Here is a 65,781-nt window from a genome sequence, read left to right as displayed (position 1 = left end):
TTGAAAAAATATGTCACATGGCGAGGGGACTGGTCCCGTGTAATAAACCTCACAAAAGGTTAAACTACGGACCAAATATGTAAAATTGTGGACCATATTTTAGAATTCAAGTTGTAAAGAGCCACATGCAGAGAAGTGTTAAGTGCAGAAGAGAAGTGTCAAAATACTGAAGAGAAGTGTCAAAATACAGAAGAGAAGTGTTTCGTTATATAGAAGAGAAGTGATTTTGATTTGGAAGAAAAGTGAGCCATAGGGGCCATCGTAGTGATCATTGTCTCCCACACAAGCTTGCTTTCTAGCTTAAGATGGGGCTCTAGGCTAACGTTAAAACATAAATATTGGAAGCCATCTACAGAACATAAGTTACAGAAGTAACTTTCAGCAAAGTTATCCAGATCTGATTCTAGTCACACAAACAACAAACAACAAAACATACCAAACCACAAACCTCAGCAGATTTACTCACTCTCAGGGCAACGACTTCATTTAGCACCGGGCTAAGTGGTCCCGACACACGACGTACAACATAACTAACAACCTTCATACTTTATCGACATAAAAAGCCGACAGACGTTCAGTCATACTTCTCCAACCAAATGGACCCGACAAATGAAACCGCATTATCCGACATCCTCTCTATATAACAAATACATATTTTTTCTGTCGATGGTCATACCAACGTAATATCGCATAATACTGCATAATACTGCATAATACCTTCATAATTCATAAAAAATACATAAATTTTCTGTCGATGGCCATACCAACGTAATATCGCATAATACTGCATAATACTGCATAATACCTTCATAATTCAAAAAAAGTACTTAAATTTTCTGTCGATGGCCATAACAACGTAATATCGCATAATACTGCATAATACCTTCATAATTCATAAAAAACACATAAATTTTCTGTCGATGGCCATACCAACGTAATATCGCATAATACTGCATAATACTGCATAATACCTTTATAATTCAAAAAAAGTACATAAATTTTCTGTCGATGGCCATAACAACGTAATATCGCATAATACTGCATAATGCCTTCATAATACTCTCTGTCGTTACATAAAAAATACAAAAATTTTCTGTCGATGGCCATACCAACGTAATATCGCATAATACTGCATAATGCCTTCATAATACTCTCTATCGTTCCATAAAAAATACATATTTTTTCTGTCAATAATCCATAACCAACGTAATATCGCATAATACTGCATAATACTGCATAATACCTTTATAATTCAAAAAAAGTACATAAATTTTCTGTCGATGGCCATAACAACGTAATATCGCATAATACTGCATAATACTGCATAATACCTTTATAATTCAAAAAAAGTACATAAATTTTCTGTCGATGGCCATAACAACGTAATATCGCATAATACTGCATAATACCTTCATAATTCATAAAAAACACATAAATTTTCTGTCGATGGCCATACCAACGTAATATCGCATAATACTGCATAATACTGCATAATACCTTTATAATTCAAAAAAAGTACTTAAATTTTCTGTCGATGGCCATAACAACGTAATATCGCATAATACTGCATAATACCTTCATAATTCATAAAAAACACATAAATTTTCTGTCGATGGCCATACCAACGTAATATCGCATAATACTGCATAATACCTTCATAATACTCTCTGTCGTTACATAAAAAATACAAAAATTTTCTGTCGATGGCCATACCAACGTAATATCGCATAATACTGCATAATGCCTTCATAATACTCTCTATCGTTCCATAAAAAATACATATTTTTTCTGTCAATAATCCATAACCAACGTAATATCGCATAATACTGCATAATACTGCATAATACCTTTATAATTCAAAAAAAGTACATAAATTTTCTGTCGATGGCCATAACAACGTAATATCGCATAATACTGCATAATACCTTCATAATTCATAAAAAACACATAAATTTTCTGTCGATGGCCATACCAACGTAATATCGCATAATACTGCATAATACTGCATAATACCTTCATAATTCATAAAAAACACATAAATTTTCTGTCGATGGCCATACCAACGTAATATCGCATAATACTGCATAATACTGCATAATACCTTTATAATTCAAAAAAAGTACTTAAATTTTCTGTCGATGGCCATAACAACGTAATATCGCATAATACTGCATAATACCTTCATAATTCATAAAAAACACATAAATTTTCTGTCGATGGCCATACCAACGTAATATCGCATAATACTGCATAATACTGCATAATACCTTCATAATTCATAAAAAACACATAAATTTTCTGTCGATGGCCATACCAACGTAATATCGCATAATACTGCATAATACTGCATAATACCTTTATAATTCAAAAAAAGTACTTAAATTTTCGGTCGATGGCCATACCAACGTAATATCGCATAATACTGCATAATACTGCATAATACCTTCATAATTCATAAAAAACACATAAATTTTCTGTCGATGGCCATACCAACGTAATATCGCATAATACTGCATAATACTGCATAATACCTTTATAATTCAAAAAAAGTACTTAAATTTTCTGTCGATGGCCATAACAACGTAATATCGCATAATACTGCATAATACCTTCATAATTCATAAAAAACACATAAATTTTCTGTCGATGGCCATACCAACGTAATATCGCATAATACTGCATAATACTGCATAATACCTTTATAATTCAAAAAAAGTACTTAAATTTTCTGTCGATGGCCATAACAACGTAATATCGCATAATACTGCATAATACCTTCATAATTCATAAAAAACACATAAATTTTCTGTCGATGGCCATACCAACGTAATATCGCATAATACTGCATAATACTGCATAATACCTTCATAATTCATAAAAAACACATAAATTTTCTGTCGATGGCCATACCAACGTAATATCGCATAATACTGCATAATACTGCATAATACCTTTATAATTCAAAAAAAGTACTTAAATTTTCTGTCGATGGCCATACCAACGTAATATCGCATAATACTGCATAATACTGCATAATACCTTCATAATTCATAAAAAACACATAAATTTTCTGTCGATGGCCATACCAACGTAATATCGCATAATACTGCATAATACTGCATAATACCTTTATAATTCAAAAAAAGTACTTAAATTTTCTGTCGATGGCCATAACAACGTAATATCGCATAATACTGCATAATACCTTCATAATTCATAAAAAACACATAAATTTTCTGTCGATGGCCATACCAACGTAATATCGCATAATACTGCATAATACCTTCATAATACTCTCTGTCGTTACATAAAAAATACAAAAATTTTCTGTCGATGGCCATACCAACGTAATATCGCATAATACTGCATAATACTGCATAATACCTTCATAATTCATAAAAAATACATAAATTTTCTGTCGATGGCCATACCAACGTAATATCGCATAATACTGCATAATACCTTCATAATACTCTCTGTCGTTCCATAAAAAATACATATTTTTTCTGTCGATGGCCATACCAACGTAATATCGCATAATACTGCATAATACTGCATAATACCTTCATAATTCATAAAAAATACATAAATTTTCTGTCGATGGCCATACCAAAGTAATATTGCATAATACTGCATAATACCTTCATAATACTCTCTATCGTTCCATAAAAAATACAAATTTTTTTTGTCGATGGCCATACCAACGTAATATCACAGAATACAGCATAATACCTTCATAATACTCTCAATCGTTCCATAATAATATTATATTTTTCTGTCAATAATCCATAACCAACGTAATATCGCATAATATTGCATATTACCGGTATAATACTCTCTATCGCTACATAACAAATGCATTTTTTTGTAGATAGGCTATAACCAACGTAATATGCCACATTATTCCGCAGTAGAAACAAGTGTTCTCCCTGGAAATGACGTATCAAAATTTCTAAAGTAGACCAATTAATGCAAAGTGATCACATATTGAAAAAAACAACAATTGAGGTTGAGTATACATCCATTTACCAATAGAAATGATATTATGGCAAAATACTCTTCTGCGAAATGATACATCAAAAGTCCTACATTAAAAGTCCTCAAGCACGCCAATCAAGAGAAGACTTTATACTTTAAACTAAACAAACACTGATGTTGAATACACGTCAATACACAAAGAGACACTATATTTTGGACAAGTACTTTGCCGCGATATAAAAAAATGAAAGTTCTAAAGCAGACTAATCAATGTGTAGACTTTACACTGTAATTGAACAAATATTGAGGTTGGATACACATCCATCCACCAATAGAAGTCATATTTGACTAAATACCCTCCAAGAAAATGACACATCAAAAGTCCCAAAGCAGACCAATCGAAGGAAAAACTATTCACTATAAACCAAACCAACACTGATGTTGGATAACAATCCATTCACAAATAGACACTATACTTTGGACGAATACGCTTTCGCGAAAAGATGAAGCACGCCAATCAAGAGAAGACTTTACGCCTTAAATTAAACATTCAGTGAGGTTGGGTGCACATCTATGCACCAATAGAAACAATATTCTGGACAAATACCCCCTCGCAAATGACACAGTAAAAGTCTTAAGCCGTTAGATTTGAGGAAAGATGTATAGTATGCACTAAAAAGGCGGTTTTGTTCTATATACACATGCAATAGAGACGACAGTGACAGCTTGGATAAGACTATTTAAAAAATGACCTAATAGATCTATTCAAATAAAGCCTCCCTAAACCAGTAAGTAAATGGGATATTCCACAATACATGGCTAAAAAACAACCTGGATGAAAGTAAAGGTCGAAATCCTAGCAGAAAAATTAAAAGAAGTCTGTAAATGTGAGACACATCCATACGTCATTTAAGGTAACACTTTTAGAAGTTGAGGTATGTGCAAAATAAGATCTGAGATATTTTAAAAGACCAATCAAAGAGAAAATTTTATACTTTACCCTGCACAAACACTTATGCTGGAAATACATCCATACACAAATAGAAACAATTTGATGGAGAAATACCCTCCCTGGAAATGACGCATCAACAGTCCTAAAGCAGACCAATCAATGCGAAAGCTTTACAATATAAACCAATCTGAGGGAACACGTTGCACTATAGAGGTATTGAGGTAGGATACAAATACATCCACTAATAGAACAGATATTTTGACAAAATACCAAAACTGCATTCTGGACAAATATTCTCTCGCGAAAAAACATATTAAAAGTCTTAAGGCAGACCAATCTGACGACAGACGTTACAGTATACACTGAACAAGCAGTAGTGCTTTATACCCATTGATTCATCTATAGAAACAATCTCTTGGACAATTACTCTTCTCTGAATAGCATGTTAGATGTCCTAAAGCAGACCAATCAAAGAAAGTGGTTGCAACCTTAACGGTTATTTTTATAGTATAAGACCACTGAGGTTGAATACATATCTATACACCAATAGAAAGATATATTCCCATAATAGATGCTAAACAGCAGTTAGTATTCTGTACCCATCGATACAACACCAAAAACAATATTATAGACAAATGCCATCTCGTGAAATGACATATTAAAAGTCTCAAAGCATGTCGATCTTAGGGAAGTCGTCAAACAATACATTGAACAGACAGCAGTGTGCTATACCCACTCATACTTCATTAGAAGCGATTCTATGTTCATTCGAACTGACATTATTAGATGTCCTAAAACATGACAATCCGAGGGAAGACGATATACTATACATTAAACAAGTGGTATTATTCTATACTTATCCATACACCAAGAGATACGATGTTCTGGACAAATACCTTCCTGCGTAATGACACATCAAAGGTCCGAAACCAGACCAATACACTACACAATATAGAATCTTAGATCCTTTAAAAGGGCAAATAAATTCAAAGGAAAACCATCTTCTGGTCAGTAATAAAGCAGAAATGCTGGACCCATTCATAAGTCAATGAAAAGGAAATTTTGCGAGAATTTTTAGCTCCATTGAAATATTAGATGCCCTAGCAGAACAAGACAAATAAAATATATGTACGATACAGTAGACAAGCAGAGGTGGAATATACCCTTGCATACATCACTAGAAAGATACTTTTAAGAAATATCGCGCGCGAAGAAGATAACGTTCTAGCAGACCATTTGAAGTAAATCTTTACTTTTGCAAAAAGGCAAATCGGATACCCATTCATAGCTACATCACTAAAGAGATATTCTGCGAAAGTAACCAAACGCGGAAAAAAGTATTAAATGCTCAAGCACAATAATTTAGTGCCCTAACATCATAACTTCCCTTGTGTTAGGTTATAAATTATAAAACTTGGTATGGATGATATTTGTCACATGACAATTAAAAATCATGATTCAAATGCTGACTTTGTCAGAATTTCTTTGCGGACGTCAGCATTATTTCTCTTGCATTTGTGTAGCTTATGATAGATTTTTATTATTTTTTTTGTAAATATTGACAAAAATAATGTTAATTTTAATAATTATATAAACATTTTAGCTATTTTGGCTTACTTTAAGACCCTTCGTTTGAGGCGCCAACGCAGCAAATTTTATTCACATTTGAAAAGGGCAGTTTATTACTTTTTTTCTATTTCATGATAGATTGATGTTTACTTTTTCCATTTACAGTAACATAAATTTGTAAGGTTTAAACTTGACATATAGTTAGTTATAGTTACTTATAATAACTAAAAGAATATTTTTTACTTCAAAGAACTTTTTCCTACTTCAAAGAGAACTTTTTTACTTCAAAGGGGAAAATTTGTTATTGTTGCTTATTGAACATGTGTGATGATACTTCAGAGGGTTGATTGTAACAATAGTCAACGTAATTGGATCAATTATATGCAATTACGTCGTGTATAAAATGTAAAAACATATTTCACCCATATAATCGGAGTAATTATATGATCGTAAAAAGGTTAAATATATATGCACACCACCTGGCGAAATTGTCAAAAAGAGAATAAGAGCCCTGGGGGGTTGGATATCATATCTGAGAGCGCTAGGCCAACCAGAATGCCTAAAATCCCGTATTCCCCGCTTTGCAAAATCTAGACGATTAAAATAGAAGCGTCCGGTCACGTGGTCGATATAAGCCAATAAAAACGTCAGTCAAAGATTTTCACGATCCCGAACCTGCCCGAAATGCACTTTGTTGTATTATGCGGCCAGAAGGAAAAGAAAGGAACAGTCGAACAAGAAATAAATTATATAATATCAAAGAAGCATAAAAAAACAGTTCTTTTAAGAACTATTAAGAAGAATATAAAGTAAGTTTATAAACTATTTTTCTATCTGTAAGTCCCCTTCCATTTTTCGAGTTATAATAGCTAAGTAAGGAACTAAGAAATAAGGTTTATAATGCAAGTTTCACAAGTCGTAAATGTCAGATATAAAAACTAGCTAGTACGTAGGATAAAAAGCCTCTAATATATAATATAAAGTAACACACTATTCCTAAGTTATTTGTACAATGTGCTGTATAAGGGTTTTTTGTAAATATTATAAGCACAAGCACACAGAGGAATTTCATTGTTTACATTTTCAGCAGTATGCTCTTTTGACTTGGGTTATAAAATATGGGGGCTCTAGTCTATGTGAAGCAGTGTGATTATCAGTCCATTTTGTCACACAAAGGCATCAATTCAGACTTAATAAAAGTTTAAACCTCATTTTTTTATGGGAAGAAATCCACAGGAAAAACCTCTCTTCACCAAATCCTAGCATCTTTCTTCCTTCAACGCAAATGCCAGAGGCAAAAAGCTTACTGCTGAAAAGTAAACAAATGATGACAAAATCCATCTATTTACTAATACATTTACTAACATGCAGTTTTATAGGCATGGGCTTTACCAAATAAGGACGGGTGAGAAAAAATACAAATAAAAATTATATACAACTAAAAATCATTTTATTGGTTTTGGTAAAGTCACATAGCAGGACCATGAAATATAAAGGTAAAAAAGGGTTTAAATGACTAAACTAAATAATGTATATAACCTGGAGAGAAAAATAGTTCATACCCATGATGGACTAATTACCCATAATTTCAACTACTGCTCACAGAGATGTGCCATCCAAGGTCTTTGTAATTTGCAATGACAATGGCAAAAAAAATACTGTCATGTCTTTTCTATGTTTTTTCAATGAATGAGTGAACGACAAAAATTACTACTTAATTATTATCTTTTTTGACGCAGGGATGTGAGGTGATTCAAAATCGTTTTTTATTATCCACTATATATAATTATATTAAGTTAATTTAAAACCAAGAGCTGTCTAAAATATTAAAGTCGAAACAGTTGTTTTCTAAATTCTTTTGTTTAATCACAATAGCACAATGACTCCTATTTTTTTCTCCTGTTTTTACTAGTGGCTTCAGGCAATTGCTTTTAATTAATTCTGATCACTACTGACTTTTAAACTGAGTTCTTTTTTTTGTTTTTATTATTGAGACTTCAATACTAATGAATAATACTGATATTTATTCCTTGCAATTTTTACACAAAATTGTACTGATTATGCATATATTTTGCATGCTTCCCAAACAAATATTTTTCAGGCTTCCCATGTCTTTTTTCAACTTCGTCCCAAAGATTTTTTACCTCTATGATGAATGTCTCAGTGGCCAAGAGATCCTAAAACAATTTTTCTCAACCCTTTTTCAATTGTAAGACGTGTTAATTTTTCTGTAAAAACTTATCTGTTAAAAAAAGGACAAACATACATTACTGTTGGATGACTCAACTTAATTAGTTGTTCTACGGCAAAGTTGATAGTAGCTTACGGTCCTTCGGCAAATCATTGTAAATTAACATTCAACTAACAAAAAATAACATTGATTATGTTCTATACTCATTATATTTTCACAAAATGGGAAGGGGAAATTTTTTTTTTTCCTTTTTGTTTTTTATTATTTTTTTGTTTTCATTGGTCGGTCAGGCCCATAGAACAATTAAGTAAGTTGCAGTTGCCTTACCACAGAATTAACAGTATAATTGTAGTGTTGTCTATACTGTTTCTTGTTCTATTTAAAACAGGAAAGTAATTACGTGGTAAATCATATCATTTTACTAAGACCTAAAAAATCTTTCAAGGAAATTTATTATGGAAGCCTTACACTGCCTTTTTTATATTTGTGCTTTGATTGTCTGTCTCCTCATATTCACATTTGTCAAGGTACTTTTACAAGTGCACATTTTAGAGATGTAGGTTGGGAATTATAAGTTTATACAAAACAGCGTGTTTTCAAAACATATACCATTGGTAATTTTATGGCTTGGTGAATTTACAAATAAGAAGTCCCTATAACTTTGTGTGACTGCATGAGCTGAAAGAACCCAAAGACATGTAACAAGAATTCAATTGATTTTCCAGAGTATAGCTAAGTTACCTCCTAAAGCAATGCACAAACAAACTTTTGGCGGAAAATCAATTACCTTTTTTTACGTTTGTCACCACAAACGTGGATAAATTATATCACTGCAGAAAACACTAAAATATATTTAATAAAATGGCACTTTTCCTACCTTAAACTTTAATGTGCATTTACCAACTTTTTGCAGGCCTATCAATAATTCGCATAATTCTGAAATGAGAAACTAGCTGAGCCATTAATTGCTCCCCCAATTCCAAAAAAATTTTCTGGCTGAACAATATCAATTCATCTTACATGGAAATCAATGTTCCCTTTTTTATTATTTACAGAAAAAAAGAACCAAAATATATAAAAAAAGATAAAATAAAATAAATAAAAAAGACTGTGACCTTGAGGGAGCTATTTATTGCTCTGCTGTTATTTTCTTATTGATAGGCCTGTTTTTGTGTATTACTTTTATAGCTTTTATTTTATATAAATATAATATTTTTCTCTGATAAAAAGGGGGTAGCTAAAACATGTTTTTGTGTTTTGTTAAGGTGGCAATAACCCTTTTTTAACTGTCCACATTTATTTATTTACTAAGTGTATTATTTATGCCTGTTTACATTTCCTAAAAATATAGGCCTCAATACATAATAAAATGATTTTAACTTGAAACCAAAATTGATGAGTCACCAGAAATTTCTATGTAAAAAATCCTTGTTTTTCAACGAGAATTTGTATTTTTTGTGACCTGGGAGCTTTTTCCTGCATTTTTATTTTTCATGTTGGAGACAAGTGGGGGACTACTAAACTTTTGAACCCCAAACACGAGAACTTAGTGTTTCAGCTAGGGACTCTCTCAGTATTAACTTTCTTGTCTCCGATAGCCGAAAAAATGTTGCAAAAATGAAATAAGTTTATTTTTATAGCATAACATGCTGTAAGAAAATATACAAAATGTAATTTTTATTTCAGAGGTTCTTAACCAGTTTTTCTGAACATAAAACGTAAGAAGTTAAATACAGTATACTGATTAAAGTTGTTTTCAAAAAAAATATGTTTGTTTCAAGCGAGTCATTTAGTAGTAAAATGTTGTTTCTTATTTTCTTTGTTTCGATGTGATGAAAACAAAGTTTAATGCAACTTTACTTAGGTTAATAATACTAATTGAACTATTTGCCATTATTGAAACTAAAAACTCTAAAAAAACATTTTGACTTTTAAATTTTGTCTGAATAAAATTTTTAAAGTAAAACAAAAATACTATCAAAAGTTAAAGCTTGTGCAGTGTAGCATAATGAAGATCGCCTAAATTCCTACATAATGCACTGTTTTTGTTATTAACGTTTCTTTTTAATAATTACTCATTCCTTTCTGTATAATTTGCAAGCACGCAGACTAAAGGGCCTGATACACTTGTATGATATCACTGAAATATATAATTTCTTATAATATAGCTTTAATATGTAGTTTTAATATGTATAATGTCAACACCTGGTATGTGTGTCATAACCTCATAATTTGCAGCATAGCTATAATATTTAAATAAAATCAAACCAATTTGATTTTAATAATATTCTTGGTAATATGGTTTTGAATGCCTTTTTGTTTGTGTGATGATATATCTATTATCTGCTAGCGTTGTTGTGGCAACGATGGTATGAAAGTATCACAATACAAGAAATTATAAGTATATTGTAGAAAAATTATAAATTTATTGTAAAATATATTTAATGATATTATACAGGTGTATCCTGGCCTTAGATTAAATTAATTATTATAAGTTTTAATTTAAAGAGGAATTGTTAAGGTATTTTGGTGAAAGATAATAGTAATATAGCTATAAAATCGTGACAAGTGTGTTATAACAGAAATATATAAATATATATAGTGTGAAAACAATTTTATGTAACTAATTATGTACAAAAGAAATTCTGACTGCCACCTTAAGTTCAAAAGTTTCATCAGCTAAATCCATATCTGAGTAACTTAAGTGACCTTGCCCCCGCGGATTGTTAGTTTTCTAAGAACCCCTAAGAACAAGGCTGGCAATACTTATTTGAGCATCATATCCCACCTAGGTTGATAGAGTATAGATAAGTAATTTTTAACAACCTGTTTGTTAAAAGGAGTTTTTAATTGTTAGTAAAAGTCATTAATTTGAGCGTTTTATGTAACAGATATGATAACGAAAATTATTGTTTTTGTTTTACATCCGCACAATTTAGGAGGAAACTAAAAACACTATTCAAAATATTTATTCTTTTGGAAAATTAAATTAGTAGGCTCAGAACAATCATTTCTTCTTGTTGTACTTTATCTTTCCGATATCGTCTGGTTTCGTCTCGCAATATTGTTTAAATTCAAGCTAAATTAACAAAAATTGTCTTAAGTAAGCAAATTAAAAAAAAAATAAATCTTCCAAGATCAGTTTAATTTCGATAAAGGAAAGACTCAATTCGTGTCAATTCCTTATATTGAGAGACATGATGATCCATAAGTCCAACTTGAAAAGCTAAAATGAACTAAATTGAAAATAGTTTATTTATTAATTCTATTTCATCTGGGTTTTATAAAAGCAACCTGTACGAGGTAGAAGTGATTTTTTTTAATTTTTAATTTATTTTTTTACTTGCTTAGCCAGTTGTAATGGCTGTTAGAACTTGGATCTTCTTGCTGAAATGAATGGTTTATTTTACTAAAAAACCTTGGATTAATCAGGGATCAAAATAAGAAATTTGAAAGGCAGGTGTGTAATCGACAGTATAAGGGAGCTTAACATGTTATCCATACAATTCAGTTCACTGGTGTGATTAATAACACATGGTGAGGAAAAAAAATTGTGCCCTGCGAACAGGATAAACAAACTAATAAACTAATACAAATAAAAGTTATATCCTGAAAGTAATAATTTGCGTGATTGAAACAAAATATTAACAGTAAATTTCGAAAAATGGTGGAGATTGATCGAGTATGGAACAAACTCGCACTCCAAAGAAAGTATTTGTTGGGTGTGCTTCACTTCATTTTATTCCCAGAAACTTGAAAATTATAACTTAGAAAGAATAACAATTACTGACTGATCACCAGGGTAAGAATGAGAAAAGATGGTCAGTCATAACTCAAGTTTTGGTTGGTCATGACCGATGACTGGTAGTTATTTCGATTCCTGTTCATTGGCATAAAATTTCTGTTTGTCATTTTGTTTTTTATTTAAATAAGAGCTGTTAAATTGACTTATCTTCCTTGTTTTAAATATATAGTTTTCCCTGGTAAATTAAAAAATTATGAAAAGTTATTTTTATGTTGAACATTAAACTTTGGAAATGTTTAGTAGGTGTATAGCTGCCTTCTCTAAAAATATTAATGGTTCTTAAAGTTGTTTTTATTATCTTTAAAATTAACTTGACACTGTGCAACAGTAAACATCGGTAATGGAAACATGATCTCTTGGGATACTCCAAAAAAAATTAAAACAAAGCTATTTTATTAGTTGTAGAGCAATCTATATCCAAAAACTTTTTAGCTGAGAAGAGAAATTTTTTCATAACATGTAAAAACCTAATTCTAAAGTTCATTTACATTCAAAAGAGTTATTGTGGAGTATTAAACATATGGACCCTTGTCCCCAGGTTTTTTTGTCTTTTTGATATGAGAGAAGACAACGAAAAATACCTTGGTATGATTTAGTGATTTTTCGCCAATATATCGCCAGATTATGCGAACACGTTAATTTATGCGACTAACAAAAGCAGAACTCTAATTTATGTTCCAGAAAATATGCAAGAAAAATTATCTTGGTAACTGTAATAAGCGTCTTTCAATTTTTAAAAAATATGTTCCTTTTTTTAGCAGGTTACATAATACTTTAATATAGTTTAGCTAGCTAGTACCTAGCTAGGTAAACTCTATTAAAAAAAAACTCTGAAAACTTATGAAAATTGTAAGGTTTCAAATCAAATTTATGAAAAGATTTTTTATTTTTGTGGTGTTTTGAACCATGAAAAAAACAAAGAATTAAAGAGAAGGATATATATGTAGACAGCTTCAGATATCATAAAAGCTTCCCTTAGACATTCTGTTACGTAAAACAGCAGAACCATTACAGGATATTTTATAGAATTATTTTTGCAAGAACTAATTATACAAAACATTTTTAATTTCAATAAGTCCTAATAAATAAGCTTATGCCACATCGTGCAGAAAGTCTGTAAGATTGGTAGCTCGCCTTCTAAAAGTTTTGTTTACTTACTGTTTGCATTGTTCGTTGATAAGATGTCTTGTTATAATGACGAACATTACATAACCTTTACAAAGCTACAGCCATATATAATATATTTTATCGCTTTTTTTACATTCTTTTCGTCAAAAATTCAGTAAAAAATCTTTCTTACTTTTTATATAAAAACTTTGATTGCACGACATTTTTTTAAGTCATTTTTTGTTTGAATTCTTTCTTTTTTAAAGACGGGATTCTATGAAAACTAACTTTTTTACATTTCTCCGATCGATTGGTTAAATACATACAAAAACAAACAATTTAAATGTAAACTATAAGTTTATATTTAATATATATATATACTCTCCAACTTTCTGCACAATGTGTCGTCATTATTTATAATCAGGTCCAGTCTTAATGAAATCGCGCATGTCTGTTTTTTTATGAGAAAAAAAATAAATATGCGAAGGCTAGTACAACAATTTTAAATAAGGAAACAAGTTAAGTAAGCTGTTTTTTATTTCTTATGCTTTTTCGAGTACGTATAAAAGGAAAAAGAAAAAAGTGATTTTCACTGGAGTTCCCCTTTAACAAAATTGAGGAGCTTTGATAGTGGTGATTCAAAATAAACAATATAAAAACTATAAAAAAATAACCAAATGTTAAAATTTTTTTCAGATGATTTGAGAAGAAAAATCAGGACATTTAAGGAAAATTTAGGTGACCTTTTGAAATCAGCATCTTTTTAAGTTGTGAGTGGGTTGATTTTACCTGCCTCTGCATAAATACGGTTAAGGTATATATTATTGAAATTCATAGATTTCCCCTTTTCTTCTTTTTCTTGAAGGAATTCATTAATTTAAGTAAGTATTTGGTAAATTTTTGAAAAAGGGTCCCCATAAGTATATATATTTGTAAGATTTATTTTTGTGGTGCCATAGATTAGTGGTTATAGCTCTCGTACTCTGTGCGAGAGACCGGGGTTCGATTCCTCTTGACGGCGATTCAACATGGGCGAGTGAATGTTACCATAGCCCTGGGTTAACCCAAGCCATGTGAGGGAAATTGGGAAGATGGCACACTGTGTGGGTCTGCGTAGCTCAAAATGAGGCCAAATATATTATTGCATTGAAACACCATGCCTAAAACAAATCACGACTGGTTTACTTATATAATATATTATATAATACCGAATAACATGAAAACGAGATTACTTATAAGCGAATTTTAAGTTTGCAGCGAAGTAGTGCAAACATGGTTTGTTTACTTGCCATATTTGCCAAGTTAATTTGTCATACAGATTGTTATAACCATTTGGTGATAATATGGGATAATAGTATGCATCACTGGGCCATTCTAATGCTTTTGTGTATTATTCTTGGTGTTAAATGAGCTAGGTGTTAGCTAGATTTGAATATAATGATATGGGTAGCTAGCTAGTTGGCTTGTTGACTTGTTCCAAACAAACGTAAAATTTGAAGCTGTTTACAAAAATTGGTGATGTTGCTGGTATATATCCTGTGTCTCCAGTGTACCTTTTTTTTAAACAACATCTGTGAAAAAAACATTAGCCAGGATTACATAACTCACATTTTACACATTTGTGATTTCAGAATTAGTATACTAATTTAATTTGGTGGGGAATGTTGGACTTTAAACTTTCCTTGGAATGTTCTTGCTTATTTGTGTCACATTTTAGGCCTCTATCATAGATTATATTTGGTAAAAAAAATTGTTAAAAATTCCAAAATATAAGGTTGACAAAAGGGATGATATCCTAATTCTTAAATTTTGTATTCAGAGAGTTACCATCTTGGTATTTTTCAGGCAAATGAAATCGTCCAGTGATTTCACTCAGTCAAAAACATTTTTCCTTAAGAGGATCACTTCACGAAACAATTTAAAAATTGTTGCTTGAAAAAAAATAACTCTATGGTTACTGACGTACTGAGTAAAAAAAAAATTTCTCTAAAATTTTGTCCACGGAATGCTTGTCATATCGAACTTTAACAAATGAAAACAATGTGAGTTTTTTTTGTGGGGTCAAAAACAAAAAAGAATGCCATGGAGATTATTTTCTGTAAATAAACAATTTGAACAATTCTGCAAGATTAATTTTCAAGATTTCATGAAAGAAACCAAAATATATTAGGACCTGGCTTTTACGAACATTGAGACTGAGATTTTGCCAAAAATTAAGCACGTTCGTAGCTGAAATCCAGACTTTAAAAAGAGTTTACTTTTTTATATATATACACAGATTTATGATAATCTCTATACTCTATCAATTCATATTACTTATAAACTGTAAGTTTAAGGTTAAGGCATGAATATACAAAAAAGATGTGATATTTTAAAATGCTTTTAATTCACCAAAACTTTATTTTGATATATTAATGTATATATTTTTAGAAAGCCTATATGATTACCTATATTTATTTATTAAGAAAAAATAAAATTTGAAGGTTTAATAGACACAAAAAAATTACCCCTCTCCTACAAATGCAATCTCTTTTACAAAACTACTAATTTCTGAAGTTTGCTGTTTGCTTTTTTGTGATCACAAGACATTGATCTAAAAATGCTTTTTTAATTTTTTCTTATTGTTTTTTACTTTTGGAGTTATTTAGTATTAAAATTTTTTCCACAATTTTTAACCTCCAATTGTCAGAATACTCATCATAACTTGCGTTCTACTCATTCTCTCAAGAAGAAGAAAAAAGCTTTTTTAGATCAAACATTCCTCTCCACGCTAAGCGTGCTTTCCATCCCACATCCTTTATAGTTTTGTAAAAGAGATTTAAAATGTAAGTGATACTCTCTTAAAAATTTAACACTGTGAAAGAGCTTTTAAGTTTCTTACAGAAATTTTATACTTCTGCATAATAATTGATCACTATGGTAACGACTATTTGTATGGGCTTTTTTGACCCTTGTAAGTATGGGGGGGGCATAAAGTGCCTGCGGGCTGTAACTTTTGTTCAGTTTGGTTTTAAGTGACAAAACTTGGCACAAAGAAGCATCAATATGTTGTGACTTAATTAGTGACAAAATATTTAAGTTGATATGTCATCACAGGAAGTAATGACATCATAATGAGACAATGGTTGAAGAAAATATGTCTTTCTTGGAAATTCTTGTTTTTTATTTTTTTTAAAAACTATTTACAGTACTAGTCATTAAGAAAGTAATATAAGAATGTAAGATATTATCAGCAACATTAACAGGTGGTATAAAGACAAAGGCTTTCTCTAAGGAGAAAATGGAAATCGATCAGAATTCAAATCATCAAGAATTTTTTTTAAAAAATTATATTTGTGAACCTTAGTTTTAGTAACTCATGGAATAAAACTTAAACAATAAAAATAGAGAAATAGGAAATTAGTAGCGTGTAGTAGAGCGTAGTAGAATGTATTTCTCTGTAGTAAAGCGTATTTTTCTGTAGTAGAGTGTAGTAGCCTGTAGTAGAGCGTATTTCTCTGTAGTAAAGAGGCGTTCATAATGGTCTCGCACTATATACAAACGAAAAATTATCGTGACATCTTCGCACAAAGAGATTCTTATCAGTACATCACTTGTAGTTGGTAGATAAGCAAGGGATGATGGCCGATACGCCGGTGGTCATCATAATATCAGAGACAAAGAAACAAATTTAGCAGACACGCCTAAATATTCATTTTCAATTTCACATCCTGTGTTTTACTGCGCTTACCCAACGAGACATGATCCGTTTGTGTGAGCCTTAGAGAATACATTACAAGCAATGTATGTCCTAAATACCATGAGTGTTCACTATTATGCTTTGTATTCATACATCAATCGTCAATTCCTCACAAGTTACTTTGGGGATATTAATTTTGCTCTTGATTGTTGAATGTCTAGTTGCGGTTTTATGAAAGAATAGTCGAAATTTCTATCTTTGAGCTGGAACGTGAACAACCAGTGTGTAATGTCATCCATACTTCATAATTTTCAAGTGCAGAAATTGTTACTTTAAAATTGCTCTACCATGTTTAGTATTTGCGAAAACACTACAAAAGTCTTCATGGAAAAAATAAATGAAGCCTTTTCAATGTAGTTTATATGTTCAAACGCGATTCATGATAGCCGTTCACTGGGTGAAGCAAAACTAATTTGGATATGTTTACATCCTACAAAGAGCTTTTTCTCAGTAAATCAAGTGTAGTTGGCAGATAAACAAGGCATAAACGTTGATTTGCCAGTGTTCATCATAATATCACATACAAAGAAGCAAATTTAGGAGACCCGCCTAAATATTCCTTTTCAATTTCACATCTTGTGTTCTTCTGCGCTCACCCAACAAGTTCGAAATACCCTCAATGCTCAATGAACAAATACAACTGGTAAACGAGACGGAAGACAACCCATTTATCCCAGATGCCGAGGAAATGATTGATGCAGCTCCCTTAGAGACGATCGTAGACAAGGACGAAGAAGGCAATAGTGATATTGAGATCGATTAGTGTTTGTTTTTATTATACTTTAGAAATATATGTTGTGTTTATTAAAATTGTTGTTTTTATTTTTAGCACACTAAGACTTTTGTATAATTTTATAAGTCCCCTCCCATTTAACCCCCCGCCACGCCCCTCCCGAATAAGCCCTGTCCCCCAAAACCCATTTTGACAAATAAGCCCCCAGGGGCCTAATCGATCATTAATGGTAGACGTAATAGATCTTTCACGGTTGCGCAAAGCATTCTGGGTAATCACTATGACAAAATACAACACCGCTGCTAGCAGAGATGCGAAGTTTATGTGGTGGCGTGGTTTTCCTGTTTATACAAGTTAATTTTTAATCAATTCTTATATATTTTACACAAAAAAATTAATTAAAAAAGCTAAAAAGTTAAATCAAGTGAGCTTGATGGCTTCGGTTGAAGATATTAAATGTTTGCAGAATTTTTTAGAACTTTCTATGGCTGAACTTCAATTTTTCCTTTCCCAGCGTGGGCTTCCAACATCTGGATCACATGGAACGTTGGCTGTAAGAGCTCTGATTGCTCATGAGCAAAAAGTAGAAGTAAAAGCCACTGCTGAACATACAATTTGCTTCTGCGTAACATGCGAAAAGACATTTGATTCAGACGAAGAGCTGACTTGGAATGTTTGGAAGGGTAAGTTGGTTTAAAATAACTGAAACAAATACCCTTTTTGGTTGGTTCGTTTTTAACGTAATTTCGAACGTTTTCTTCTCCCTTTAAAATTTGAACTGTACATTCTAATTTAAGTAGTTGTGGATTAAAATTTGCCATACACTCAATTATAGTGCCGTATTTTTCCTGCGCGCGCAGAAATTGAGGTAACTTTTCTGATTAGTTTGTTTACATTTTTACCTCCATTTCTGCGTGCGCATCGGGCATTACATAATCACTTAGATGCGTGCGCAAGTAAATATCAGGACTGTGATTCCATGTATTGGTATTCCATCTAATCATGTGCAAAATTTGATTGTTGTTTTAAAGATGAGAATAGATTTCAGCTATAAAATGGCTACTGACCGGTTTTGATTCTGCCCTGTAAAATACAAAGCCATTTGTCAGGGGCACAGACCTCACAAGCTTGGTCTGTACTTTTGAGCCAGGCTTTGTATTTCACAGTACGTTATCAAAACCGGTCAGTATTTGTTTATTAATGATTAGGCAGACGTCACAAATATTTGGTGTTAGAGTCACCCGACTGACCCTAATTTTTGATCGAAATTTTTGATATACTGAGTCGGAAAAACTAAAATGACAAAAAATATTATACGCTTGTTGTCTCTCCACAGCGATTGCAGCGATTGTTGTGCTTCGCTTTAAAATGTGAAAAGTGTTCACGCGGAAACTGCCGGAGATGCCAAAGTTATCATTAAATATCGGCGATTTAATGGCGCGCGTTAATGGCTGGATGGTTGGATAAAATTTTTTGAAATTTTGAGTTATCATTCGCCGATCTACCGACCGACTCTATTTTTGGTGCTCAAATGACTCTAACACCCGATATTTGTGACGTCCGCCTTATGTAATTTGGATGCCAGCTATCGTTCAAAGTGTTTCCACTCTTTGAAGGCTTGAAATGCATAAAGAACTGTCAATTCTGAATTCCAGCTTGTATTGAGGCTTTCGGTGGTAAAGTAGCTGTATATTTATTTTTACTATAAAGCCAATGTTTAGCTAGCTACTAATAAAAAGCCTGTAATTAGTAAGTTAAAAAGAACACCCACTGTGCTGAATGATAAAAGATAAATGGGCTGTGGTATTTCTTTTGAATAAACTTCACTTCTTTTATTCTGAACTTCTGGTAACCAATTAAACCGGGGCTATGGTAACATTCAGATTCACTCACCCATGTTGAATCTCCATCAAGAGGAATCGAGCCCCGGTCAGAGTACGAGAGCTATAACCACTAATCTACGGCCCCACAAGTAACCTCGAGATTTCCTCCTTTACACAAACCAGGGTTTCAAATAACCTGGAAAATACTTAAACTTGAAGTATAGACCTATATTTTGAAATTTTAACCCCCCCTGACGGTTTTTTTTTAATAACTCCTGATTGCTTTGTTATATGGCTATGATACTTACTGAGTTTTAACATTTATCTATTAGACACCTGCATGCTAATTTTTTAGGTCCCATACCTTTCAGAGGCTTTGATATTGGCCATTACTCGAAACTACTCCTAAAAATCTCTATGAAATCCTTATAATGGGGAAAATATAATAACTCCTGTTAGGATTATCCTTAGAACTTGAAACTTGCAACACAACTTTGTTTTATCAAGAAGAATCATTTGGAATAATTTGAACACGTGACTAATTCGATTTCCCGATTTTGTCGGATTTTACCCGAAAATCGGAAAAAACGGATTTTCTGGAAATTTTTGGCAATTTTTTATCCGATCCATGTAAAAACCGGAACATATGTTAAATAACTTTTATTTAGCTTTCAGAAACTTCAAACAGAATGTAAAAATTCGCTCTAGAACAAAAGTAATTATATTTCAAGCAGATAGTGGCATTTTTAAATCGGAATCCGCCCCCCCCCCCCCCAGTCATAGTTTGTGCGAAAAACCCCGGACCGAATAGGGTTAAAACAGATGATCATTCCAATTTATTTTTAAAAAAATTATAATTTGTTAGGATTTGTGCGTTTAATGTTTACAAAATCAAGATTTTTAATTTTAAAAATGTTACCACAAGATTTTTAGTTCCGTAAATTCTCAGTGATCTGCTGTTATAGGACCAAAAAATAACTTTTTGAGGAAAATGATGATAATAGGTATAATTTACATATAAAAATTGATTCTTTCCAGTATACAATTTCTGGCAACAATAACTTGCGCTGTTGATTGTCATAATACTTATTACTGCCATTCATTGGAAAGCCATGCTATTAATAGTACACATTAACTGTGGAAATTTCCTATTAAAAAGTTTAAATTGGTGTTTTTTTTTTCAATTATCTGCTGAATAATAATTTTATAAAAAGATTAAAAAATAATTTTTTGAGGAAAACGTTAGTTTTTAAAATCTGATGTGGTGGAAAAGTAGGCCAGGGTTGATTTTTTATATAAAGAGAATATTTTTTTAAATATAATTTCCACCAACATGAAATGCAGCTAATTCCATACTGAATACATGTTCTGAAAGAGCTGGCACATTTATATTTATTTTTGAAAAAAAGAGACAGTGTACGTCATCTATTCAAAGATATCTGAGTTAAGCATATAATTATATTTCTGTAGCCTGAGCTAGATTGAATTTTGTTAATTATTTTGAGTAAGCTTATTTTTTAAAGAAAGACAAATAGTGCTGTGTGTTCACTTAGTAGTAGGAATACTTTTTGCCACTTGAAATACAATTGATCTGAAGATATTTTTTGTCTTGTATGAAAGAAATTTGGACAATACTTTAAGGCAAAAACTTCTATTGTTCTTTGCTCACGTGATCATTATTGGGAAATCTTTTCTTCTTTAATGTTAGATGTGGCCATGCTGGCTTTATGCATATTGGTTGATTTTAATTCGGGTTGCACTGAAAAATTATTATATAAAAAACTCAATTTTAATATCTCAAAGAAAACTTAGTTAAAGGAGCACTCCAGTGAAAAAAAAATATTTAAAAAAAAATGTTATATAAAACATAGAATCGGATAATTCTCTTCATGAGAAAGACTTTACAAAGCTACAGCCACACGACTTCGAACCTCTTCTGTCTCACAAGGGAGAAATTAATAATGATGCAAAGTGATGAGGTGTCTTTTACTGGCTCAAGCAACGTTCTTAGCAAAATATTTATTTTTTTTAAGAAATAAATATACTTAATCGCTTTTTTTAACATTCTTTTCGTCAAAAAACTTTATCATTTGCTTCATTAAAAAATCTTTTATACTTTACAAGCCAATTTATTTTTTTTTACAGTTCAGCAATATTTTTCCTCTGCACGCGCTTTTTTGCGCACAAATGTAAACAAATTTTATGTAACGTTAAAATTTTCTCCGTGATGGAGTACCATTGAAATGCGTGATATAAAATCAATATGTTCGGGCTAGATAAGTTGGTAAAACGGGGTATTATTATTGTATAAATAAAAATCAATCTTATGATTATGGTAAGTCATAAATGTGTTGCAGAAGCTACTGACTTACAAGTGGTTGTTTTGACAAAGCTGTTTTAGAAACTGCATTATCAGCATTACATGCAGCCATTATAAAGTTACAAAGATTGAAGAAAATGGGTACATTTACCTCCTGAAAATACTTGGCATGTCCTTCCATCAAAAAAGCTTCTTTTTTGAAAAACAAAGAATAGAAACTTGAGCGCTACGAAAGATACATGTGTAACTAGAAAGCTTTTTTGTCGGTGTTTGTATTGGAAATTCGTATAATGTTCTCTTATTTAATATAAAAATGTACAAAACGTTATTTGGTTGAGTTCTGTGGATATAAGTACAAATATTGAGATAAGAAGAAATGAGAAACTTTAATCGCGTTCACTAGCTAAAATGGCATTTTTACAAAGTAGCAGAGTATCTTAATATGGAAGTTTATTTCCTGCAGATATCTTTTAAAAGAACTATCTGTGAAGTGCGCCAACCAAATATAAAAACTTTGATCGCTTGGTAGATCACCTGCACAACGTATTTTGTTTAGCCGTTTTTGAGTTCTATTTTTTTCACAGACGGGATTCTGTGAAAACTTATTTCTTTACACTTCTCTGATCGATCGGTACATAGAAACACAGAGCAACTAACCATTTTTTAAAGATTTAAACGTAAATTACATACAAAAAGCGATTTAATGTAAGCTGTATTTATAGGTCTTAACATGCGCTCGCTTAAACTTTCTGCACGATGTGATGTCATTATTTATAATCGGGTCCGGTCCGTAATGAAATCGCGCCTGTCTGTTTTTTATGAGAAAAAAATTGAATATGCGAAGGCTTGTACAACAATTTTAAATAAGAAAAACAAGTAAAGTAAGTTTTTTTTTGATTTCTTATGCTTTTCTGAGTACGTATAAAACAAACAAAAAAAAGAAAAGTGATTTTTACTGGAGTTCCCCTTTAACTAGGCTAGACATGTCTGAAATCTGTACAATACTTGTTAAACTGAGACAGTGTAGAGATACTGCTAACTTGGTACCATAATTATTCAAATAAGTAGTCAAATTTTTATTCAGTATATTGACTTTCAGGAGGGATGTTATATGTACAGGTAATATTGCCAGTTGAAATACCCCTAAGTTGAAGTATATCCCTCTTTTCAGTCAGCTAATTTCCTACCTCAAGGCTTTATTGCGACTTATGCTGAAAAATTGAATAAGCAATTTCTGAAACTTTTACATCCTGTTTTAATTTATAACAGTCGTGGAGTGGTGGAATTAGTTTTACAGTGTAATGATTTTAAAAACTAGATAAATTTCTGTTGTTTTAATTTAATGATGATGCGCAATGTTTTTTGTTCACAACTCTTCTCGGGATTTTTCTGTTCTAATTTATACTTTGCTTTTTATGTTAATCAATTTGGTGGTAATTTTTGCTGTTTTTTTTGTTTGTTTTTTTGTATTTCTAATGCAGGTAAAACCAAAAAAAACTTTGATGAAAATGATTCTTGGAAGAGTGGGACAAGGAAGTTTTCTGGTAACAAAATTAGTTTTGTGTAAATACTGATACTATGTGTGACCTTTTGTATTTCTGTGTTATGTTATTTAAAAAATATTTCCATTGTTGTAAAACCATGAAAGTTATTGGTTCGAATCCAATCCATCTTTAAAAGGTGGTAGTTCAAATGGAAGAACAACATGGTGTGTAATTAGTTTCATACTGCAACAAACAATAATGCAAATCAATTCAAAAAATTTTACAAACAAATGTTTCAAAAAAAGAGGTAACTATAAGAAAAGAAATGAAAGAAGGAAATTTTTTAATTTACTCGGGATATACGTTCAGTTATTCAGGTTTTGCTGAGCTATAACTACAATCATGTTCATAAATTATTGGAAAAACGGCTTTTGAGGCTTTTTTCAGAGTTTCCCCCCTCTCCCCCAACAGTCAGTGTTGATTTTGTGTTGATTTGTGCCCCAAAATACTGCCGGCGACTCTGGAAAAGACCTCCAACCAACACTGAAGAGTGGGGGGAGGGGGAAAGTGGTTTTTCCAAAACTATTATGAACATGATTGTAGTTGCCATGTGAAAATCAAATCCAATAAGTAAAATTTAGTTAAAAAAATAATTTTTTGAGGAAACTAATTTATCACACCGCAGTTTGTAACATGTAATTGGTAATAATGTAATAATGTAATTGGTTCAAGAAGCTTGAAAGGTGGATATATTTTGGATAAGGTAGAAGATTGGATTAATGAATTAAAGATGCTGAGTAAAATTGCTAAAACAGAGTCGCAAGGGACATAAAGTTGTTTTATCAGTGGCTGGCTACAAGCATAAATTAACATACTGTATGCGAACATACCACACATATATAATTATTGGAAGAAGTACTCGTAGTTATTAATTCGAATTAATACCAGCACTGACGGGAGGTATTAAAGTAAACAATAACGAGAGACAACTGCTGTCACTCCCGGTTAAACTTGGTCGTCTTACGAATATTCTAAAACTTATCACAAATAACTGAATATCTTGGTAAACAAATAAAAAAACAGACTCGACAATATGAAGAAGATCCAGAACTGAAACAAAAGAAAAAACAATCAAACAAAATAAATTGCTAAGATTAGTGTCATTCTTGATCATGTCAGAAGTGAAATGTGTAAGCAGGAAATCAGACTGAACGATATCAACCAGGAAGCAGTGTATCTAGTTGACTGACTACCTTCAAGGAACGAGAGATACACAATTAACAAGCTATGCTTCTGGGCTCAGATTCGAATTTCAAGTTCACAATTGATCATGCTTTGTCATGCAAATAATGTGGCTTCCTTTCGCTTAGACAATGAAATCCGTAATGTCACTGGGATGTAACTAAAAGAGGTTTGTCATGATGTACGCATTGAACCGTGTCTACAACAGTTACCTGGTGAGCCATTGAGCCAGTGGACAGCGAATGTTTCTCAGGAATCGAGAGTTATGTATGCACAAGAGGCTTTTGGAACACTGGTCAAATGGCATTTTTAGATGCGAAGGTGTGCTACCAAAAGCATATGATGTAAATAAAAAGGAAAAAAAGAAAAATTACAATAAACTTATTTTGCAAGTAGAGCATGAAACTTTAACGCCACTAGCGATATCCGTGTGTGGCGGAATGGGTCGCGTGTGTCAAAAGTTCTATACTCGGCTTTCCGAAATGATTTCTGAAAAGCGTAAACAACATTTTTTAAAACTTTCGGCATGGATATGACGTAACATTTGTTTTGCGCTTATCAAGTCTATATGCATATGTGTTCGAGGAAGTCGATCAGTCTTTTCATCTAACCTTGTCGCATCTCTGTCAGTGGATCCTAAAGTAGTTCTGCTACCTTTATATATCATACTTATGTCGACATCAACTGAATAGCATTTTTCTTTTAATAAAGCGGCGATATTTCGGTATAGAAAAATTATAACAAATTATTTTATTGAAATGTATGTACAGTTGACTCTCTCTAATCCGAATCTCAAGGGGGATAATTCTCTTTCAGATTACAGAGAGTCGGATAGTAGAAAGTAGATTATGAGAGTTTCTTAAGGAAAATCGACGCTGATTTTTAATTTGTTTGGATTATAGTTAAAGATTTGGATAATAGAGATTCGGATTGGAGAGAGTCAACTGTATATACGTTTTAATTAAATATAATGTTCAAAAAAGGACCATAATTTTTTTGTAACATACTGTGTGCTTCTATGCTACCTTCGTGTAGTATGGATGGAGCATGATGACGGGTCTATTCAGAGCAATACGCTAACTATCTTGTGAAATGCCTTAGTCTATTAGAATTACTAAAACCTTTTAGAAATAACTCAACAAATTTTACTGTTTTGCAAAAAAAAAAAATGCTAGAGTACTATTTCTTTTTAGGAGTCAAAATATACCCAATATTAGCTAAATCAAATTCTATTCATACTATTATTACCTAATAGCTATTTTCAACCGGTTATTATGAGAAAGTCGTAGCGTTCAATGGCTAGAGAGCCTTAAGAACGGGCCTAGGACAGCAGAATATAACTTAACTTCGTAGCAACCATAACAGTCATAACTCAATTTTATTTAGCTAGTTACACTATATTAATAACTATGTCCCTCCAATAGTTTTTCTAACAGCTACGAACAAAAAAAGTCCATATACATTTTTATCATTTTTGTCATAAGGTTTTAGTTTTAAAAATATTGAAAGTTCAAAATCACATTACACTGCTTCCTATGAACAGCAAAAAAAACATATGATACACACAAGTATTTTTCTAAAATATCGTTTTTATTTGTGTATGGATAGTTATTCAACTCTACTGCTTGTTTCAATATCTCTCTTTTGATAGATGTATGGATAGGTGTCCCACATTTCTTCATTTTTACTGCGTCGAATAAAGTATTCCGTGAATTGAGCTGTTAGAACATCTAAGGTTGGCGTGCTAAATATTTTAATTCGCGCGAAGGGTAAGATCAAAAAATGCGTTTTTCAAATGATGCATGTATATTGATAAAATCTCTATTTTTATAAGGTATGGATGGATCTCTCATTTGATTGGTTGTTTACTGAGTAGAACTAATTTTGTATACACAGGTCTGCTAGGACATGCTGTATGTTTTTCCGCCTGAAGGTATTTTGCAAAATATCCTATTAATATTGTATGGTGGTATGGATCGGTCCCCCTTGTTCCTGCTTCTTACTGAGTGGAATAAAGTCTTCCCGTGAATTTACATGCTAGGACATCTGATATTATCGCGCGTGATTGTTATCGGAGTGGAATGAAGTGTTTTTAGACATATATGGTAGGGTCTTTTTCTTGATTGCTTCTTTGTGGTGTAGAATAAAGTTTCGCTTTTGATTCGCTTACTAGCTAAATCTCCTTTTTAGTAGTGCATGGATGGATATCTAACATTATATTCAGCGTGAAAGGCAACTTCCAAAATTCTCATTTCAAATGATGTATGGATAGGTCTAACACTCCCGTGCCTGTTTTCTGAGTGGAATAAAGTCTTTTCTCGAATTGGCCGACCAAGAGATTTAATACTTCACCTTTCGCGATAGCGTTTTTATCAGATATCTTTTAAGTTGTATGTCAGGATCTTTTGCTCCCTTGCCTGTTTACAAAGTAGAAGAAAGGCTTTTTTATTCGCTTGCTAGAACATTGAACATTTCATTTGGTACGAGCTTCTTCCTACAAGGTTCGAGAGAGCTTTAACAAAATCTTTGATGTATGCACATGCAATGATATACGCACGCGCGTGCTACTCGCCCTTTCGATTTGTGAGTAGAAAAAAGTGATCGTTGGACCGTTTTTTATTCTGTTCTTTTTTTTATATTGCGTAAGATTATTCCCCAAAATACTTTTTTAATGATGAATTGATAGGTTTCGCTACTTGTCTAATTGTTTTTTAATCAGAATAAGATTTGCCTTGTTTAGCTTCACAAAACATTCAATATCGTATATATTGCGGGAATGGTTTCCTAAATTTTGTTTTCAGTATTGTATGTGTAGGTGTGGATGTGCCAGGCTAATTGCCTAAATATTTACCCTAATAGGACATCTTTCCCAATTACTTAATTCAATTCGCTTGCTTGTGTACTGACTAGAATAAAGTTTCCCCTTGCTTTTTTGTTTCCGAACAAACTCGTTAAAATTTAGAACACTTGTACACATTTCATGTGATAAAAAAAGACCTTAAATGTTAATCGAGATATTTAGTAGGCCTTTGCGTTTTAATTCTTAGTATTTAACCAGAATTTCAAAATTTGTTTAACGATGAATTTCACGTTGCAAAAATTAAATGCGTACGGTACGGTATGGATGGATGCGTTGTTTTATGAATGACGAGCATATGCCATAACCCATTGGGTAATTAATTACTCTGCAAGTAATAAAAGAGACACAGTTACATTAATACATGCAGCCATGCTGCCGAGCATGGTGATACATACTAACTTTCTGCAGCCCTTCCCTGGCCTCTTCCCAGCTGAACTTGTGTTATGTTATATAAGTACAACGTCGTCCGTAGCGAGGTTATAATAATACAACCTCGTCCCTGGCTATAATCGCTGTTGCGATGTCAGAAAAATACAACTAGTAGCTTTTTAAACGTCCTGGATATTTACGTTACACTTTAATAAGGGACATTAAATTAACGTGAATTTTTAAAAAAGTCTGGCTAAAAAGCGAAAATAGCCGAAAACCAGTTGGCTAAAAGAAAGTTTTCAGATAGGTGGCTACACCCTTTACTTTAGAAAAAAATTTGGCGAAAGTCTAAAGTTTGTTAATTCAAGGAGACAACAGTTTCAACAAACCTGTAATACTTAGCTACGGTTTTTAACTCACAATTAATTTTGTAACAACAAGCTTTATGATGTGTTTTTATTTGAAGTGACATTGAATTTTGTGAATTCCAAGTAAATTAAGTCTATTGTTGCAAGACTATGAAAGTTATTGGTTCGAATCCAATCCATCTTTAAAAGGTGGTAGTTCAAATTAAAGAACAACATGGTGTGCAGTAATTAGTTTCATACTGCAACAAACAATAATCCAAATCAATTCAAAATTTGTGATTCATTCAGTAATACACTTATTCTATCTTTTTGTGTGCAAAATTGCGGTGTAATAGAATAAGCTACATTAATCTCCGGTATTTTAATTATTTTTAATTGCCATTGATCATAAGAACCGCCGTACGCTTTGTTACCCAGTCTTTTGTAACCACATCATCAAGTTCTATCCAAGCCAGTACCGATAAGTAACGATATGGAGGAGATTCTTATTTATCTTTTGCTGCTTTTTTAAAATGGAAACAAATCAGAAATTTAAGCTCTTCGAATTTTTCTACCGTGATTAATCAAAAGTTAAGGCTCTTTACATTGCTTTTTAATGGTTCGACAACGAAGATTTGAACAGCCAGATTTGAATAGTAAAGTTGTTGGGTTTTGACAAGGTTTAAAATGTTCTCCTTAAGACATTTTTGACTTCTAAGGGCTTTGTTTTTACAACATACTCACTATAAAAAACGGACAATATATCGATAATGTAGAATTGATATTATGTCCATATGCACTGGAATGAACGGGCTTCTAAATATTGATATATTGACCATATGTATGAAAAATGGATATATTGATGATTTTTTCGGGAGATCCGAGAATCCATATAATATAGAGACCTGGTGACTATGTCAGGACGGAGCGCATCACTGCTGCGTCTATCCGCTGCACTGCAGGGCGTTCCGCGGTTTACGGACTACTGCATCCTTGTTCCCATCCTCTTCCCTGTTTCAAACAAGGAAATATAACACTAAGATTTATTTATTAACGTCATCATCAGGCATCTACAAACTTGAGAAGCCGCCACTTACACTAGGCTGAGTCTGTAGCCAGGATAGCCAGCTCAACCATCCATAACATTTCATATCATACTTTATGACTAGCCTAGTTATTTAAGCTTTCTTTGATAGAGAAAGAAAAAATTGATCATAAAGGCGGTTTGAAGGGAAAACGCTGGGTCTCCTGGCTAAATTTGTGGCTAGACAGACTCGTTTTTTCACAGAACTGTGCGTTTCTCTGCACGATAGTCGTTTAGGGGACGTAGGTAATGTTTATTTACAGGTAATCAAGATTCTAATATGAAAGTGAAAAACAATAAACTGCGAAAATCTATTTCATGAAATTTAAATTCACTTTTCGAACGTTTTCTTCAATTCAATTCAATCTTGCAAAGTTTCTATGATTAAAGTAGGTAAGATATATTCTATCATCTGAATATATCTTCTTGTTTCATGCAAAAGATCTAGAGTGGATCTCAACAAAGAATTATCCTGCTAGCAAAATGGAAAAGTTGCTCCGTGAAAAACTTGAAAATAACAACAGCAAGAGAAAAGGACAACGACACCTTATTTCATGGGCAGAAGCAATGCATATAAGGACAAACAAGAAACAAAGAAGGCAGATAATAAAAGGAGGATTGAATTACATAGTATGTAAATCTGTGGAGACGTTGATAAAGACTTCATGAAATGTTATAACACCATTGCGGGGACATTGGTGTACCTCGTGTTGAGGAGAAGTCTGGCGAAGACAGTGATTTTGATTTCCCATGGATGGAAAATACAGAGATTGATGGTAAGTAGAATTGTTTTTACATTTCTTGACACTTCATATATCATGATTTTACACTCATTGTGAAAACATTCGGGTTGAGGTACTGTAGGGTTTAAAAAATAGTGGCGACAACGAAAATCAGTTGTTGAAAAGATGTGAAGAAGAAGTCAGCATACTCAAAAAAGAAATGTCTAGCTACTGGCTTTTTTACAGTATAATTGGAAAATGAGATAGATGTCAATAGCTTCAACTTTTATGCGAATGAGGTATGCTGAATGCTTCTTTTGCCTAATTGTGCTAGTTTATATTTATATTTATTTTTTTTTGGTTTTGTCAAATGTTCAGGATTCTTCTTTATTGTGTGCTTCTCTTATCTTATCTTAACAACAGCTCTTGCAGTTTTAAAACTTAGGATTAGATATGGTTTCTCAAATGCTTTTCTATGACATTTTTTTATATTTCAGTGCTTACCAATGGCGAAAAGGTTAATCCTGAAGGAAGGCATGGACTTCGCGGAAAGGCAACTGTTGGAAGGGTGTCAGGAATTGCTGGTGTTATTGCCATTGATCAAAACATATCTGCTATAGATAATGAAGATGATTTGACAAAAAAGTGACAGTGAAAGCGATTTTTCCCTGTCCGGCTCAGACAGTGACCCGGAATAATTTAGCTCTTATCGTCTGTATTTATTATTTGAACTACCATAGCTCTTTTCCGGGATTACATATTTTTTTAAGATTTCGTATCGTATCCGAAATCTTGTTTAAACGGGCTTTTTCCTCCTTCGTTTTCCTTCTTATCCTTCTTACTCATTTCACACAGTATGTTCTATTGTTTGTAATCTCTTTAATAATAGCCGTCGTCTGTCTGTCTGTGTGTCCGCGAAAGCCGTGTCCCGTAACGGAAACACGAATTTTTAAAATGCGCATCAATACCAAATGCGATATATTTCTGTCCACTTTGTTGCAACGGGTTAATTTGAAGGACGGACGACCCCGTGGATTTTTCCACGGGCTAACGACTAGTCTCTATAATAATAGCCGTCGTCTGTCTGTCTCTGCGCGGACCCCCCGCTGAGTTAGAAAATGATGTTGCGGAAACACGAATATCAAATGCGATATGTTTTTATCCACTTTGCTGCGACAGGTAAATATAAAGGACGGGCGACTAATCAACGACTAGTCAATTTATATTATCAACTTGTGTCAAGTCATTAAAGTATGTTTCTGAACTATAAAGGGAATGAAATAAATTGAATTTGTTCCGAAATCTTTTAGCCTGCAAGGACTTTTCATTCTACTTTAATCAAGAAGAGAAAAACTATTAGCTCTATACTATATTTCAACTATTTGTAGAATATATATTTTTCCTTTTTAACAAGTAGTTAATTGCTTCTTAGAATAATACAAGACGTATAATATACGTAAAACTAGCACACCTCATACGTGACACTGTATTATACATATTCATTTGTGGAAATAAATTAAAATCAATCACAATGGGCGAAAAGTGAATGTCTCAAAATATCATTCCCTATGTAATATATTAAAAAGGATGACCACAAGCTTGATCATATTATTTTTGAAGTAATCATAAAAAAACTTCCTATATTAACAAAAAGCAATTCATAAAGAAGTAGCAATCTTCTTGTGAAACATTCTGTGATGCCACGGATGCTAATTGTTTTGACTTTCGTAGTGCATGAGCATATTTTTAGAAAGTAGCTTTTAGTCTGTGAAATACACAAACACTACTAGATTTCATCAAGACTCTACAACTATAAACTACAATCGTTCAATATATATTAACAATTGTTTGACAAAAAACGGATTCTTCTATATTCGAAAGCATAACAGATTAATCCTTAGCGAAGACGGCGTGATACATATTTGCCGAAACTTTGTTCCGGTATACGTTAACAAGTTTTAATGTTGTGAAACAAAAAAAGGTTTCTTTCAACCAAGAGATAATCGGCATATACAAAAGTATTCAGGTCTTAATTCATCGAAACAAGACAAGTAGAGTTCGTATATGTGACAATACCTTAGACACATTTCATTTTCCGGCCAAAATTAAGCGAAACGAGAGAAACATGGAGCGCTTAATTGATAATGGCATAGACAAGTGCCGACTTCGGTGATTTTTGGTCTAAAATTTCGTTTTATATTGTCAAAATTGAACGAAACAAGAGAAACATGGAGCGTTTAACTGATATTATCAGAGACAAGCGCCAAATTCGGTAACTTTTGTTCTGAAATTTTATATTTCGGCCAAAATTGAATGTCAAAAAGTATTATCTAAAAGGTTATGAAAGGCCCAATTCACCAAAACAACTGAACCTGTTATGTATAGATTGCTTCTAGAAACATGACCATTTTCCTGAATTTTTATCAATGGCCTAGCTCACCGAAACAAGTAATTCTATTATGTACGGATTGCTTCTAGAAACAGGATCTTTTTCCTGAATGTTTATCAATGGCTCAATTTACCGAAATAACCGCATCTGTGATATATGGATTGCTTCTAGAAATAGGAGTTTTTTCCTGAATGCTTAACAATGGCCCAATCCACCGAAACAACTGAATCTGAGATGTATGGATTGCTTCTAGAAACAGGAGCTTTTTTCTAAATTTTTATCAAGGGTCTAATTTACGGAAACAACCGTATCTCTTACGTAATACTGATCACTCGCCTTCACTACTGGTATTTGGAACATACATTGCTTGTGATGTATTCTGTTAGACTCAAACAAACTGATCATGTCTCGTTGGGTAAGCGCAGTAAAACACAAGATGTGAAATTGAGAATGAATATTTAGGCGTGTCTGCTAAATTTGTTTCTTTGTCTCTGATATTATGATGACCACTGGCGAATCGGCCATCATGGCTTGTTTATCTACCAAGTACAATTGATGTACTGATAAGAATCGTTTTGTGGGAAGATGTCCAGATAATTTTTCGTTTGTATATAGTGCGAGACCATCATGGCGATGGTAGTCACCGTTTTCCCCAGTTCAATTTAACTGAAAAGTTAGAATATTTTTTGAAACTATTTGTATGAAGCTTAACTGCTGTAAGCCCCTGCGCTTCTTAACAGGCTACTACACTCTACTACAAGCTACTACAGGCTACTACACTCTGCTACAGAGAAATACGCTTTACTACAGAGAAATACATTCTACTACGCTCTACTACAGGCTACAACAGTCTACTACAAGCTACTACAGGCTACTACACTCTACTACAGAGAAATACGCTCTACTACGCTCTACTACACGCTACTACACTCTACTACAGAGAAATACGCTTTACTACAGAGAAATACATTCTACTACGCTCTACTACACGCTACTTCACTCTACTACAGAGAAATACGCTTTACTACAGAGAAATACGCTCTACTACAGAGAAATACGCTCTACTACGCTCTACTACGCTCTACTACACGCTACTACACTCTACTACAGAGAAATACGCTTTACTACAGAGAAATACATTCTACTACGCTCTACTACACGCTACTACACTCTACTACAAGCTACTACAGGCTACTACAGATGCTACTACAGGCTACTACGCTCTACTACAAAGAAATACGTTCTACTACGGCCTGCTACAGAAAATAACGTACTGCTACACATCGCTACGAAAAATTACGCTTTGCTACATTGTATTACAAGGAAAGAAAGGGCTTGCTACACTCGACAACAGACATTGATAAGTCTCACTACAATGTGCTTTATGGAGAATAGCACATTATTATCTCTACAAGGCTTGGGAACGTACATAGGTCTAACGCATGTTGAATACTATATTTCCTTCTTTTCAGGAAGTAATACGTGGACGACTTACCATAAATTCACACTGTATCAATATCTATTATATGTAACTATATTGTGGCAATAATATGCTGCAATATTTTCGCAATATGCTGCAAGGCCAATATGTAAATTGTTTCTTTTTTCCCTGTTTAGATTTGGACAAGTTGAAGCCCAAGTTAACCATCGCGTCTTATGATGTCTACGTTGGTTTAGGGTTATATTTAATTTTAGCTATTAGCGCGCTAATGTTGTCCGTTCCGATCCGCTTTCGCTTTTAAATGGAAATTCACCTTGGAAATTAGCCAGTGTCAGAAGTGGACAAATTTTATGAGAAAGTTTAATTAAAGTTCTTATACTTCAAGTCAGTTTTGATTTTCTCCGCAATTTCTTGTATTTATTACTCATGGTCTCAAGATTTGGAAAAAGAAAGTTCGAAAAATTTAAAGAATGCGCGAAAGTGTTAGTGGAGTGGCCTTTTGTGCAGTTGGAAAATACGTTAGCAGATGTCTACTCTAGGAATTTTACGATATATTTTATTGTACGAGATGGTTTTACGAAGTTTTAAAATCTTTTGTTTAAAATTAATTTCTTTTTTCAGTGTCCTTTATTATTCAAGTTATTATGCTGTGTAAAGTTTCTACATTAGACATTGTGATAAAATGAACCGGACATCATCTTTCAAGATTTGCTTTCCCGCGCATTCTCAAACAGAAAGAATAAGGAAATGCTCATAACGTTTTTGAAGTGGAATCAAACCTTCTGACAAAAAATTAATTGTTGTGAGAATTTTTTTAGCCCTGACAAATATCTTTATTTTGGTAAGGGTGTGACATCTTTTTGTTCGATTATGTCCATGCGCATCGTATCTTTAGAGAAAATAATTGTAAATATTGTTTTCTTTTGTTATGTTATTTATAAAAAGAAAGAAAACAGCAGATCATACAAGCTTTTTTACTTACATCAAGCCAACGCAACGGAAGCCAACGTAAAACGGCCACACCTTGGACTTCAGAAAAGCTCTGTTATTTTTCTCTTTCAAAGAGGGAGGGCTGAACCCCCAGCCCCCTAGTGGCGCCGCCCCTGAAACTAGCGAGCTGAGCGCAAGCAATACCCATTTGACATTTAAGTATGCGTAAAAAATAGCCAACCCCATGTTCCATCTTTGGTCGAAGATTTTAAAGTAAAAAAGATCTGTCAGTTTAATATTGTTCATTTTAGTCATCACCTCTAAAATGCATTTTAAACATCTTTGATTTCCTCAAGCAATTTCTAGAGAAGCGCGGGCAAGTTGATTGCGCGCTAAAAGCAAAAAGTGTTAATGAAAGAAAAGATATACCATAAAGGACACGGTTTTCTTTTTTCCTTAGTTTCTCCTGTTTCTTTTTTGCTGTGAGTAAAAAAGTTGGTAACTGGAAGACAAAAAAGTTTAGAAAAAATGTTTGTACCAAAAGTAATTAAGCTAACTTTCGAAATGTTTTTAGGGAAGCATTGAAATTGTATTGATGTAACTTGCCGGCTAAATTGAGTTAAAAGTTATCTTATGCATCAGTATATTCCATCAAAATTAGCCACACGTTTTCACAATTCGTTGAAAATAATGCTTAAAAGATTTTATCACTATGAAATATAGTCTCAGGGTAAACAAATAATAACTTGCTTTGAAATACAACTTTCAAGTCAAGTTTGCAAAAACATTAACAACAGATATCGCCCTCGCCTGTGTAACGAGGACTTGATCAAGTTCCTTTATTAGCTGCATTATGCTCTTGTTTAGCCGTCAAGTAAGCGCTAGCCGCTTTGCCACAGGCAACAAACTCTGCCGACGAAGACAATGTACTGCTATAAATAACAGTTCACAACGTTCTTCATAATTTAAAGTGGAAAAAGAAAAAGAAAAACATTAAAAATATGGTTTGTTTTGTTTTAATATTACCTTTAAATTTAACGCAGGCAGACAGGGTGGTTTGGGGTTGTTTAAAATAATAACTCGGCAAACGATGTTTATCCGTTAAGTTACGATCGTTCAAAACTTTTTCTATTCATTAAATTTAGAAGTCGGTACGTTCCGAATTAAAATCAAGAATGACATACCTTATCAGAGAAATTACCAAAGGAACAAAATTAACGACTACGAAATTAACACGAAAGAAATTAAAACAAGGAAAACATATATTATTTCTTTTGAAATATTTTTTATAGTGTTTACATATTTTAAACATTAGTTCAAACCATTATTATTCCAAAGTTAAGTTTGGTTCTCACAATAGGGATAACTCAGTTCCGTTTTCTTTTTACAAAATATGATAAAAACACTAAGAATTTTAGGGGCGCTGGCACTTTTTAAAAGATTTCCATCATATTTGGACTTTTTAAAATGTGCTGCCAGCCCCCTTAAAACATTCAGCGATTTTTATAATAATGATGATTCGTATGATGCCGTTCCAACCTTTGAGATGATTGGTCTGAGAGGTAAATCGGCAACGTCGTCTGTTTTAAGCTTGTGTACTTTGACAGTACCATACAGTTTGCCAGGGGCTGAGTCAGTGGGATATAGGCTCGTGGTGGAGAGCGGTCATGCACCAGTGAAAAAGGACGATTCTACGATTCCTTTTAAAACCAAACAACTCGGCAATTATTACAAACTAGTCGTTAACCCGTGGAAGAATCCATGGGGTCGCCTGTCCTTTATATATCGCATTTCATGTTTTCGTAACAGGAAGCGTCTTTAATGGCAGACAGACAGACGACGGCTATTATTAACTAGCCGTTAACCCGTGGAAAAATCCACGGGGTCGCCCGTCCCTTATATATCGCATTTCGTGTTTCGTGTTTCTGTAACAGGACGCGGTTTTCGCGGACAGACAGACAAAATACGGCTATTATTAAAGAGAAGAGAAGAAGGACAGCAGAAGCATTCCTTCACTTCTTACAGAATTTAAATGCTTGTAACCGGATTTTTAACATGTCCACAACAGATTGTGCGTTTTTAACAGCTTTTGTAATTAAGATGCATCGAACCCGTTGATGATAATTTCTGCTTCGTTGCTTAAATAGTGGTAAAGTTGAACGATTCAGGAAGCGTGGACTGGTTTTAAATCTAACAACTTTGAGGAAATCTTCACATCCGCAGGATCAATGCCTCGTTTCAACTGAATTGCCACTTGATTTGAAAACTTTTTATTGTACAAACTTTGTTTTAATAAGAAATAACAAAAATCCAAAATAAACAAAATTTTCGTCGAACAAAATTTTTCGCGGACTAAAATGACGAAAACTTCAGGTGTCCGAAAAATTTTGTCGGACAAAACTTTTGTCCGACAAAGTTTTCGTCCAATTAGGTGAAAACACAGAAAACAGCCCGTCCAGCTAAAAAAATCGCTCAGCAATTTTATTTTGCGGAATAAGTCTGGTGTAGCTACCTGCTTTTGGCATAAGAATTACTAATTAAGAATTTTGTTGTAGCTGGCTAAACTGTATCACACATGCTTTTAGGCTTAATACGCTTTTCAAAAAAACTACATTGCATCTTTGGTTTACAGAACACAGAATACACTCTGTAAAAAGGCTAGGTAACTGTTACCCGCCGTTGAACACCCGGATGAGTGATTAATAAGAGCCGTCAACTGCGCCACATATTCAGGTAAAGCGCTTTAGTAAAGTTATGTAGTATGTAGTAAATCAAATGAAGTGCACACAACTTTATGGTGTGTCCAGTGTAATATGTTTTTTATCAAATAACTTTCCACAACTTAAGCTGAAATAAAAACACAGATTACAATTTGTTGTTACCCCGTCATAGCAAAAACTTTCTGGCAAACCTTTTTTATTTTTCGGATAATGTTCCCGGTGAGTGTTAGCTGACCATTTAGTACGGGTAAATAATGTGACACATCCATACAGATGTAATACCAATTTACCATGTCACACATGAGTATAGGCGTAACACTATTTTTCAAAAGAACTTCATCGCAAATTCGGTTAAAAAAAGTCCAGGAAACCGCTGTTGTTATCATGTTCAGTTAAAAAAATACTCAGCAATTTTATTTTGCACCATAAGTTTTCATAACAGTAATAAAAGTGGTATCTGCCTAACTTCATTTAGCATAAGAATTAAGAATTGTGTTGCAGCCAAACTGCATTTGGCTACTTTCACTTTTTGGTCAGAAGTAGCTAAGGAGCTAGCTAGGTAAACACAACTTTAACATAAAAATAAATAATACTGGCTAGGATATAAAGCTGTTATACTAAACTGAATAGTAATAACTAAGGCTAGCTAGCTAGCTGATTGTAGAATGCTCCTTAAAAATCTTCGTTCCTAGCCAAAAATCAAGAAATTTTTGGGTTTGAGATTTGTACTTAGCTACAAAACGTGAGAATATATTTATCTTAACATGTAAAAATATGTAAAAAAACAAAAATGAAAACCTTTTTGAAGACAAAAACAGATTAACCGTCAATGCCACAGCTTTTAAAATGGCCGTAGCTCAGATTGCTTTATCTTTCCTTCATTGGTAAAAATCTGATTCTGCGGGGTTTTCCCAAAATTTTCTGATAAAAGCCGCGCACAACCATTTTGAATATACAGAATACGGCTATTATTAAAGAGAAGATGGACAACAGAAGTGATAACCATTAAAAGAAATAAACTAACACTAAATACACAAGAGAAATCAGTGTCATTAAGGCTTTTTAACTAACTATACATAGATTTCCATAGATTGTAATGGCAATATAATGTGTGTTACGAGTAAGTTATGTGTGTTTGAGAATGTATTTACAGTCTCTGTGGATAAAGAAGTAAAAAAATTGTTGGAAAAAAACTTCATAAAAGACTGCATGTAATGATTGCATGATCCTTCTCTAAAGTGACCCTGTTCATTTAGGTGCAGTGATGGGTTGTATGAAGAAAAAAGTGCCAGCTTGTATAAGAATCGTGTTTTCAGTGTAAATTTAGCTGATTACTTATACAAGACTAGTTGATAAAGCCCATGTGAAAATCCACTAAGGCAGAAGAACAATGGAAAAATAGGTTGCTTTAGATTTTTTGCCGACGTCAGCAGTGCATATACAAAAAGAAAATTGGTTAAAATTAGTCATTCGTTGTCTGTAAGGTGTGGAGGTTGAAACGTTGACCAAAATAATGTATGGTATCGTATGTTTTTGACAAACGCTTAGGGAGATATAAGGGCTTAAAAATTTTTCTGACGTCAGCAAAGTCCCTACCAAAAGTTCCAAAAAAATTTCTTAATTCGTACAGCCGATGCATTCATCGTATAGATCTTGAAATGCAGATCAAGAAAATGTATAGGAACATGGACTTTTGACAAACGGTTGCAGAGATATTGGGGTTTGAAGGTTTTGTGATGACGTCCTCAACCTTTCCATTCCGAAACGGATTCGGGGACCCAGGCTTGGGAAACTTACCCAAATTGGTCCCGGGTGGTCCCTAGTTACTTACGTGGTGAAAAATCACTGACGTCACCACCTCGTTTTCAAGTTATTTGGCGGTTGCAGAGATATTGGGGTTTGAAGGTTTTGTGATGACGTCCTCAACCTTTCCATTCCGAAACGGATTCGGGGACCCAGGCTTGGGAAACTTACCCAAATTGGTCCCGGGTGGTCCCTAGTTACTTACGTGGTAAAAAATCACTGACGTCACCACCTCGTTTTCAAGTTATTTGGCCTCAAAGCTTTAAGTGCACTGTAATGGCTTCATTTATTTAATATAGAATATTAACGTTGAAGTAGTCTTATTGACGTCGCGCCGTAACGTCAGAAAATTTAACATATTAGACATGCATTTTTCAGTTACTTCAAAGAAAATTTCGGTAAGATCAAAGGAAAATGAACATATCCACTTTGCCTGTTATATATATATATATAATGTATATAAGATAAATGTTTATCATTCATTTATTTTTTATGTTAAAAAATAATTATTTGAGGAAACTTATTTTTTTTAGGAAAATCTTTGTAAAACATTCACATAACTATTTAAGTAATTTTGTTTAGATAAATGCTGTAATGCCAAAAGGAAAATACTGGGTTAGGCAGCCAATGGTAAGTTTTTATTAAATTTGATTTGAGATTTGAAATTTGATTTGAGGTTTAATTTGAAAAAAAATATAAAAGTAATGTTGTGTAGTGGGTTGCACGTACTATTACTTTCAGTTAAAAAGTCCAAAAATCAACGTGATAGAATATAATTAATTGGATATAACAATTTAATTGCTATGTTGTGCTTTTTTTATGGTTTATAGAGAACAGACAAAAGATATTGCCGACAGAAACGATGGTGAAAGCATTAGAGAACAAAGAATCTTTACAACAAGTGAAGGTTAGTCCGAACATATTAACTGTTTTCATGTTAGAGAAATGCTCGAATGTTCGTTGTTATCAATCTCAAGAAACCCTTTCGTATTAACGAATAAGATTTGTTCCATTTTTATTTATCTTATCTTTAGTGAAGAAACTCAAAGTCGCGATAACCTAGATTCACAGCAAGCATGACGAATTCATGGTGGTTCAGTTAAATTTAAAATATAAAATTATTGATAGATAGACAATTGTCAACCAGGCCTTAACTTTTGCAATCTTAAAGTTAAAGTCCAATTGACAAGTAAAAATTAGGGCCTAAAAATATTTTTCCGTTCGACTTCCTTTTGAATATTTTTCATTTTGTGTCGTAGTGTAAAACGTTTGAAATATTTTTTTGCATATTGGGAAAAGCTGCCAAAAGGGAACAAATCCATAGTTCAGCTTGTTTTGATTAACCACAAAAAAAGCTTAGGGATGAATTTCCCGTATTTAAAAGCAATCCATACACATTGTTTCAGTAAATTCGGTCTTTGAAAAAAACACGTTTGGGGAGATAATTTACCCGCATTAAGAAGCAATCCATACAAGCAATCCATGATATTCAGTTCTTTTAGTAAATTCGGTCTTTAGAAAAAACATTTACGGAGATAATTTACCGGTATTAAGAAGCAATCCATACATATAAAATTCAGTTGTTTTAGTAAATTCGATTTTTGAAATATATATATATATATATATGAACACAAATTGTAGCTATAGGAATAACCAACAAGATAGATGACTACATCAAGAATTAAGTAAAAAGATTTTATTATTTAAAATTTTCGTCAGTTCATCGACTGACTTCTTCAGTATCGCTTACAATACAGTATTAACAATTAAAATATCTTATATAGTGATAAAAATAAATTATATACAATTAAATACACAAGGGTTTAAAACTGGTTTCCATCACCATCATCCTACTATCAACTTAACACACGGTTTCTACAACTTGCATTTTTCTGTTCTTTTAGTTCTATTCCAGTCATGAGAACCATTAAGTCCCTGATGTTGTGTGACGAGTGTCCCTATCCAGAATTTTTCTTTATCTAATAGCAAACTATCAATTTGCCTGTTTGTTAAATTCTCTCCATTGTTCACAACATCAACTATAATAAACCCAATATTTTGCACGGAGGCATTAGGGCATTCATCAATAAAATGTTTCACAACTTTGCAAGATGGTATCTTCTTTTTAATGTGGGATTTGTAATTCGAAAGTCGAGGCTTCCAAGCAATGTAAAAATATATAAAAAAACAAGGACAGACTTAGCAACGTCAACGTTACGCAACTTTCAAAATGGCCGTAATAACACTGCTCTCTGCTTTACACATCCCTTTGTCGTGGCTGCAAAATCTCGGATTGGTTTTTCAAAAAAAATCAGGCGTTGCAATTGAATGCTACACGCGGGAGAATAAAACAAAGTCGGTAAATATATATCGCATTTGGTATTTTGTGCAGATATAAGAATTTCGTGATTAATTAACAGGACGCGCTTTTCGCGGACAAACAGGCAAAATACCGCTATTAATAAAAAGACTAACGATATCATACGTCTATTGGTTTTTCGGTCAGTTGCTCATAAAGTTGATCTTGTTAACTCACCATATGATTTTTTAACAATAGCCAATAATAATTACATTATTTAGAACTATTTTCAGCTTTTGTACTCTGATCCTAACTTCAATGGAATATCAAATCTACGGAGACTCTTTAAATGAGATAAATTTTATACTTATGCCTTTTTGGAACATCTTTGTTCCATGTAAATAGAAGTTTTGACTTTTAATTTGGAATTCTTCCATCTTTTTCCTAATGATACGTTATATTACTGACATGCCTTCTACAGAATTTCAGCCTAAGAGCCTTTGCCGAAAAAAAGTTATGACCTGTCAAATTTTAACTACAAACAATGGAATAATTTCATCGTAAACGGCTCTAAACTTTAATGTGATATAGCTTCTCTACGGCAGCAGCTTCTTCAGTCGGACAAAAATCATTGGAACATTTAAATTTTTATGCATCTAAGAATTCATTTGGTTTAAGAACTAATCAAGCTATACTATTGAAATACTGCACCGAAAAAAAGAAATAAAAAACACACGTAATGTCTTTGGATTGATTGGCCTGCTTTAGCGCTTTTGATGCGTCATTTTCAGGGAGGACACTTGTTTCTACTGCTGTACGGATAAGTACATAACAGTAAAGCCCGGTAAATTTATAGTATAATGCCTTGCCTCAGATTTGCATTTTTTAGGACTTGTGATATGTAATTTCGCGGGGGTATTAGTCCAAAATATCTTTTCTATTGGCTATCGGTGGGCATAGAACACCACCGCCTGTTCAATATATTGTACAAAAACGCCTCTTTGTTTAGCCTGCAATAGGGCCGTTATTATGTCTTGTTGCAAAAGGATATTTGAGCGAAATATCGTTTCTGTTTGTGTATGGATGTGTATCCAACCTCAAACTTTGTCTACTTTATAAAAACAGCTTTCCGTAAATGGCAGTTATGCGAAATATTCTGGAATATTACGTTGGTTATGGCCATCGACAGAAAAAATATGTAGTTTTTATGAAGCGACAGACATTATTATGAAGGTATTATGCAGTATTATGCGATATTACGTTGGTATGGCCATCGACAGAAAATTTATGTACTTTTTATGAATTATGAAGGTATTATGCAGTATTATGCAGTATTATGCGATATTACGTTAATATGGCCATCGACAGAAAATTTATGTGTTTTTTATGAATTATGAAGGTATTATGCAGTATTATGCGATATTACGTTGTTATGGCCATCGACAGAAAATTTAAGTACTTTTTTTGAATTATAAAGGTATTATGCAGTATTATGCAGTATTATGCGATATTACGTTGTTATGGCCATCGACAGAAAATTTAAGTACTTTTTTTGAATTATAAAGGTATTATGCAGTATTATGCAGTATTATGCGATATTACGTTGGTATGGCCATCGACAGAAAATTTAAGTCCTTTTTTTGAATTATAAAGGTATTATGCAGTATTATGCGATATTACGTTGTTATGGCCATCGACAGAAAATTTAAGTACTTTTTTTGAATTATAAAGGTATTATGCAGTATTATGCAGTATTATGCGATATTACGTTGGTATGGCCATCGACAGAAAATTTATGTGTTTTTTATGAATTATGAAGGTATTATGCAGTATTATGCGATATTACGTTGTTATGGCCATCGACAGAAAATTTAAGTACTTTTTTTTGAATTATAAAGGTATTATGCAGTATTATGCAGTATTATGCGATATTACGTTGTTATGGCCATCGACAGAAAATTTAAGTACTTTTTTTGAATTATAAAGGTATTATGCAGTATTATGCAGTATTATGCGATATTACGTTGGTATGGCCATCGACAGAAAATTTATGTGTTTTTTATGAATTATGAAGGTATTATGCAGTATTATGCGATATTACGTTGTTATGGCCATCGACAGAAAATTTATGTACTTTTTTTGAATTATAAAGGTATTATGCAGTATTATGCAGTATTATGCGATATTACGTTGGTATGGCCATCGACAGAAAATTTATGTGTTTTTTATGAATTATGAAGGTATTATGCAGTATTATGCGATATTACGTTGTTATGGCCATCGACAGAAAATTTAAGTACTTTTTTTGAATTATGAAGGTATTATGCAGTATTATGCGATATTACGTTGTTATGGCCATCGACAGAAAATTTATGTACTTTTTTTGAATTATAAAGGTATTATGCAGTATTATGCAGTATTATGCGATATTACGTTGGTTATGGATTATTGACAGAAAAAATATGTATTTTTTATGTAACGACAGAGAGTATTATGAAGGTATTATGCAGTATTATGCGATATTATGTTGGTATGGCCATCGACAGAAAATTTATGTGTTTTTTATGAATTATGAAGGTATTATGCAGTATTATGCGATATTACGTTGTTATGGCCATCGACAGAAAATTTAAGTACTTTTTTTGAATTATAAAGGTATTATGCAGTATTATGCAGTATTATGCGATATTACGTTGGTATGGCCATCGACAGAAAATTTATGTGTTTTTTATGAATTATGAAGGTATTATGCAGTATTATGCGATATTACGTTGTTATGGCCATCGACAGAAAATTTATGTACTTTTTTTGAATTATAAAGGTATTATGCAGTATTATGCAGTATTATGCGATATTACGTTGGTATGGCCATCGACAGAAAATTTATGTGTTTTTTATGAATTATGAAGGTATTATGCAGTATTATGCAGTATTATGCGATATTACGTTGGTATGGCCATTGACAGAAAATTTATGTATTTTTTATGTATTATGAAGGTATTATGCAGTATTATGCAGTATTATGCGATATTACGTTGGTATGGCCATCGACAGAAAAAATATGTATTTTTTATGTAACGACAGAGAGTATTATGAAGGTATTATGCAGTATTATGCGATATTACGTTGGTATGGCCATCGACAGAAAATTTATGTATTTTTTATGAATTATGAAGGTATTATGCAGTATTATGCAGTATTATGCGATATTACGTTGGTATGGCCATCGACAGAAAAAATATGTATTTTTTATGTAACGACAGAGAGTATTATGAAGGTATTATGCAGTATTATGCGATATTACGTTGGTATGGCCATCGACAGAAAATTTATGTATTTTTTTTGAATTATGAAGGTATTATGCAGTATTATGCAGTATTATGCGATATTACGTTGGTATGGCCATCGACAGAAAATTTATGTATTTTTTATGAATTATAAAGGTATTATGCAGTATTATGCAGTATTATGCGATATTACGTTGGTTATGGATTATTGACAGAAAAAATATGTATTTGTTATATAGAGAGGATGTCGGATAATGCGGTTTCATTTGTCGGGTCCATTTGGTTGGAGAAGTATGACTGAACGTCTGTCGGACTTTTAATATCGATAAAGTATGAAGGGTACTAGTTATGTTGTACGTCGTGTGTCGGGACCACTTAGCCCGGTGCTAAATGAAGTCGTTCCCACTCTCAGCGCTAGTTAAAGGGCTGGACAAACTGCCTGTGCTAAATATACAAAAGGAAAGTATCTAAAATTTTGAGTAAGATTGGCAACAATTATTCCCGATTTATCTCCGACGCTTTGTTGTTTATGTCAGTTACTTTTAGCTATAATTCTAAAGCGATAAAAAAACAAGGACTAGCTAACTACATGGACAGCAAGAAAACAGCTCAATCTTTATTGATTTTATATTACTTAATTTAGTATTGTCATCAATATACGTTGCCACATTACTTACTTACTTAAGTTACTTGGTATAGCTTCTGTCGTTTTCCACTTATTCGACTCGTTAAGTCCAATGATGCATATCCATTTCTACAATGATGTTTTGAGTCTGCTCTTATCTACTAAACAGTGAAGTGTTACTATGGAGCAGTGGTTCGTCAGATATATTACATAGAAATTGAATTGATGTTCTTTTCTAGCACGTTTTGGTACAGTTACTAGATAGATAGCTAGATGTGAATATTTTACATGGCCAGCCTTACAAATATGAGGGATAGATAACCCTCCTATATATTATTTCCAGGATGTGGGCCATGGCTTAGATATGGGGACTCTTGGAGTATCTAATGCTCAGTTAGATAGGGTCCTCTACTAGACAACTCCATGCAACATCCACGGCACACACTTGCCATCTCTGCTCCCCACATTTTCCCTTACATTGCTTAGGTTAACCAGAGGCTGTAGTAACATTCACCTGCCCATATTGAGAGTGAGAGTTATAGCCACTAAGCTATGGCACCTGTGTTACTCACTCAATGATGTTTTCTAGCTATATGTGTTGGAAGGGCATAAAAGAGTTTAAGTCCTTCTGAAAGACAGCCTTCAAAATTCATATCGGCACTGCAATTGCGGACATGTTTTTAAAAAAGTTTCAATTACAACAGCAAAAATTGTGTTTTTTTCCTTACCGTTGATGAAAATACGGTAATTAAGATGTGCAAGACTGTTGTTAAATAAACAACTGTATGGGAAAAATACCTCCTAAAACATGAATATGCTTGCTGTAACACTCTTCTTTATTATAAATTCCCTAAAAAGATTTTGCAATTAGATTTAGATTTAGACACTAGTTGTTTCAATAAAAATAATGTTTCTTTTTTTTCTTGTTATTTTACATAGGAGAAGAATGACTTGCTGTATAAATTACCAAACAGCAAAGTATAATCTGTATAACTCAAGAAACAGCACAGGAATAATTCTTCCTGTATAACTTTCAAAACAGCACCAGAAATCTTCCTGCTGCATAACTTTTCAAACAAGTTTTTGAGCATTAAAGTATTTCTATCGTTTCACCTTGACAGCTGGTTATTGTAATAATTCCAAACAAGAAAAGAAGGCATGCAATTATGATTTTCCAAAAGTGCCATCAACATGATGGCAATTTTGAAAAATAGCCGCCAATGTGAATTTTCTTGAATTTCAGGTGCTGGATGTTTCTATATTGTGCATTAAAACACTTAAGATGACATAGTCTCTGGCTTGTGTAAGAGTAGATACCACCTTTTCCATTCTCAAAATTTAAGTTCGGAATGTTAAAGAATACACCAACAGCAGATGATTTTGTATATATTAAAAATGAATGGCTTTTCTAGATCTTTCATCAAATATCTTTTTGTTAAAGCCAACAGGGGTTGGTATAGTAACTCAATTTTTTGTCAGACTTGCAAGCATTAGGTACATAAGAAGTGCAGTAGTATTGGTGGAAGGTTAAGAGCTGACATTCAGTTTGTATGCAAGCGTAGCAAAGGTGAGATTATAGAGAATGAAGTATTTCTAGCTTCAATGATGTACAACAGTGGCTCGTTAGAGATAGTTGAGAACTTCTGTTACTTGGGAGATATGTTGTGCAGTGAAGCGGGTGTTGGAAGAAGTGTTACTTGCAGGATAGGTTCTGCTTGGAAAAAGTTCAGAGAGTTACTTCCTTTGTTGACTAGCAGAGTCTTGTCAATTGAGTTAAAAGGTTGTATGTGGCCTGTGTAAGAAGTGTTATGTCGTACGGTAGTGAGACATGGGCAGTAAAGCAGGAAGATCTTGACCGTTTAGAAAGGAATGATAGGAGAATGGTTAGGTGGATGTGTAATGCTAGTCTGAGAGACAGAAAGAGTTCAGATGAGCTAAGAAGCAGGCTAAGTATCCGTAGAATTAAAGATGTTATCCAGATAAGAAGATTGAATTGGCTGGGGCACTTGGAAAGAATGGAGGGGGGTAATTGGGTAAGAAAGTGTGGAGACTTGATAGTTCCTGGGGCAAAGCCCAGAGGCAGACCGAGAAAGAATTGTGGCGCCGTAGATTAGTGGTTATAGCTTTCGTACTCTGTGCGGGAGACCGGGGTTCGATTCCTCTTGACGGCGATTCAACATGGGCGAGTGAATGTTACCATAGCCCCGGGTTAACCCAAGCCATGTGAGGGAAATTGGGGAGATGGCACACTGTGTGGGCCGTTGGATGTTGCCGGGAGTTGTCTAGTAGAGCGTGCGCCCTACTAATTGGGTCTGCGTAGCTTAAAATGAGCATTAAATACTCTAGGACTCTCCATCTAAGCCATGGCCCCTCCTGGAAATAATAGACAGGGTATATCCCTCGATATTTGTGAGGCTAGCCATGTAAAATATACACATCTATCTATCATCTACTGAGGTTATAAGGACAGACTTGATACAGAGGAAGTTGAGTTTAAATCTAACACAGTCTAGATCAGATTGGAAGAGGATCATTAATATACCACGTCCAACCCATGCTAGCATGGAAAACGGACGTTAAGCCGAGAATGATGACTGCGTTAGACCTAAACTCAAATTTCTTTGCATCAAGTCTGTCCTAATTACATTCTGCTAAGTCTTTCTCTGTCTACCTCTAGGCTTTGCCCAGCCTCTACACTTTCTTACCAAATTATCCTTTTCCATTCTTTCCAAGTGTTCTAACCAACTCAATTTTCTAATCTGGATAACATCTTAAATGCTGCAGATACTTAGCCCACTTCTTAGCTCATCCGAACTCTTTCCGTCTCTCAGACTGGCATTACACAACCACCTAATCATTTTCATTTCATTTCTTTCTAAACGGTCAAGATCTTCCTGCTTCACTGCCCCTGTCAACAGAGGAAGTAACTCTCTGAACTTTTTCCAAGCAGAATCCATCCTGCAAGTAATTTTCTAATTCAGTGTTTACCCTGACTTAACTATTTGCTCTGCTATATGCTTAATTTTGCACTGCTTCTGATAGGGTTGTCACCCAAAACAACCTAGCTTCACTTAACCTTCTCTTAAGAACTTTTTATACTTACGATATAGATGTAGACATTCCTTCAACATATCTTATATAACATATCTTTAAGCATCACTGAAAATTCATTGGTAGAAGTGAAACAAAAGAGGCAGAATTGCCATAGCTTTCCAAAAAAAGTAAAAATTGGCACTAAGATTGCAACAATAAGCTTTTGACCCTGAAACATTTTACTGGTAGGTCATTCTAGATATAAGATATAAATACAAAGTATGGGCAGGATCAGAAATTGGTAAATTTACCCAAACACAATCATTTTGTCTAAAATTCCGAATGTCCTCTGAATGTTATTTTTTGGAGTAAACTTGCACTAACACAAAAATTAATACACACAGAATACGCTCATATTGCTATTGCATAAAAATTAATACACGTAAAATAGATTTTTCTCTATCACATGAAAATTAGTATGAATAGAGGTAAGCCGGCCAGTGTCATTTGAAAGAAATAATTGCACAACTAAAAACAATCACCACTGCTGCTTTTGCCTAGTTGAACTATTGAAAATCTCTGTGTAAGTGAATAGCTTATTTAATGAATATAATTGTCAATTGTCAATAATAATATTTGTGTGCTAATTCAATGGAAATCCTAAAAGGACCTTAATACCCCCTTCACTTGCTAGCTGTAAATATCAATGAATGTTCAGGCAGGTGTTTTGTTCTCCCAGAAATAAAATGACTCCAATTTAACACAAAGAAAAACATCTGTATGTGCTTTTTTGTTTCAGCTTTTAAATATATACTGTGCCATGTTAAATAAATCAGATGCTGCATTTAAAATGGTCACTGCCTTTGTTAAATTTTTCTCCAATGGTTGGGGTAATCCTGAAATAATACAGCAACTTTCAGAATGGCAGAAAATCGTGCTTGACAAGAGGAAAATGTTACAGGATGTTTACAAAGTGTTGGAGAAAACAGAAATAAAAATAACTGCTGCTAAACAAATAAACTCATCCCTAACTGTATATAAAGGTGAATTCATTTCACCATTGACAAAGTTTATACCAAAAGCACTGCCGCCAGAAAGTGAAAAAGCTTATTTTGAATTAGTTTTACCAAACAAGTGGAAAAACAAGAAACCCATTTGTCTGCATTTAGCTGGCACTGGTGATCATTTTTTTTGGCGAAGGAGACATTTTATGGCCACCCCGTTGGCAAAACAATATTCAATGGGGTCGATTATCTTAGAAAATCCATTTTATGGGTGTCGAAAACCAAAAGACCAAGTCCGCTCTGCAGTTAACCATGTTTCAGACATTTTTGTTATGGGTGCTGCATTGCTGTTTGAGACAGTTACTTTGATGTTGTGGTGTCAGAGAAATGGTTATGGTCCATTGGGGATCACTGGGATATCAATGGGTGGACACATGGCGACTGTATCTGCTTCAGGATGGTTTGAGCCAATGGCTATTGTACCCTGCTTATCTTGGTCATCTGCTGGTCCTGCATTTACAGATGTAAGTTTATAATCTGTATAATTCTTATTTTTTGTTTTGTTTTAAGCACTCAGTGATACTCGTTCTTATAACCACCCAGTTGGTAATGGCTGAGGCTGAGATATTAGCAATTGGTTAGGCTCAAAATTTGAAAAGTTTAGCAACCGAGGCTAAACTTGGATGATCTAACAAGCAACCTACGAAACTGAATAAACGTTTTCTTTTTTTTATTAACATTAACATAACATTGAAGTATAAAATGAAAACATAAGCTAGGAAACCTTAAAAATATAAATGTTACACTTCATCAGCTTCTTAGCAACTCAAATTAAAATTTTGCACATAGCAAGTGATACTAAAGCTTACCAAAACATACCAAAAGACTGACACCCTCTAATTAGCAAACAAAACCTTTTTTCACGAGCGGTGCACTTGTCAGAGAGAACTGTATATTGATAAACAAAGCTGTCGAAGAAGAGCGGTGGTAGTATGGAAAATGACACTATTCATTTAGGCATTATTCAAACTAGGGTGTACACTTACAAAACAGTAATTCATAATTACAGTACAATGTTGTTTTATTTAGGGTGTTCTCAGCCAGTCCGTTAACTGGCAAGTACTGGACGAACAATTCGAACGTGAGCCTATTTACAGCAAACTTTTAAGACAAGATGAAGAATTCGAAAGACTTTTAAAGACACATTATGTCTGTCCAAATTCTTCTGAAGGCTTAAATCAACCTATACAGCAGAGTAATGACACCACAAAAAACGAAAGTGATCATTCCAAAGCTTCTTTCTTGTACTCAAAATTTTCGTCGATTCTCCCGGATTTACAAATAAGTTCGTATATTGATTTTCGTGGCAAGAAAATCGGACCTATAGCTTTAGAAATTGACTTATGGAAATATTTAGAAACAATCCCAAAAAGCCTTTACAACTCCACCAACAATCGATTGAATTTGGATTATATACGTGAATTCGCGTTATCGACTAACTTTGTTTCTGCATCACCCTCTAAAGAAACTGTAGCATACATGACTGCCATTATGGATCAAGCTACTCACTTATCTCATTTCAACCAGCCTCACAAAGACTCGCCTATTACGTACGTTGTTGCTGAACATGACCGCTACATACCAAGAGAGTTTTATAATGTAACACCACAAGACATCTACCCACAGGCCGAGGTTCGAACAATAAATACTGGTCACGTCCTGGCTGTTTTGAAATATCAGCAAGATTTTCGAGACGCTATAAAAGATTGTTATGAAAAACTTGGATGCGATTTCAGTTAGCGGTATTTTATGGTGTTTGTTCAAATTTTTTTTGTAGTCATGGTAACAATTTTTGCACTCAGAAGCTTTAAATTGCAAAGAAAATGTGATTCACTAAAAATAAAGTTTTTGATAAAATAAAAAAATGAATCAGATAAACACGAAGGTGTGCGATCTTGTACTTTAATTAGTTTTTTAATTTTTGTTTGTTTGTTTGTTTTTATTGTTGTTGTTTTGTAACACAATGATAAATTTCTAGTTCAATCACAGCTCTACTAATGGTTAAATTCATCTACCCCCTTCTCTATCCACATAGCTTTTTGGGGTTGTACGCTGATCTTGTTTTGTACGTGGCGAGAGAGCTTGCTAATACTGCCTATGTAAGTCGTGACAGTTAATTTTTTCATTTTTCTGCACAATTTATATCGTCTCCTGCCCTTGCTTTTGTGATTGTCTTTAGGTATATCTAACAATATTTGGAAGTTGTTCAACTTGACTAGGAGATCGTTCTGGTGACAAAAACTACAACTCCTTAGCATTTTTACAGAATCTTATTTTTAACATGTCTCCATAAATTTACCAATGTGTGGTGTATACTGGTTATTACCATAATCGCAAGGTTGCCACACCACCTAATAATCCTAAAACATACTAAAAAATAAATTCTTGCTGAATAATTCTAAAATTTCCTTATTTCTTCTGACGAAAACTCCAAAAAATCTCTTAAATATTTAGGGAACATCTATTTGTCAAACTCAATTTTATAATGGATTTTATTTTGTGGAGGTTATATTTACAGTCTATATCAGATAACACGAAAATGAAATCTGATCAATCCAATTTGTTTTCCTTGTTCAATTTGTTTGACATCCTTGATTCTTATGATTCTAAGTTACACTTTCACTAACGCAAATTTTCCTTGTTACACAAAAAAAATCTCCTAAAAACAAAAAACTCTTCTAAATTGGCCTGAGTATCCTTAAAAAATTTAGTTACAAAGTGAGTGGGAACCCTAAATCGATCCATATACTTTTAAAAGTGTAATTAACGTGAGAGAAATTCTGCGGCATTCAATTTTACCCAATTTGCTTTAGTGAATTTGTCCAATATTTGCAAATTAATATTTCGACCGTAAAATGTTGATATCGGATTCGCAAAAACATATCACGGAAATATATTTATGGGGACCAAACATAAAATATGTTTCCATTTGTCTTACATCTATCGCTCCTAGGATAATTTCTTAGGTAAGGAAAAAGCAATTTGGGCTGGCTCGCTTCGTTTTTTGCTAACTTCATTGGTGGAATGTTTCTTTTCTTTGTTTCTGTGTTTTTAACTGGTTCGTGATACAATTCTGTGATATTTATAACATATATATACATATATAATCTGTTGAAATTATAACTTGAAATTTTGAAATATAACAAGAAGAAAAAAACAAAGTTTATTTAGACATTTTTTACGTCAATAATTTTAAATTAGTCTTACTACTACTCCTTAAAACTGTAAGCGGAATTTACTCTTTGAAACTTGGAAAGTTGAAAAAATGGGAAAAACTCTGGGAAAATAAGCTATTTTATGTTTAGGTCTGTGTTTTAAGTTTTATTCGTTTTCATGTTATGGAAACCGTATTGAAACTTCTGTATTTCTTGAACAGAATTTCGTCTTGTCAGAAAACTGAAATAAATCTCAAAAAGTCTTTGAATTTTCTTTTAGCCACCCTGAGCAGTAAAAAAATGTAGATTTGTTTCGAATGTATTAGGAGTTAAAAATTGTATATTTGTGAAAAATTGTAATACATCGCTTTTGTATTTTTGTTTTATCTCTTTTCTAATGATAAAACAACTTCTCCCATTTTGATCAACGAACCAACTTGGTTAACACGCGCCAATGAGTTTTTGACTGCTACAATTATAGACAGTATTATAAATTAAGGCTGGTTAACTGAGCGATGACTGACAGCTGATGACAATATCAGAAAGCCCATATTTGCGTTCGTCGCAATTCGAATAAAAAGACTTCTAAATAGTTATTTTTCTGTTGCAAAATTTCTGAATTTGAAGGAGATGGCTTCATAATGCTGTATGTTTCAAAGTTAGAAGAAATTTAAAAAAAAACGATAAAAATCAAAGGCTTGATATTGAGCGTCTGCATACTTTTTTCCCAGTTTTTTGAATTGTGTTTTAGCGCATTTAATTTCGTGCATTCTCACAAAGTTAATATCGGTCACTAAGATCAAGAGGCCAAAAAAATTTTTTGTATTGGTTTTATTAGGAGAAACAGACAGCTATGTGCCCCACTCCTGGAAATCTAAAGGGGTCAGCACCAGCTAAGAGGCTCGGCATACTTTGTGAAGAGCATTTGTATAACCTAAGTACGTTTGAGAACAACGAGAGATAGGAAAATGCGGATCCTAGGACAGCGATTAATATATTCTGTGCCATTCCACGTCAAATTATAGGCCATCCATGTCAAATCAACGATAGAAGAGTCTATAAAATCCGTTAGCACCTACGAATGTCCGGATCCGCCCCAACCCCCCAACCCCCGCCGTGTCCCCTCCCTCCCCTCCCCATGGGTCCCTACCCACCCTCATCTGTCGTGCCTTATAATTTATAGTGTTATGTGTGTCTATCTTTACCAAAAACAAGTAAAGATGATTGCAACATTGCAAGGTTTAGCGCCACATAATGTCATAACTGAAGAATTGATTTTGATGATTATTTTGAGATTGTTTGAGACCATTTGATCTGACAAAGGCATCACCCTTGAAACTATAATCCTTTAATTCATCACAAAGTCTTGCGGGCAACCATGTCTTATATTTATTTCCCATTCTATCTTGAACCTCCGCATACATAGATTTTTCAGAAAGAGCACCAGGTCTTGATATTTCCATCTCTTTCACATATTTAACAAGGTAAATATCGTTTTTAGGCAGCTCTCTCCACTTTATGATTGGAGTAACTTGTTCTATGTTTTGTTCAAATTCTTCAACTGTTGGAAAAGCCATTGTGTTTATATTCACGATTACATCTCTTTATACCACTTTATAAATAACAACACGCAAGCAGTTTTTGTTATCTACCATCTGTCAATCAAACGCTTATAACAATAGGATTTTACATATTTTACATACCAGAAAGTTGTTTACATAAGAAAAAAGTCAAAACGAAAGTAGCCGTTGCTAAGGATATTTGGTATGTAAGGAATGCATTGTTTCTCTATTGTTATTCTGGCTTGATTGACATTTAATTGACGTCATTCTTTATCTAAACAAATACCATATGAAATAACCCGTTGTCATAACAATCACAAGAGCGATCTTCTCATCTTCGTGTGTAGGAGGAGTATCTTTGTGGTAAGGTGCAGTAATGTGTTTATCTGTAGTATCCACGTGGTGTACGGTAATGTGTTTATCAGGATGGATATCAGGATGATCGGGTGTTACCGGCTTCTTTTTAGTTATCTTATGTGATTCGGTAACATTGACCTTTCGATTGATACCAATGGTAAGATCTTCACCCGATATCAAAATCTTGTTGTTGTAACCCACCACCCCTGTCTTAATTCTGAGATTCATGTCACTAGGTAACATATAAATACCTTGTCCAACCGAATAATCAACCTTACTTGAAGCGTAGTTTAACGTATCCTGATAACGTTTAATGTCCTCCTGAATATCGACCCTACGGTTAACAATGTCCTCAAGGTTATTCATAAAAACTTTTTGGGCGGTCAGAGCACTTGAATCATTACCGAGGATGGAGGATCGCGCTGAGGCTTGAGAACTAAGAACAAGATATGCATAGGCCCTGACACTGCTCGAGATCTTCACAAGGCCCGTTTTTGTAAATCCATCGGATTTTTCCACAATCCACCGCGTCATGGAGTCGTTTGTGAAATAACTTAACCCCGGAGTTGGATATTCTTTACGTCTTTTTTGATATGAGCTGAAAAAGTTCTGACCCCTGTATTTCATGGGGTTGGGATCAACTCCATAATCGCCGCAGATTTTTAAAAACTCCTCATTTGAATAGGGATTGTCGTATCGATTGAAGCTATCCTCAAAGGGTAGAGGTGTCTGTAGGCGCTTAATGATTCGTCTAATGTGATAATACACATGAAAACGATATATTGACCTGACCATAGATCTACCATCCTTCAGGTGTTCCGAACTTACCCCACAGGCACTTGAAGCGCACCAAGTGGCGAAATTTAGCTGGGTTTGCCATAATCTAAAAGGTTGCTCATTCCAAATTCTCATACGTTGCGCGTTATGACTAAGTTCATAATTGGTAAAAATATTAGGAAAGGAAGCGGGGAAAGAGCCACTTTCAGACACAATAATGGCCTGTTTGTACAGATCCCTAGCGCTCAATATTTGAAGATCCCGCCCCTCATTTGGCTTATATGCCGCATTCGGGTTATATCTGAAAATGTCATCCATTCTTTGATTTAAATATATTCACAATCTCTAATATAATAATGTATATCACAATAAAGGACGTAAATAGCGAGAAGAAAATCTATTTGTATCAACCGATAGACAATTCACATGGTACAAAGGAGGTTGCGATCGTGGAGACGTTTTCAGATAATGTCACATATGTAGCTACAGCTCCAATAGATATACCCTTGGCCGATGGAGTTACCACGGTTAGGTTACAACAGGGTCAGCACTACACGGGTAGGGAGTTGAATTCAATCGTGAGAGGTGATATAAAATCAACACAACTAGCTAGAAACTCTAAGTTGAGTAAAATATTCAATATGGAGGGTGTAACGGAACTACATTTTAATCTTAATGAATTGGATAACTCGTTAAATCTTAAAGATGGTGAATATAGCAACAACCTGATGACATATCATATATCCGAGTATGGTGGTGATTTTACATATATTGAACCGAAAAATCCGCAATATAAGAAACTAAAGAAAGGTTTACTTCAATCACTTACCATGAGAGTCACAGGTCAGGATGGTAAGGTGCTATGGGGTGGTATGAAGACAACAGTTACCATTCACATAAGAGATACGGCGTACAGATGATACCGTAGCATTAACCGAATTAAAGTAAAATAAAATAAAAGTAATATGGAATAGCATGGAATACGGGAAAAAGTTAAACCCAGAGCGTTCACTTAGGATCGCACATGGCGTAAAAGGAACGCATCAAAAAGTAATTGTCACTCACAACCCGAGTGAGATTGATCAGAACCAGTTACTCCTGATTAGGTTCCCTAATTTAGGTAACGATGATGTCATTGTTCCTGGTACTTCGAAAATAAGTTTCGACGTTGAACTCGAGTCAAAAGTCGACACGAAGAGAACATTGGTCTCTAACATAGGGAGGGCAATTGTTAAAAAGCTAGCTATCAAGTTCGAGGGTACCGAGATTCTGAGCATTGATGACTTTGATCTTTTCGGGTGCTACAGAGATTTATGGCTAACCAAGTCCGAAAAAAGAAATGCAATAAGACAAGGTATCATCTTTGATGAAGGGTGTACAGAAAACTGTATGAAACTGAGAGTTGGAGCTGCGGATAAAGACGCATCGGAGGTGGTGGACAAAGCTATTTATGATGCATACAAAAACAAGTTCACCATACCACTAGATTTTGAAATGTTGGATAGCACGATTCCTTATTATCAGGCCGGATTAGGTAATAGGCTGTGTTATGAGATAACATTCAACAATTATGACAGGGTAGTATTATCAACACCTACCAAACCTTCGGGTTCCGCCACGGCACCGGCGCCGGATGCTAAATACAAAATCTCCAACATATCTCTAGAATATGAGATTGTGACACAACCCACACTCGCCAGATTCATCTCAAATGAATACCAAAACATGGCCGTACTTTACGACAGGTTTCTGAGACATAGACAAATTAGGGTGGATAAGTCAGACACAACGTGGAATTGGTCGTTCAATACACCGTGCAAGTCTCTGAAGGGTATATTAGTTCTGTTTGAGGAAGAGAAAGCTTACAAACGAGATACAGGTAGGTTCTACAATCCCAAGATCAAAAAGGTATCCTCCATAGTTGAGGGTAAGCCTAACCAACTTTTCGCTCAGGGGATGCAACCGTTTGAGCATTATGGTGAAATATGCAAGTATTTCGCGGAGGGCAAACAAAGGGATGGTAACGCCGGTGAAATACAGAAACATCTGCAACTACATGATGTGAAGGTCGCGGACTACCTAACCACGAAATATGCTCTATGGCTGGATTTCAGAACCATAGATGAAAACTCACTGCACGGGACCGGCCGACGGATTGAAAATGCGAGCGAGGGGATCACACTGCAAGTTGAAAAGACGGCCGAAACCGCAGGATCCTTAAACGCCTACATATATCTAATCATGGATGCTCAATTAAATATTCAAAACGGTGAAATTATGGATGTACTATATTAAGATGGACTACATGAAAGATCCTCACACAGCACTATTCGTCGGTCCCACGGGCTGCGGAAAATCCAAACGCGTAGTAACACTGCTGGAGAGTGAATACTTTGATCACTTCGATTTCATTGTGATTATATGTCCAACATTAAGATGGAACAAGACATATATGGGGAGTAACTGGTTCTGGAGGGATAGATATGTGATTCTAATTGAGCCCATGCGCATGTTGTATGAATGGATTCAAAAGATGACGGATTTCTGTGCCGGGTACAAAACATTATTCCTGATCGACGACATCATCGCGGATGAGAAATTGGACAAAAAGAGGCAACCGCTTCTGGAGCTGGCCATCAGCGGTCGGCATCGAAACCACACCATGTGGCTACTCACACAATCATACACCGCGATACCGAAGAACTTACGAAGGCAGGCGAAAATGTTATATGTGTGGTATCCGAAGGACAGACATGATCTCGCAACCATCCACGAAGAGAATGATGTCATTGAATCATCGGAGATCCAGAAGGTTAAGGAAAGGCTAAAAGATGGAAAATATACACATTTAGTCATGAGGATGGAACATCCAAGAACTCACGTGATTTGCTAGATTGGACGTTTTTTGTTACAAGAGTCTTGTAACAAATCTATAGGAAAACTACAGTACTATCCTATAATGATAGAATATATAAATTTCATATTACTGGTGATAGCTGTAGTGCTATTGCTGGTATTGGTTAGTTTCTGTCTTTTTTGTATTAAAAAATACCTATGGCTATTGAAAATGGCTGAAACGGTAATTGACAACCTAATTTTTATCGATGAACGGGACGAACGGGATGATGGGAAGAGACAGAAATTGCTCGAGTGCGTGCTGACCGGGAATAGCAAGTTATATCTTGGTAAGATGTATACGGAGGTGGAGATACAGAAGCTCAAGAATGATGAGGTGGATAAACTGTTCACCATATACGAGGCTAAACTATCCGGTCAAATGGTTAAGTCTTTAGGACAGTCAATAATCCACATGTACTCCATGGGCGCCTGTACAGCCCTGGGTATAAAAAATCAAAAAGCTCTGAGTGATGACCTGGAGAATGATCCATTCCTAAACTCGGCACTCCAAAGGTTCACATGTGATTTATATTATAAGTTCGGATCACTACTATCACCAATCAGTGTAGGTTTAATAACAGGTAGGCATTATATCGCGGGAAAAAATTTAAACAATATCGATACGGATACTAAAGATGTCGGATACTCCAGTTCAGGTGACAACGAAGAACCCTAAAAAGGTTGAGGCGGGTAAGAGACTGGCCGAATACAACCGTAAAAAGAGGGAGGATTATAAAAGATTGCTCATGGCACAGACGGAGGTACAGTCGGCACCTCAGACACAAACCCAGCCGGCACCTCAGACACACTCAGCACCCCAGACACAGTTGGAGGATCCTAAGGATATTGTCATTGAGGATTCTGTGACAGATGGTCCCAAAGGTGGGGTTAACAACTACGCAATAATGGGCGGCGGTGTTATAGTCATGGTAATAATTGGAGCGTTGGTGGTGATGAGGAACAACACCTCGCAGAGTAAGGTGAAGGATACCCCGCCGAGAGCTCCATCGGACACTAAAAAAACTAGGAGTAAACTTGAAATGGAATAAAGGGATAATATCGCGATATTATAATCTCGAAGTATATAAACATGGATAAGAAAAGTATAGTAAACGATATTTATAAGGCATCGGTCGTATGCGTTTTCGCCGTAGGCTATTCAATGCTCGGGAAAAAGGTATTAAAAATGACACCACCCTCAATTCAGAAATTTGACCTGGAAGATACCGGAAAGCTTGTAGCCATAGTCGCCGCAAGTGAAATGACAAGAGAATATCTAGTTAAGCAAAAAATTATACCTGAAACTATAAATATATAATGTTGCGAATACTGGAATGGTTGGTCTGGGTTTTATGCCAGCGCAAGAAAGTTGAGAGGATTTTACCCAAGGTGGAATACATCGATACCGAGGTCATAGACGACTCTGATGTCATAGACTCCGAGGCTATCGTATTAAAATAACGCCACTATATTATACCGGATTATATAAACATGGCTTCAATTGCAATGATGTTGGGAGGTGCCTTCGCGAACGCTTTGGCCTTCACCGGATCAAGCTACCTCTTTTCAAGTTTATCAAAGGATAGGATAGATAAGGAACGGAAGCGGCATGATCTAGCCATAGAACAGCTGCAGAAGGCTCAGGTTATATGGCAACGTAAAAGACAAGAGAGGGTTGACTTTATCAATAAGCAGCTCAGACTTGAGAAGAAGGCCGAGGGTAAATTCACGGAGCTGGATGACGCGATGCGGGAATATAAAAAAGTATTTGGAGGATCACCTCTCACAGATATTCCGCGCAGGCCCGTATTGAGCGACTTTTATACACCCAGCAATGGCCAGCATGAACGGGAATTGGCATTTATCGCGCTAAGCATGATTGGTGTCGGGGGCGCCGTGTGGTATTTCGAAAAATAGTACTATGCCGCGGGTATTATGTTACATTTGTCATGTAACATATATTCGGAATAGCTAACGCTTTGTAACCATGTAGGTGTATATCAGACCTCCGATTCCAACTATCAAAGCCCACAGGTTTTGACTCAACCAACCGACGGCTTTCTTTGCTCTATTTAGGATCCATGATACGATGGATCCAATTATACCGGGCAGTGATGCGGCTGCGGCACCGGCTAATCTACCCAGGAGAGATCCAAGCGCACTCAGCTTGTTCTTTATCCATTCCCTCGCACCACCTTCGGTTTTTTCATGATTTTTTGTATTACCGGTGGATGACCCCCCACCCCCTGGTGTCAAAGTTTCAACTAGAAGGCCGATAACCATACCAAATGCCGTTAGTACACTGACGATGGTGATACCCTGTTCACGGAATAGCGTTCGTATCTTTTCACCCAATGTAGTTTCTTTGTCAAGTACTTTGGTAATCGTCTCCCTGATGCTTTTTATTTGACTGTTAAGTTTACCTTTGAGAATATCGATAATCTCTTGCCGACCTTTCAACTCATTTTGCAAACCTTTCAACCTTTCTTTCGCTTCATTTTGTTGTTCCTCGGTCATATTTGGTGTGTTTTCCATCTCTTCCAACTTGTTTTTTTCTCTGTCAATATGCTGTTCGAGCTGAACCTTTTTTGCAACTTCATCCTGAAGACTTCCTCTTATGTTTCTCAATGATCTATCCAATCCTAGCAATTCACGCATAGGATATTCAAATAGATCACCGGTCTGGGTTGCTTCATGGTCTACAGATTGTTGTTTGACCAATGAAATTAAATCTTCCGCACTGTTCACAACATCTCCAGACATGGTTTCTAATTCTATATCGGTCGCATTCTCTATTTTATCCGGTGACGGTAGTCTCTCTTCTATTTTGTTTAGCCTAGCGGCCTGTCGGGGGGTTATACTACCTTTCGGTATATCGAACCCCAAACCGCGCAGCCTTTTCTTGCCCAGTATATCCGCAATGGTGCCGACGGTCCTTAGAGATCCGTCACTTGTCAGAGGTCTGTTATCACCCTTGTAGTATAATTCACGACCACGAGACTCAAACAGATCGGTATGTATCACGCTCGGGTTCTCGTTTGGATATATAGTTAGTAGCTTCTCATAGAGCGATTTAACCAGATCACTGGTAACTCTGGAGCGCAGAGAGGTTTCTCCACCGAATGATGTCTCCTCTTCGGGAGTATGTATCTGTACTCGTGTGCGTTCCCTCGGTACCAGAGGTGTGGAGTCATCGGTACCCTCGTCGGGTTGGTCGTGGTCACCAAACGGATCAATATCAATGTCCGCCATTATTTTATTTAAAGGATAGTTTTTTCCTAATATAATAGAAATGGCAGAGAGTTCTAGTACCAGAGAAGAAGTGTTTAAAACGGATATATCCAATTCCCAACTTGAGGAGCTGGTGAAATTACGAGGCAAGTTCCAAGACAGGACACACGAACACGGAGGATCTCTGATCATATGGTCGATTCTGGAGGGATTATCCGGAACCGCAGCAATTACCGGCTCGATAGCGACCGCGGTGACCATTATTAGAAATTTGGGCGGTACCCATGGAAATTACATGTGGAATTCGGGTATGTGTCTATTGGGCTCGGCTTCCTATGCGGTTACCGCCCAATATGTTAGGACATATCGGGAGAAACTTATCAAATTAAGAGCCGCATATCGCGTTGTGCAAAATGCCATCGATGTTTTCGATAAAACGCTACTCTGGCACACTCGGATCTGTAGAGCCGATTTTGAGAATTTGTGTGATACGTATCATAGAACTCTCAAGGATCTGGATAAACTGGATATAGGTTATTTAGAGTAAAGTTTTTTTCTTTGTAGTAACCACACAATGGCAGAGATTTATCCGAAGCTACCCACGGCTCCCGAGTATTCGAGCGAGCAGGACAAGTTTAATACTAATACTGTGAACTCTCAACTTGGGGAGCTTAGAAAATTACGCGATAAGTTCAATACAAAATATGAGAAATATAACAAGACGCTGCACAGACTGGTGCTTTTAAATGCCAGCGCCACGGCCCTAACCGTCGCTTCGGGCATAGGTTCGGTGGTAACCGGTGCCACGCTCATCGGAATCCCCGCTTCCGTGGGATTGGGAGCCGTAGCACTGTCCGGAACCATTTTCACGGGCTCCGTCATGGCCCTGATTAAAAGATATCGGAGCAAACTTGACAAGGTCATGAAATTATATGATGTTGCGACGTCCGCCATCGCCGTGTTTGAAAACTCCGTCTCGCGGGCTCTGAATAATGACGACATTAGTCACATTGAATTTCAAACCCTGAGCGGTATATACTACGAAGCTCTGGACAAGATGACGAAAACCGACAGAAAGATGGAGAGCGAAACTCGCAACCAGTTTGAAAAAAGTCTAATGGACGAGGTTCAAAGCCTCAGAAGGACCGTAAATCAAGGTTAGTGATGTGTGCATGTACGCCGCTCGCATATTTCGTGTGGTACGATAAAAGTGCTTAAAGTTTTTAGCCGTACATGTATATGCCATAATATGTCGGACATGAATACCACACCAGACTATAAATTGATGAAACTGCGAGAGTTGCGAGAGATTGCCAAAGCTCGTGGGGTGAAGTATATTTGCGCGATGAAAAAGGTCAGGCTGATTGAGGTGATTGAGAAGAATGATCTGGATCCGACATACACCATTGATCTGGATACCAAGCGGGAATGGTATGGATACTGCACCGGCTGGAGGGAGAAAAACAGGGAGGCGTACCTGAAATGTCAAAAACGTTATAACGACAAGAGATCTAAGTGATTGTGCGCATTTTTGTTACTCGGACGGGTAACAAATATCGGTGGGTGGAGATATCCATGGCGTGCGGATCGCTAACCTCAAATACGATCTATAAAAATTGGGTTAAAGATTCCTATATCGTATATCATATCATATCATATCCAACCATGACTTCGAGATTTACAGATGACGAAAACCGACAGTTCTCCGAAAGATTCGGCTCCTGGGCGGACGAATATTTCGGCCGCACAATAGACCCATGCCTGAATTCCGCATCCAGCAGATCTTGTTGCGAAGAATTACTGAACATGGTCGAAATATTGGAACTACAATATGATGACTTTGAGGGGATCGGTCCGGACTCTGATCATGAATCCTATGATGATATTATAGAACACGTAAAAGCTCGAAGTGTCTTACGCACCGGAGGAGTCGGACTCGGATACTATGCAACTCCCATAATAGAAGCGCGCGTCTATGCAGTCGCCACGGGTCCGTATGAAATATGGACATATATGGACATAGATGATGTCGAGGAGTACGACGATGTGGAGGAAGAGGAGGAAGAGGAGGAAGAGGAGGAAGAGGAAGAGGAGTACGACGATGAGGAGGAAGAGGAGGAAGAAGAGGAAGAGGAGTACGACGATGAGAAGAGGACGACGAGGACAAGAGCGCTGATTGATCGTGATTTTTTTAGTGATGACGATGATGACCTAGAGGACGAGGACAAATGCATAATTTGTCTTTCTAAAAGAAAGAGCGCAACCTTTGTTCATGGTAGAACGGGACATTGCTGCTGCTGTTTATCGTGCGCATATAAATTGGAAAAGGGGGAAGATAATTGTCCCGTGTGTCGAGCGCCAATAGATTTTGTCATTAGACAATATTGAACGCGAATTCCCGGCCTTTGTTACCCGCCCGAGTAACAAAAATCCCGAGGTGTCGATGGATACCCAAGACTGAGTCATAGCGGCCCTATCTGCCGACCACCCTGCGCGATCCCCGGCATCATCTTTACCAGAAACAGGTAAAGATATCGTCCCCTTTTTCACCAACCTTGCACATAATCAGGAGGTAAATCTGTATCTTCAGGTATTAACATCAATTCCTCTTTTACAAAAGCCCGTCCGGGTCCGTCTTGAACATAGTACATTACACGGTTACCAGGTTGCGCTATTACCTCACGCAATCTATATGTGTTTTTCGACCATATTCTATCGGTTGCCCGTCTCCGCCCATCATCATGCTCTTCACCAGGTTGTAGTAGATATCTATACAGGCCATCCTTAGGTAATTCTACTTCAGGTGGATAGCTCTCTTGATTAACAAGAGGCACCTCTTTCATTATAATAGCATCTTTTGGCTTCATATCAATCATCTGCGTCTTTGTATCGTTTAGCCTATCAATCAGTTTATACAGATGCTTAACCCATGTAGATGATACCTTTTCCGAATCATTCAGTTCTTGAGCATCTTGTATTTTGAATAAATTTTCCGCAAGTATCTTGTTCAACGCCTCAACAAAAGCTGTGTGCGTATGCTTATATTTTGTAGTCGCCCTTTTAATTTCAACCTTATGCTTCTCCAACAGCTTTGTCACATCTGCTTTGAATTCTGAACCGTTATCACATTGGAAAGTTTTCGGATAAGTTAATGGTCCTGCCTTGTAGATGTCTTCAATCATAGCGGCAACCTCTTTGGCTTTCTTAGTCCTCAAAGGTCTGGCTACTTTGTATCTGGAAGCAGCATCGATTCCCGACAAAATGTACTTATATTTATTACCATACAGTATGTCACCGGGCATGTACAATAAATCGAATTGATGTAAATTATTAGGGGTGGTAACTTCATAATGTGGTCTTTCAACATGTTTTGGAGCAGGTAAATGTACTTGCCAAAATGCTTGTTTTGATAGCCACTTCTTAATCTCCTTTGGCTTGAAACCGAATCCTCTTAAATTCTGAGCAGCCTTTTGTCCTTTCCATAAATTTTGAGGTTGATAGTAAGTCTCTTGAAGTTTAGAGTTTGACATGTTTTATTTATGCACGCCTTTATTTATCTCCTTTTTGTTATGATGTTGTACGATAAAAGTGCTTAAAGTTTTTATATGTATATGTATATGCGTATATGTCGGACATGAATACCACACCAGACTACAAATTGATGAAACTGCGAGAGTTGCAAGAGGTTGCTAAATCCCGCGGAATTAAGTATATCGTGGGTATGAGAAAGGCCAAGCTGATTGAGGTGATTGAGAAGAATGATCTCGACCCATCCTACACCATCGATCCGGATACCAAACGGCAACGGTACGGATACTATTCAAGGTGGAGGACGAAAAACAGGGAGGCATATCTAAAAGCTCAAAAACGTTATAACGACAAAAG

At 34.7% G+C, this 65,781-nt stretch overlaps 1 protein-coding gene and 2 long non-coding RNA genes across 3 annotated transcripts; all 3 read left to right on the top strand.

Annotated features, from left to right (window-relative positions):
• The first annotated feature begins 5,043 nt into the window (after positions 1-5,043).
• On the top strand, positions 5,044-22,355 carry LOC130640942 (uncharacterized). Its single transcript, XR_008982408.1, has 2 exons — positions 5,044-7,308; positions 18,589-22,355. It is a non-coding gene; the product is annotated as an uncharacterized LOC130640942 (long non-coding RNA).
• Positions 22,356-36,726: 14,371 nt separating this feature from the next.
• LOC130640941 (uncharacterized) lies at positions 36,727-42,003 on the top strand. The gene is made up of 2 exons (XR_008982407.1): positions 36,727-39,016; positions 40,191-42,003. It is a non-coding gene; the product is annotated as an uncharacterized LOC130640941 (long non-coding RNA).
• A 6,944-nt stretch (positions 42,004-48,947) lies between these two features.
• LOC130640940 (protein ABHD18-like) lies at positions 48,948-53,725 on the top strand. The gene is made up of 2 exons (XM_057447557.1): positions 48,948-50,380; positions 50,946-53,725. The coding sequence occupies exons 1-2, from the start codon at positions 49,673-49,675 to the stop codon at positions 51,654-51,656; spliced, it is 1,419 nt and encodes a 472-aa protein (XP_057303540.1). The 5' UTR covers positions 48,948-49,672; the 3' UTR covers positions 51,657-53,725.
• The last annotated feature ends 12,056 nt before the right edge of the window (positions 53,726-65,781 follow it).

Source organism: Hydractinia symbiolongicarpus, chromosome 4 (assembly GCF_029227915.1).
Source record: "Hydractinia symbiolongicarpus strain clone_291-10 chromosome 4, HSymV2.1, whole genome shotgun sequence".
Lineage (NCBI taxonomy): Eukaryota > Metazoa > Cnidaria > Hydrozoa > Anthoathecata > Hydractiniidae > Hydractinia > Hydractinia symbiolongicarpus.
The sequence above is the reverse complement of the archived record's forward strand: the minus strand, read 5'-3'. Positions and strand labels throughout refer to the sequence as shown.

Bases quoted from the DNA above. Each gene is read 5' to 3' on its own strand.
- LOC130640940 (XM_057447557.1), top strand. From the start codon at position 49,673: ATGTTAAATAAATCAGATGCTGCATTTAAAATGGTCACTGCCTTTGTT. The intron at 50,381-50,945 runs GTAAGTTTATAA...TGTTTTATTTAG, and splicing joins CTGGTCCTGCATTTACAGAT to GGTGTTCTCAGCCAGTCCGT.